Genomic DNA, 72089 nt, shown 5'->3' on the forward strand with positions numbered 1-72089 from the left:
AAATTAAAGCAAAGAACCGAAATATGAAAAAAGAAGGTTGAAGTTAAGAGGGGTACAACCAAAGTTTAGATTCAGCTGGTATTATTTTAATAGGGACCATTAAATGTATTCTGAAGAGTTTGTACTTATTATTCTGTTAACTGATAAAATGTGCATCAATTTTATCAAGTCTGCCTATTTATCTATTTGTTTATTTTTGACCCAGTCAAACTCATCTGTGTATGAGTAACAGGTGAGCTGGTGGTGGGTGTGGTGAGGTCACTGGGGTTGGGGATAATGTCTGAGGGCATCTGGTGGATGGATGCTTCTAAAACGTTTCCTGGATTATCACAGTAAAGGTTACAACAACAGAAGCCTGTGTACCCACATGCAGAAGATTTTTATCTTCTCTTTCTCTTTAATGTGCACTCACCGACCTGATCCTCTTCATATGGGTAACTGATTTACATTTTTACGGTTCTTCCTAAGAAATTCAATGAAATTACTTTACTTGCAGTGCAGGTGTTGTTGTGTGTGTTATTACATCTTTGTTACATACATTATTACAGTGTGGTACATACAGATTATTGTTATATGCAGTATGTTTTTCTACATTCTATTTGTTTGCACAATTAAGGACCATTAAATATAAGAAATTGTGTATAAAAGTATATGTTTACAGTTAGATGTGAATTACTGTAAATACTGCTATGTTTGCTATGGAGATGTAAGTGATATTCTGATAGTCATCAGGAGGAGCAACAACACATCAGGAAGCCCTGCAAACCTGTGGCTACCCCAACTGGGCACAAAAAGAAGACCCACCAACAACAAGAAACTGGCTGAGAAAGAACATCACCATCCCATAGGTGTCAGGAGTATCAGAGAAACTCTGCAGGATCTTCAACAACCAGGACATCCTGGTCCATTTCAAACCGATGACAACACTGAGACAGACACTGGTTCACCTGAAGGATAAGATTCCCAGGGAGAAACACAGCAATGTGATATATGCAGTCCAGTGCAGTGAGGAATGCTCTGATCTGTACATTGGAAAAACTAAACAACCACTCCACAGAAGAATGGCTCAGCACAGGAGAGCCACCTCCTCAGGACAAGACTCAGCTGTTCACCTCCACCTCAGAGAGAAAGGACACTCCTTTGAGGACAACAATGTCCACATCCTAGACAGACAGGAAAGGGCGTCTGAAAGAGGAGTCAAGGAAGCAACTATGTTAAGCTGGAAGAACCTTCCCTTAACAGAGGTGGTGGCCTCAGACATCATCTTTCTACCACATACAATGCAGCTTCCATCCATTCCCAGGAAGCTTCAAGTCACATGTTCACAGCAAGGACAATGGACTGTCCACCTGTCCCCCCACCACAGCCCCTCTGCAGTCAGTCAGTCCAACACAGGTAAGTATGGAGCTTCACCCAGACCCACCCACTGTGGTCATCCACCACATATAAACCATGTTTCCCCACCAAACAGTCAGAACTGATGAAGCTGATGGAGGAGCAGAGAAACATCTTCAAGAGAACTCTACAAGTCCAGATGCTTCAAACCTTTGAATGAAGATGAGCTTAATGACTGAGAGTCTTCATCAACACACTCTGAAGGATAAATCACAAGTCTTAAGTCATGTTAATGATTCTGCTATCAATTGCGGCGTAAAGATGTGAGGTGAATTAAAACTGTTAATAGAAGCACATCTGCTCAAAATTATAGTGATTAAATGCTTTTACGTTATTTACCAGAAATAATGCATTATTTGCCTATATTATGTACAAGCTGACATTTAAGGATGCTGTGATATTTATTTATTTTTTTTAAACTGTTACCAGTTAAAGAATGAGGAATGCCACATTTTCCACGGTAAGGAAAGAAAAACAACAAAAACATGACTGGACAGATTGTGAATATTTCGATTGCCACATTGTTCAAAACAGAGCCAGGAACAGAGAACAGAGGACTGTTTGTCCTATCATGCATCCAAAGCAGGTGTAGCTACCACCCAGAAACTCGACATGCAACTCAAATATTATGTAAATGAAGCTGTGGAAACTGTGACAGCTCAATGTCTGGTGACTTTTCTACAGGTGTCCAGGTGTGCAGCTGCAGTGTCTGATTTCACAATGCAAATGAAATTTACCGACAATGACAGTTTGTGTGTTGGCAGTGATGTTCATTCATGTATTTTTTTTTTCCATCCATGGATAGAAATGACTGACTGACGAGCATCTGTGAACGCCACATGGCCTGGGCGTCCACATTCCTCTTATGTTTTCTTTATGTTTCACATCACGTCTAACTCCATTTTCTTTACTATGAGGTAATCAGTTTCCAGTGCTTTTATGCTAAACACAGCAGGAATAAGCTGTATGAAAACACTCACAAGCCTGTAAATGGAATCCTTGTTATCAGTGAAGCTTTAAGGTTCAAACGTTGCTGTGATTCATACAGACAACAAAAGTGTGTTCCCACTTTAAATGGTGTGCTACACAAATGATACTCCTAATAGTGGCAGTGAGACAGAAACCAAGCGAAGCAAATCCAAACACAGACACAAGAGGAACGAGACACTTCAAACAGGAAGCAACATGAGAAAGAAATCAACCGAGGAGTACTTGATGAGTCCCTGATCTGACAGCAGCACACGGACTAAAGCTTCAGTCTCTGCTATTCACACAATCCAACAACTCTCATTCTGATGTGATGGTGAAGATGAGCTTCATCTGGAGAACACTTACACTTACAGACCAACAAGGAGAGTTTTCACAATTATTGTGACCCAATGAAAAGACAGAAATGACAGCTTCCAGCCTTCTGCTCACTCTGGATTAGTTCAGTGTTACGGAAAAGCTGCTTACCCAGCAGGAAACTCACCTGCATCATCGCTGCTCTAAATTCTGATCTGCTGCTCATAATTTGGAAATTCAATTATTTTTTGTCCCTAATTTAAAACACAATGCGCCCTATTTTTTTTTAAATGACTTTCCCGGTTATGATGTCTTATAAATTAATATATAATTAAATTAAATCATATTAATGCTAGGCAAAAATATGAATAAATTTTTTTTTATTACTGTTGATGGATTTCTGCAGCTGAAGAATGTATTTATGACTTTTAGCTTTGTTTTAGGTGAAATCTGGCACATCCCAAACTTTCAGCTCGGGGATGGCAGGCGACCTGGAGAAGTCACGTTTGCGGTGGATGTTAAACCCCCTGCAGGTAATACCCTGACAGACTTTCTCTAATACCTCACATTCGGAACATTGTGGCCCAAGTTGCCTCTTTACTTAATGAACGCTCACATCTGTCGATACAACTCAAATCTGATTAGCATGGATAATCCTGTTAGATTGGTGCCAAGTTGGAGTTGCAAGGCTAGACAACCGACTTATATTTTTACCTGTTCGCTGAGCAAGCGGCAGAGGGTCGTCTTTTCTGACTGGACCTGTAGAATTAAACAGAGCAGTCGGTAGTGGTGGGGCAGGAAGAGGCCAGGTTGAAGAAAAGAAAGGCGTTGGAGGAGGATGCTGCCAAATGTGCGAAGTGAACAGACATGGTTTTCAGAGAACAGTAAGGAGAGATATAAAAATCATTTTGTATTATCAGTGTATAAGGCTAGGAGGCTGTAGGCTGCCAGTGCAGCTAGAGAAGAGTTTCGTGTAAACCTGAGCAGCAGCACCTCTCTGTTGGGAAAAAATAGGTTTTTATCTGTATCACATTTTTTAACTTTCTGATTTAAATTTGAATGAAACATAGTGTTAGAGTGTTTCTGTTACCAACATACCTAAACTTACAATAGATAGCTGCTGTTTAATTCATTCAGAACCCTCCTCCATGGAAAAAGTGGGCCGGTTTGGGCATAAAAGTCCCAGGCTCAAAAAGTGGCCCCCTCCAGCCCTGAGCAGCCTTGGTGTCGAACTTGGAACGCTTCCCAGGCCACATGGCGTTTACATATGGTCCTCACAGTGTGTGGCCCCATTTAATGCTGGCGGGAGCTGTCGGTGAGGTTTGTGTGCCACATGTTTGAATTACCTTGATTTTAATGGACAAACTGAGCCACAGGTCTTTAAATGAATGTTTTTTATGTGACGATACAGGTGAAAGCAGATTAGTCACTGTGTCAGCACTGAGACACAGATGTGTCATCATGTTGTGCTGCACTTTAATTGCACATATTGTGTTTACCAACTCATTAAATCAGTGTGGAACGACAGCGTGGAACAATTATGTCTAAAATCAGTGGTTGTGTATTGTCATATAAACCTGTAGAGGCTATCCACTACTCCCCACTACTCCACCACTCACAGTCATGTTTAGGCATTAAAACAACTTGGTTAGGCTTGATTAAAACTACATTTGACGTGATTAAACAGGGAAATAAAATTGATGCCACAAAATATTTCGTCTCTTTGTACATACACACGCACATTCTGCAGGCGCCTTACTCAAGTAAGAAGCTCATTATCTCAGGAAAGATATACTGCTGGTACCTACAGTATTCGGAAGGTCTGCGGTCACCCTGTAATCCTCCATATCAAAGGTCAGAAGGTCAGAAGTTTTGCAGAGTTAGGCCTTGCAAACTGTATCCCGCCGCTATAAATAAACATGCAAGGTTAATACTGCCAGGGATTAAAGCTGTGATGTGCCAGATCAGGAGAGTAAAGACAACAGAGATCACTCACAACGTCTGTCTGAGGGGCTAATCTCTGTTGTAGGATGTATGGATGTATGGATCCTAATCCAGACATTTGAAAGATCAAACTAAGCTCAAACATAATCTTCAAAGCTGCCTTTGAATGAAAGAAACATGCCGTCATACATACTGTATGTACCTTGCACACACGACGTTGACACTGGAGAGGGTCTCTGAGCAGCACGGCTACTTCTAGAAGCTTAAATCTAAGCATTTACGTTAACTCAATCAACCTTCTCCTCAGCCATTATCCTGGCCCGCTGTGTGGCGACAAGAGGTCGCCCAAGGTCACAGTGTTTTCTTACTAAATTTGTAGTTTTTTGTATTTTTGCCAATAAAATCTATTTCTGTTCTGCAGTGTAATTGATCTTAAACTGTGAGGCTGTTCAGTGAAGGCAACCTCACAGATACATAATAAACAGGCCTGTCCGTCCTCTGTGAGCTGGGAAAAGTTAGTTAGTTTGTTCGCATCTCTTTTTTTTTTTATATGTGGAGTGGAATTGAATTTTTTTCACTCTAAAAGAGCAACACACATTCATATCTGTGGCCTCCTGTGGTTATATCTATATCTGTGTAGGTGGGATAATGGTGGAGAGAAATTGGTTATGGTCGTGACCAAAACACTGATTTTTTGTTTTTTGTTTTTTTAGTAGTAGTAGCATAAAAAACTGCATCTGGCCAATTGAAGCTGCCTCTCTAAAGTGAGGCCATCTATTGTTTCTGAAATCAGTGACTAACACCATCCTCCCCACCCACTGTGGAAGCATTGACAGTATATCTGTCATCAGATTTAACTAAGCATAAACACCTTAACGACTTAATTACCACAATTTGTATCGCTCTGAGAGGTCGATGAATGATTTCACGTCTTCGAAGGCTGCAGAAGGTTCATAATCATTCTGAGAAATCAACTCTGTCTGTGGAAAAACTGCTGCTGATGTCCAGGCACATGAAGCTGTGTTACTGTTGAAGTGTGCGCCCGCGCCAGGAAAACCACAGAGCAGTGGAGGTCGAGATCCCCAGTGTGAGCCCTTAAAAGATGATAATACTGTAGAACTATGATGTGTTTACAGCCTGTTTCCTCAGTGGGTGGAAGAAAAGAAAACATATGAATACTACAGGGCCAGAGCGGCAAAACATTCTATTTTTCTCTGCAGCTACTCAAAAACATGTAATTTGGTAAATGGTCCCTTCATGATATATGATATATTCCCTGACTCTCCAGTGCTAGTTCAGGTCATAATATATACAAACATGTGCACACATGATGCACACAGAGGCAAATACATTACAATACAGTAACTTTACACAGCTGAGCTGAGGATAAAAGCTAATTTTTTGAATTTCTGTCTTGTATATTTGGCCCTCACCTACTCCTGCTTGTCTTTAAAGAGATAGCAGGTCCCTGAAGATCTGCTGCCCGCTACGTTAACTCCTCACTGTGGGTGTATCAGGATGGGTGGTCCTGTACGAAGAAAGAAGAGCAAATGCAGATATTGGAAACATCTAAATTACAAGTGGGCATCATCTTTACACTGATCAAATGCTCCTCTGCATTCCTTTTGCACCTTTTTCTGAAGCCTGTCTTTTGTGGTTGTCACATGGAAATTGGCCAACTATTTGTTGGTTGTACTGTCAGGTGTGAAAAGTCTTATCAGTGCCTAAAAAGGGGGAAGAGACATGTAATAATATGGTTGGTGTGATAATTTATTACTTGGAACGGACCCAGGAAAATCCACAGAAAAACATGTTCGGGCACAGATTGAAGAGGAAATCAGAACATTGTCTTTAGCAACCGCTGTGAAAGTACAAAACTGCGGAGAGAAATGGAACCGAGCCTTCATGCCATTCAGATGTAAAAGATTACAACCACTTGGACTCGGCATCACATAATCACATAAATGTCCACCCACTCACAGAAAAACAGCTCAGAACAAGGCTACTGAAGGTCAGAAACTCCACAGGGAAGCTTAAAGTGTGAAAATATATCAATGATCTGTTTACAACGTGTTTCAACTGCCTCTCAGTGGTTAAAAATACCTACTAGATTACATACAGATAAGATGACAGCTGGAAATTACAAAGCTTTTCAGTGATTGAACAAAAAATGTGTTCAGTTTTCACGTTTAAGGTTTTTGTATAATACAATAATTAGTAACATGACACTATTTACCCTTAAGTGTAAAAGCCTATTTAAATTATAGAATTACTTCTATACAGTGAAAGAAGATAAAAATCTTTATAAAGAAAAAACCTTTTTTTAAGACATGATATGATTTTTAAAACTGAACATGTTCATTTATGTGAGAGACTTTTTGTGAGGTAGTAAAGACTCAAAATGTACAGGTTATATAACATTCATAAACCCTGAACACACAATGTAAATAATACAGATGTTTCGGCTTTATGCTGACCTCGTGATAACATGTGGACATAAGGTCAGGGTCCTTATTTCCAGCCGTTTGGTTGGTGTTTATGCTGTAATATATGAACTTACTGCCTGCTGTCATTTAAAGGTAGGGTAGGAGATTTCATTCTGATGTACTTTATGTTAAATTAGTGTAACTTCTCTTTAGAATCTGATAGCAACTGATTAGTTTGGCAGTTTAGCATTAAAACGAAGAATATGAATCATCTGTGGAAGCTATAAAATGCTAAAAACATCAGCCAATCCTCCGAGACGACCCTGCACAGAGTATTGGCTGGTTGTCACTCACACACTACACACACTTCCTGCTCTGTGCGTACCAGAGAGGTACGTGCATGATGGCCGAAGTCGCAGACCGCAGCTCGTCTTCAGGTAATGCGTGTCCATGTGATTGGAGGTGTGGCTTCGGGGTGAGCTCCGAGAGAAAGGGGCGTTTGTTTACTTTCAAAATCTGGCTGACTCTCACTGAGTTTTCAAAATCTCCTACCCTATCTTTAACCATGGGATCAATACAGCCGCAAATGTCCATATTAGGAGAGCGGCTGGGGACAGTGGTAGTACAGGCAGCACAGTGGACCTTCACTCAGGTGCCTGGGGTTCACATCCCTGAACACTGACACTCCACTTGTTTACTTGTGGTCAGGGTTAGGCATTACAAACAGGGTTTAGGTTAAGATCATGGTTTGTCTTAAAACAAGCACTAACAAGGAAAACCATTCCCTTCTGCCATTTTCGACTACCATGGTGATGAGTCACACACACATATAGCGATAAACAGTTTCTGTTATTAAGGGATGTAATATCAGCCTCATGTTATTATGAGAGGAGAGGTTAATAAATTACAGGGTTAGTTCCATTTAAAAAAATGCCATGGTAACAAATCCGGCCCCTCCTCCCACATGATTCACTGCCTGAAGCACTTGCCATGGTCTCATGCCAACTTCTATGAAAGTCTGTTGGACCAAACCGCTCATTGAAAATTGATGCCAAATGCCTCCTACAAGTTTCAGAACCCTGGCTCGGTGCTGATCTGTGCAACTGGTGGTGAACTAGAATGATGAATGAGACCTAACCGAGAAAATTTGATGTTTTATTTACTGTGAGTGCGACACAAAAGTGACACAAAGCGTTATACACAGCGGGACAAAGCGAAAAAAAAAATCGAATCCTGGTCTCGCACACGTGTGCCATCACCCGCTTCTGCCTCCTTTCACTGACATTAAGGTGACCTCTTGTCGGCAGGAACAACTCTTACTGATGATGCTGTGTCGAAGGATAAAAGCTAGTTTTCGTGTCATTTTTAATTTTTAACTTTGTGCCCAATAATTTGTGTTTGGCTTGATGGAGCTAACAGACCAGAATCAATGTTGGCCTGTAAGTTAGCATTTAATTACTTGTAAGACGGAAGGAAGGGCAGGTACTGGAAACATCTAAAGCGTTTAAAAAGACTGCTGCAGAAAGGGATGTCATAGCATGACTGGTCACATGTGGTTTTGCTTTCCTCCTCCACCTTGTCCCGCCATCTTCTGATGCCTCTCTCTTTGTCAGTGCCTAAAAGCAACAGAGAGTGTTAGCTCATGGTGTTGACCTGGCTTATTTGATGAAATATTATGAAGCATTTGTGTCAAACCTGGGATGGTGTTATCTAGTATGAACCCAAAAAATCCCCCGATGAACATGTGTGTGGTGAAGAGCACCACTATGACTTGGTCCAGCTCTTTGATTCCTTCAAAACAAGAGAGAGAGAGAACAAACACAGTCATTTCAGTTGCTTGTGAACTACTGTGACAACTATAAATCTGGCAGGGAGATTCTCTTGGCTCTTTGCCTCCTCCACATGCAGGCCGGAGGTCAAGCTTAAGTTCAACCTACTAAAAAGTGAAAAAAACACAAGCTTCCCCAAGAGCAAAACCAACAGTAACTGGGTCCTGACAGTAAATCCTGTGGGACAGGATAACAGCCGCTGTTATCCCCGGGAACTATTTCCTTATAATATGGTTACATTTGGCGGATGGATACACCTTTGTAGCAAGGTTATTGTTAAGTTGTGCTATGACATCTCTTTTTCTTCTGCTTCATGCTAACGCTAAGCCTGCTACTAGTGGAATTCAGACATGAAAGAACTTCTTCTGTGCTGCTTTATGTTGGAGTGCTGGGTGTGAGCTGCATTTTATTGACAGCTGCCCAAATGTAGGCCAAAACATCTGTATTGGCCTACATGTCCCATAATAAATCAACAGATTAATATATCTGTCAAAAAGGGGCAAAGGGACTTCAAAACCTCTGCAGGCACATCTGGGATCTGATTTCAGTCACAGCTGTTCTTAAAATAGGATAAATACTTTATTTATTCTCTCTGGCGTTTCCCCTGTGGGAATTCATTTCTTGGAATACTAAGTTTGGTGCAGCATCGGTGACTCCTTGACTTACAGGAATTTTTTAATGTAATAATGCAGTTTTATAAGCATCACAAAATGCTTGAAGAGGAAAAGAAATGTTTTGTTTTGCTTAGAGATTCCTATTTGTCAGAGAAGAGAGACTTCAAAGACAGGTCATTTCATGCTGCCCTGAAGGCCACATGGCAGACCTGGCAAAGCTTAGAAGCTGTGATAACTGCCAGAAAGACACTCCTGTGAAGTCTGCAGGGCCACAGATGTCCAGATATATGGACCTGTGAAGGGTGGCCGAGGGGGCGCCCTATCTAATGACTAGACGCTCTAATTTCCTGAGTCAGAGGTGGCCTTTCATGTGGGGTGTGTGACCACCAGCATATGAGTGAACACAGAGGGCTATTGAGTGTGTGAGTGTGTGCCTGCATGTCCGATGGCCTGCTTTCATAATGCCCCTCCAGCAATAAACTGACTAATGAAGTTGAATCGAATTGAATCAAGAACTGCAAACCGCTGACGTAGTTTCATTCTGAACACACTCTTGTTCAAATAACACACATACACAGGAACACACACACACACACACACACTCACACCCTACCCAAGGATGCAGAAGTCAAAAGTTCAAGGCACCCACTGAGTTGATTTTAAGTACATAAAGACGTCGGGATGAGCGGCTGTTTGTTTACAAAGAGCGCTGACAGGCCTCTCTTGTCTGGAGCTATCAGCTGAGTGTTGAGGCTGGGGAGAGACTCAGGGGCCAGAATGCTTTATCTGCGCCGGGCAGATTACAGCCACTGACATAGGGGCTAGCCAAGAGGATTGGGAGGTAAGCAGCCTAGACCTGAGAAAACCAGACAAACCCTCATGCCCAGTGTTGAACTCTGGATTAGTACTTTCCTGGGAGACACTGCCATCACATGACTCATGGGATCAAGGTCTTATGTCTGCAGAGAAGAAGAGCTGTTTAATCTTGAGGATTGCTCTTTTGATGGCACTTCATAGGAGGTGGCCACAAAGACTCCGAGCAGTCGATCAATGTGTCATCAAAACAAGGGAATTATCAGCTGATGGTCTGCGTTTGATCTGATTGGTTCCGAGGTCTCGGTGTGATCAGACTGACTCCACATGGTCTAATTTCATCTGATGGATTGATGTCCGGTGGCTTGATTAGTTTAATTAGAGAACTTTCTATATATAAATACTTTCTTTTCCTTCTCTCTTTACATCATTAACACAAATATACATGTCATCAACTGCCTTTCATTCATATCTATTTCTACTTTTTCCACTCAGGTATGTAGTGATCGCACACTTAAAGGAGGACATGGGTTTATTTTAACCCATAAATGAAGATATAGTGACTAAAGTGGGTCACGCACAGCCTCATCAGTCTAATCTGGCACAAATAAAAATCTTATTAACTTCTTTCAGCTTTTGTTGTCATTAGAAATGCACAAACCTGGGCTGGAGACAGACAGGGTCCCCTTAGGGAGGTCTCCTACTGTCATTGCAAACTTTGGAAATCCCCATTGGTGTAATTTAAAGTTTGTTGGTCCACTGACCAGCCTGGGACTTCAAGCAGTTGCCTGGTTTGCCTGCTGGCAAGACCGCCCTCTATCTGTGACTCCAAAGACAAGCCTCATCTGGGGAATCCAACAGAAAAATCTGGTGGTGGTGGTCCAGATTGGCCTGGAGAAGTCCACTGAAGACTGTTGTCTTATTTAACCAGCACTTATTCATGTGGCCACTCAAGGTACCACTAGGTACAGAAACTTCAGTTGATCTGTCTGTTCTAAATCTATTGTGTCTGCCAGGATTCTAATAGGCATCCTGGTGTAACAACAACTAGAAGTTACTGCTAGAGATCACTAACTTGGTAAGCAAAATTGTCTTTGCTGGATACTAATTCCTGTCTGAGTACAAACAGATGCTTTAAATGATTGTTTACATGTCATGTGATGTAACCGATAGCTGTAACATATTTATGTACTCAAAAAACAAATCATTAAAAGTTTATTTTCACTCAGAAAAATACCGATAATTAGAATAATATGCCTGTCCTGTAATAAAAATGTCATGTGGTCCTGATTTTGTCTTTAAATGTGCCTACTGTGTGTCAGCTTCTCTTTTTGACAGTCACCAACAATCTGCACGGCAACAGCAGCTAATATCTTGTATAAATATGCTGAGGCATGGCCCATACAGCTAAACGACAACATATTTATTATTACATTTAAAATAAATTCAAGATCCTTAGCGTCACTCCCTCTGGTGATAACTAGCAGAGGGTCATGTGTGAGTGTGAAAAAAGTCAAGCTCAAACGCCCCACCAGCGCCTCCCACAGGTTGATCTGCTCCATGCACTCAGCAGGACCTGCATGTGTGGCTTAGCCAGAGCTACAGACTGACTCAGGTTTCTGTCCTTAAATCTGGCACAGAATACTCCAAAACTCAGGATCAGGTAAGACTATTACAAAGCCTATCCATGTCACTGAAAAATCTAGGCTAAAGACCGAAGGTAAAAGGTTTGCCATCTGGGCTTGTAGGATTTGCGGACACCTTGACATTAGGAGCTTAGGCTGGCAGAACTGCTGCCATCTTTTCAAGGGTAATCTGTAAGTGGAGCAGTGAGAGCAGACAGGCTGTCAGATGATGTTATTATTGGCTTTGTTTCAGGTGAATTTTATCTCTGTTTTCTAAAGAACAATTACAGAAGCTGGTCAAAGGTACAATACCTACAATAAGGAAATGGGGAAAGTGCCAAAAGCCAGACAAGCTCTAAGAGCCAAGACATCAGAGTTATATGCAAATAAAGGTGCAATAAAGTGATAGAAAGCAGTCACGTGTGTTGAAAACAGGTGCGTGGGTGAGGATACAATAGGTGTGGATGATTTATGACACCCCACTGACACTGTCACTGGTGTGTGGTCTGTCTGCCATGCTTCACTGACTTAATAAGAGTTTTTCCGTTTGTCATTAGATCTCTGTGTGACTGGGAATCCTGTTTGGATCATCATGGCATATTTCTGAAGAACACGGTCTCACAGGTGAGGAAAACAAGGTTCTGGGGGAGGATGATGTCCAACCTGCACAAGGTGTCCAGTAAATGTCATTTTCTAAAACTATCCTTTGTAAAAATTATTGATTTCTAGCCATTTATTAAGTTTAATTTCACCTGCTTGCATTTAAATTGACCAACCAACATACTAGTTTTTTATAAAACCGCAGTTCCTCGAGTGGCCACTTGAGGCTGGTTCCAAAAGTGAGTCACTCCTTATAGACTTCCATGTTAAAAATCACCTGTGTCGATGATGCCGGAGTTAGAGTGAAACCAGGTGGGTAAGACAAGCCCGCTGAAGGTCGAGAAGCCGAGGATGAGGAGGTTACGTGAAGAGTTGAGATCAACATACTGCAGAGAGAGAGAGAGAGAGAGAGAGAGAGAGAGAAGGAAAAATATGTGATGCCACAAATTTGATTCGATTTCTTTATTGACTCTCAGATGCAGGCCATTATTTTGTTGTTCTGTCTGAGCTGGCTGCCATCTCCATGAAGATTTGCTAAAACGTGATTAGCTTTAATCTGGAAATCAAAAAAAAAAGACTCCTATTCTATTTCAGTGCTCGATTTGCATTTTATTTAATAGTGACAGGTCAACACAGACCAGACGGGGGTCGACCCAGTCTATAAATGCACTCTGAGAACTAAACGGCACCACTACACAATGAAACACATGAAGACCGACCTGCCCCACTTCTGACTCTTCTAGTAGGCTTTCATGTATTTTCCCATAAGGCCCTTCTGAAATGTGATCCTGTCCATATTCTAAAGTTAAATCGGGGCGCATCCAATTATTCTGTACACTATACTGTACACTACCACCAGGTTTTTGACACCATGACTCAGACTCCAGGGAGCCGGAGCGGTTCAATGCAAAGAAACATAGTGGTTATAATATGGGGAAACAACAGTGTAATGTTTCATCTTTTTTACAAAGACTTGATAGAAGAAACCGTGCAGAACAAAATACTGTGTATGGGTGGGACTGATTCAGTGATCGCCGAGTTGTGTAAGAAGCACATGGAGGATTTCTGAGTGTAATTTACTAGCAGTGGCTCCACTGCACTCCCCGCTGCTTGCTGTTTTAGTGGTTATTAAAGGAGCAGTATGAGATTTTTATACCACCGTTAAACAGTCTGGATAAATGTCCTGTCATATTTCTGAGTCAATGGAGACAAACTAACTTCTTTAGTGTGGGAAGCCTGCTGTTTAAGCTCAATACATCACAGTTTGAGGTTTGCTTTTTCACCACATGTTTATATTTCAATCATGAGAGACTCAGCGAACTGAATGAGAAAGATTTATTAAGTACAAAGTTTGAATGTGCATTGGCGTCCTAGACCCCATCGTGAAGACCACATCCGGAAAGGGGGGAAAACGCAAGAGGAGAGGCTGCTGGATCATAAGATCCCCCCGGGGTCTAGACCTGGTGGTGGTGGAGAGCTGGAGGGCAGGAAATAGGAGACCTTACTGACGTGGATCTGGTGGTGCTTGGGGTGGAGGAGGGTTGCCGGGTTCAATCAGAAGACAGCTGGAGAAGAGACGAAGACTTTTAAATTTCGTGCTAAGCTGTGATTGGTCAGGAGAGGGATAGAAAGCGACAGCTCATTGGTGAGGGAGGTGCTTTCTATTAAGCACCTGACTAAGTGAGCGGAAGAGAGGGGGAGCAGAGGAGTGAGGGATAGAGGGAGAAAGATTAGGAAGCGGATAGGGATAAATGGTGAATGATGGGAAATAGAGTCTTCCTGATTGAACTTACGCTGAGAGCTACATTTCAATCATGAGAGACTCAGCGAACTGAATGAGAAAGATTTATTAAGTACAAAGTTTGAATGTGCATTGGCGTCCTAGACCCCATCGTGAAGACCACATCCGGAAAGGGGGGAAAACGCAAGAGGAGAGGCTGCTGGATCATAAGATCCCCCCAAAACAGAGAGAGATGAGAATTGAGGTCAATACTTACATATCTGGGCTCTAGATGGAAATCATGTAAAATGAAAGACAATTGTTAAAAAGAATGCATAACATGACAGCAATCTATGGACTTGATGCCTTGAGAGGGGGAAGGAGAAACAGAGCTTAGCGAGTTAGGGATTAAGCTAGAGACAGCATAGGAAGAGGAGGGTTTAGGAAGTCGAGGAAAGCGTAGAAGAGTTCAGCGAGCGTGAGCTCGAGCTGATGAAAACATGGAGAGAGTTTAGCGAGCATGTGCTCAAGCTAAGGAAGCACGGGAAAGCATGGAAAAAGGAATTTGTTTAAACAAGCCCAACGGCTGAGATTGAGTTAAAATGAAGCCTAAAACGAAGCCCACAGGCTGAAATTGTGTTGTTTATACAGCCTAATCAGAAATTAAGCATGGTTCAAGATTTGCACCACCACCAGTAAGTGATGAAAACTTACATAACGGAATCACCCCAATAATATGATTAATAAGCATATCAGCTAGGCCAGAAGGGCCTGAAAGTAAACGAGTGGTGAGATATGACGGAGCGTGCTCGTTGGCAGGAATATCTTAGATATATTGCCTGGTATGAATTAAGCCCGCTGGCATGATGGCATTGATTAAGTGACCTGTCTAAAATAAAACTCGCTGCTGTGATAGCATAGCTAAATGGCCTTATAAGATCCGAGGCCACTGGCTATGAATGCATTGATTTAAGGCCTTGCGTGAATGAAGCCCGCCAGTAGAAGGTGCATTAATATGAGGCCTAGGGAATGCCGTGAGAATGAAGTTAGCAGACATGAATTGACGATACGGCAGTAATAGGTGAAACTCACCAGGGACGGAGATTTCTGAGATACGAGCACATGTTCGGTGTTTTGGAGAATACAGGAAGTGAAGATCATTGACCAATTGGTTGCGGGGATGGAGGAGATACCTTGAGCTGACAGAATGAAGCCCGCTGGCTGAGATGCACGGATAATGCTTTGAATGAAATGAAGCCCACTGGCTGAGAAGCACGGATAATGCTTTGAATGAAACGAAGCCCACTGGCTGAGAAGCACGGATAATGCTTTGAATGAAACGAAGCCCACTGGCTGAGAAGCACGGGTAATGCTTTGAATGAAACGAAGCCCACTGGCTGACAGACATTAATTATAAAGCTTGAGGGAAAGCTGAAAGGATAGAGAAGAGGAGGGCATGGAGATAACATACATGATTCGAGCATTACACCACCACCAGTAATATGATGAAAACTCACATAATGATGAAATCACGTAATAATATGATTAATAATTTTACCAGCTAGGCCAGGTGGGCCTGAAGATGAATGTGTAGAGAGAAGATGATTGAGCGTGCCATTAGCAGGAATTAATTGGTTAAATGGCCTTGCGTGAAACAAAGCCCATTGGCTATGATAGCATAATTATATGGCCTGCATGAAAGCACCCACTGCTGTGATAGCATAGCTAAATGGCCTTGCATGAACCGGAGCCACTGAGTTGCTGCTGAAGTAGTTGCACCTATTCTAAAGGAATGACCCTAATGATGATTAGGGGATAATGGGGATCTGAAGAGAGGTTGTATGAAGTGAGCATAAAACCAGTTCCTAGACAGAGGGAGATTCCTGTGATAACCGAGGGACTTGAGGATCTAAATTGGGGCAAACCTGTAAATAACCGTTCATGGATTTAAAAGGACAGAAGGATGAATTAGTGCGGGCTGACTTCTGAACATGCACCACTGCATTTAGGGTGAAACGGCAGCTGTAGTGGTTAGATGGAATACTAGTTCTGAGAAGGTGACTTCTAGAAGGACTGAACGAATGGGAGGCCTACTCTAAGAAAGCCAAAAGCTAAGCGAAGAGAGATTCCAGGAGAGAATCAACAGAAGGAGAAATACACCTGATCTGGTTTGAAACCAATTAGTGGAGAATTGAAATAGGCCACGGAGATTCTAGAGGAGAGGGAGAAGCCTTCGAATGCCTTTAATAGTATAACTGCAGGTTTGAGAAATAACCTGAAATTGAAATGCATGTGAGCCGACAAGGTTCTGATGTGAGGTAGTATGAACCACCAGGAGCACCCTTATCTGAACTAAATGCGTTTCCAATGATGAACCCAAATGAAGCAAGCCCGGCTATGGGATAGATTGCATGCAGCACCGAAGAGACAGAATTGTGAGAATTTAAAGGCCGGCATCTAGCGAACCACTGGCCTTGGAGGAAAGAACCCCCCAAAACCCACAGATGGGCTCCATCTGGAACAACCCGAGAGAATTGGATGAAGGCACTACGTCATTATTAAAAGAATAACACCATGTTGCAGAACTGATGAAGCTGCTTGGATGAGCAGCGAAACGTCTTCAGGAAAACTCTACAAGTCCAGACGCCTTGTTTCAATCTTCTCTACTTATGATGACCTGGATGACTGAGAATCTTCATCAACATGTTGCAGAGCTCTTAGCAGGTGAGACCAGATCCGCAGATCACGCTGCAGCCTTGGTTCAAGGCAACATGGACACGGAAGATAGGAACTGCGGAGGAGCGTCCAGAGGGGAGATAAGAAAGGTTGGCCCTATGCAGTGTTGGGGAGATAACGGATTACATGTACCGACGTTATGTATTTAGAATACAAAATGAGAGTAACTGTATACCGTTACGTTTACACTCTAAAGAGATGGTAATCAGAATACTGTTACATTGATGAAATCAGTGGATTGCATGACGGTACTTTCCCGTGTTGCTGCAGGTGCGGGCGACAGAGAGGACGGAGCAGCCGGACTGATGGGGGTCAGAGTCTGAATCGCTGCGTACTTAATGCTCCTCCGACATGATGCCGGTTCACCGTTAGCGTCACTTTGATAAGTGAACTAGTTAGCCGTTAGCTGCTAGTTAACTCCGTCCAGACCTGATGCTGATGAACGTTTAAGTATGAACGTGTGATTGCAGTCAGCTGGTTTTATACATGGGTCTGTTTGACATTGACATTGATTCTGTGTGTAAAATGACTTTTGGTTGCATTGTTTAAAAAAATATTAGTCTGTCATTACGTTCCGTTTCTGTTTCTCTAAATAGAAGAATATTGATGGAACAATCTGGACATTTTCTATTGAATGTTTTATCGCGTCCTTTGTAGTCAGCAGGGGCTGATGGCTGCGTTCAATCACTTAAAATGCAATTCAATGTGTGAGTAATCCAAGTATTCAGAATACGTTACTCAGACTGAGAAATGAAACGGAATACATTACAAATTACGTTTTGGGCATGTAATCTGAATTCAGTAACTGAATACATTATATATTTTTTTTTTTTTTTTTTTTTTTTAAACTAATATTTATTTTAATAATTAATAACCGTTTGACCTGTAAAACCATATGAATTTATACGTAGCAAAATACCCATTAACGACGGCATAGCGAACTCGCTTGTCTAATACATGTAAACACGAGCACATGGCTACTTAATATGCAGACTACGTCATCGTCATGATGGATAGTGGATCGACTCGCGTTATAAATTACACACGTCAGGTAGTAAGCTCCATGCAGCTGATCCGAAGATGACTAAACAGGGTTTTCTGAGGAGGAAATCATCCAGCATGTGAGCATAGAGGGAACTCTAGCTTCTTTAGCAGGATCTGGCATAAGGCTTTGACGCGAGATTGAAGATTCAGGTACTAATGCAAATGAGACGAACGGTGAAATATATATATTTTAAATCCCAAATGCCGAAAAGATTCCATTGCAACAGGCGAATGGAGGAATCTAAATGGGTCAGAGAAGTCGGCTCCCAGGCCCATGAATAGATAAGTTTAAAGCGCTATCCGCTGGCATAAAGAGGGGACAAATGTTCGGCGTAATCAGACTAATTGCTGAAATGGGCCGGAGCGAGGAGCGGACAGATCGAATAATGCCATTCTGCAGGAGTATTGCGTGTGGCTATGCCGATGGGGCTTGTACGAGAAGACGAGAGCGGAGGGGATTTATATACGGTAGCCCCTCTAGTTCTTTCTGCTCAGAGACTATTGAGTTTTCATATCGTGCCGATTAGATTTTTTTTTTTTTTTTTTTTTTTAAATTTATACCTGTGAAACTGAGAGCAAATAAAACAGACATGAACCAGAGAGTTGACAAACGCGAAATGAGGATTTGAAAACCGTACTGCGCACTGACCTGGGGTGCGTATCCTTGTAGGCGCTACAGATGAGGAGAGGTGACAGCCATAATATGACGGCCTTGTATATCCGTGGCAGATTGAGAAAAGGTTAAATGCTGAATGCCATGGCGGTAGGCTGAAGCACAGAGGGACACGGAGCAGTGAGCCCGCGAGCGCCACATGAATTGCCGAGATTATTTGGGACCCCGGCGATCATGGCCAAATACGGAGTCCAGTCCGCAGACCAGGCTACTAGCCGAATAGTGAGAAAGGGCTGCTTACTGGAAGTGATATTGATAGAATATGTTTTCCGGCTATTAGAGATGGGGGTCTCCGGTAAAGAGCTAGATAGTGCATTCTTGGCGTCTCTCCGGGAAAACTGAGCACATACATCCTGAAAGACGCTGAAAGACTAGAAACTGCCCGATGGATCAGATCGCTGACAGCCGAGGATCTGCAGATGAGGACGGCTGAGAATTTAGCTAGATGCCACAGATTTATGACGCTGAGGAGATTGCGGGATGAGGTTTACTAAATATTGTCCCTGCCTGCAGAATTAATGTCATATGTTAGCGGATTGCGAAAAGAAGGGCCTACCTATAGGAGGGGCAGGCCGAGCAGACGCCAGAGTGTAGCAGGAAGATGGTGAAGGAGAACGGAAGATCGGCGGCTGAGATCGAGCGGCTGGATCGGCAGGGACCGCAGGAGCAGGAGATGTGGACTCTACGACTGCCTTCAGGTGGAGGTCGACTGATTGAAGAAACAAAGACTGGCACTGGCAGTGTTTGATTGAGCGTGTCGAGGGAATAAGTGGAGTAGCGGCAGCGGGAGAGTAAGCGTTCCTTCGTTTAGCCCTGGGAGCAGAGGAGGCTGACTTCTCGCTCCTTTTACCGGCCGCGGGAGCCGCTGCCGGCACGGGTGCAGGGGAGACGGAATTTGGATCTGATGTTGGATTAAGTGAGTTCAGGAGGAGGAATAATGCCAGTTGATTGCAGCGTAGAGCAGCGCAGAATCGTTGCCGGGTTCAATCAGAAGACAGCTGGAGAAGAGACGAAGACTTTTAAATTTCGTGCTAAGCTGTGATTGGTCAGGAGAGGGATAGAAAGCGACAGCTCATTGGTGAGGGAGGTGCTTTCTATTAAGCACCTGACTAAGAGAGCGGAAGAGAGGGGGAGCAGAGGAGTGAGGGATAGAGGGAGAAAGATTAGGAAGCGGATAGGGATAAATGGTGAATGATGGGAAATAGAGTCTTCCTGATTGAACTTACGCTGAGAGCTACATTTTTGAGCACAGAATTACATTGCAAAATAAAATGCCTGTGGGTGGTTTTGATGTCCAGCAGTGCTGAAGACATTTCCTGCTGCTAGTGCTTAAATCACACTGAATATGTGCCAGGAAAGAGGATCACAGCTGACTCTGCTTCCTCACTTGGTAGCCTGTTGCTCGGACTGCTGCCCGTGTGTTACAATGCTAATGCTCAACATGCTAAATGCACCATGCACAGTTTACAGCAAGTCACAGGTGACAGATTAAAGATGAAAATAATTATAAAGTAATTAGTAAACTAATTTGATGTAATAGATATTTTGGTCCACAAAAGTACTTTGTAAATAAAAGCTTTGATGATCTACGAGTCTGATTGACTCTAACATCTCTGCTCCTCCTAATGCAACCCCTGACGGACCAAGTGGTTTGGAGAAAGCACAGATTTGATTCCAATGTGGGACTTTGTTTCAGTCACTGATTGTCACTGACAGTTACAATTTGGATTAAGGTAGAATCTCAGTACTGTCTCCACACTCTATACATCAGACTTCAGACACTGCTCACAGTCCTGCCACCTGCAGAAGTTCTCAGACGACTCTGCCATTGTGGGCTGTACCAGCAGAAGTCGGGAGGCGCAGTAGATAAGTGTGGTGGACAGCTTTGTGGAAGAAAAAAATTTAAAAAAGAACTGGTGTTCACTCCCAAACCCGGTCAGCATCAGTGGTACCAACACAGACATTGTAGACAGCTACAAGTACCTGGGTGTCCACATCGACAACAAGCTGGACTGGTTCATAAACACCGATGCATTGTACTCATATATTTTAATGTAACTCTGTAACCTCTGGCAATTATATTTTCTTTAGTTTGGATAACGTCTTATCTTTTTACCTTACCTTACCTTTCCTTTACCTTACCCTATCCTACCCTACCCTACCCTACCTTACCTTATCATACCTTATCCTTATCCTATACTACCTTATCTTATCCTATCCTACCTTACCTTACCTTACCTTACCTTAATTTATCTATTCCTGGTAGGAATTCTGCCAACACTCCAGGGATGAGATATCAAGCCACAGCAAGAGTACAAAAAAACTGCAGTTGCTTGATTGGCCAGTAGAGGCCAGCTCCAAAACTGGAGTCCATTCCCGAAGAAATGTGAAACGTTAGAGCAGAAAAACATGTTTACAGGCTGATACAAAAGCACATTTGGCATCCATAGATACATCCACGGAGAGAACCTTTATAACTTATTTAGGTTTCATGCAAAAAATGCAAAGAACCGCTTGGACTGACAGGTAAGAGCCAACTCAGATCTCCTCACCACCCACCCACTTGCACTCCACCTCAGCCCATGTTTGCATTAACCAAAGCCCGGAGCCTCCCACTGTTTCATAAGAGCTCTTCAGAGAACTTCTGGTTGATGTCCTTTTATATTTACAGCGTATCATTGTGCCCCAACCAAACCCTATAAAAACTGCAGGGACTGCACATTTTCAGAGCGCTTTTATTATGAATCTATTAAGTTTGATGCTGTGGACCAATGCAGCCATTACACATTTTTCTGGGAGTGGGTCTGTGCAACTGTAAATTACAGTATAAAATTTGTTGTTTATAAAACAATGAATAATCGCCCGCATGGGATTGATTTATATTTATGTTTAATAATTCTTGTAATTTTTTGTGGGATTTACTGCTTTTTTTTGTGAATGCATGAGTCTGTTCACATAAAGTTTTTATTCCTCATCTTTTAATTTTGCTTGTATTTGGGTCAGCATTTGAGAAGGACTTCTGGAGCCAGCCAGACTCAGGGCCTTTAGTTTAAGGAGCTCCTTACAGAGGAGATGTTTTGTTTCTCTGAGCCTTCACTTTCCAAGGAGAAAATAAAATAAATAAAATATGATACGTTCGAATATTTAAATGTGTTTACCTGGAGGTTGGATATCCCCACTGCTGCAATCATTCCAAACATAACTAGGAACATGCCTCCGATGACTGGGTCTGGGATGGTGATAAAAACTGCTCCAAACTTCCCAAAGATCCCCAGGACAATCATCAGGATTCCTGTCGTCTGGAGGACCAATCTGCTGCCAACCTACCATAAAACAAGAGCAGGGACTCGTTACAGGATGGGTTAATCCATCATTCTCAACATGCCAGTGCTACTTTATTAAGGAAAAACCTCAAAGTGTTAACGAGGACACGCTGAATTGCATCCGCGGCGATATTCTTACTTGGACGTGAACATGTGACAACGCCGGAAAGTGGCCTTAGAAGAAGAATGCTCCAGTTTGCAGAGGTCATAAAACATTCAGCAGTAGCACAGCCATATCTGGGGTGAGAGGTGTAGGAGGCTGTTTTTTTTTTTAAACAGACTCGAGTACATCAAACTGACACATACTGGCTCAGAAAAATTTACTTTTTACATACTGCTGTAGTAAAACATGCCATAAAAACATTAAGCCGAGATCCTATCCTAGGTAATCTTGAGTCTTTCTTAAGTCTAATCTTAAACAGTAACGCAGGTATGAGGGCTTATCTCCATGTAGCTCTTACTGAATCAAATTTATTGCCAGCAGCTCACCCAAATGGAACGTTAACTGAGGCCATGTGCCAACAACCAGAACCTCCTCCTCAGATTATATATAGCCACCATTTAAATAATGATCATTGTGGTCAGCAGCTCAGCACAACAGAGACTCACAAACAACAGCAGCGCACAAATCGATAAATCATCTAAAATTACAAGCTCTCCCTCCCATTAATTGCATCACAAGACTATAATCAAAAGGTCAAGCAAAATCATACCTGACCCCACTTAACCTGCTCACGTCTTCAGTGCTACATGTTCACTGTGTGACGTCCTCATGGTTGTGAATGTTGTACTTTTGGGTAACTACTAGACCACTGTGTTCTGAACAGAATTTTGCGAAGCAGCTGATTTATTAGATCACATGATAATCTATCATGATAGACCTTAGGCTACTACAAAGTGTTTTTCAACCAATCATAGTCCTGAGAGGATCTACAGCTGTTTTAAACATAGCAACAAGATAAGACTTCACATAAATGTGTAGTCGGTGTGGCTGAAGTCTATAATCAATATTTATGTAGAAATAGTCATGAAATTCATTATAGATAAAAGGTACGCCAGGCTTTTATCTATTGCCCATAGCACTTTCTATTGAGTCCAAAAGTTCACGTTGCAAAGAAGCTGGTTTCTCCCAGGATTCATGACAATCTATGACAAATTAGGAACTACTTAGGTATGACAAGTTGATAAAGATCCAGTCATCTAGTTCGTTTTCATTTAGGTATGACAACAATGTCATAATTAAAAGGGCTGTCAAAACACAATTTCCAAACATAATAAATGCACTTACATATATTAAGTAGGAGGTTTCAGGGTGGCATTGTGCAAGGAGCCAGCCTTTTAATTGCAACAGAAAAGTCCACCAGTCCTGCTCACAAGATCATTAAACCATAACCAATTTATAAAGCCAGTTTCAGCTGACATTTCAGGAAAACAGCATAACCCTGAATACCCACATTAACCTCACAAATATAAATAAAATGCCAATTCTACGGGGAGTTTGTGCATCATTGCTGCAAGTGTAGCGCCCTCTAGCTAGAAAATCTACACATACATTAAAGGTCTGAGAAAGTAAGGGTGTTTATTATACTGTGCCAGTATCCTGTTTCCAGCCCTAATGGGAATAGTCTCTTTCACTGTAACATAGACTGTATATAAACAGGGACGACATGACCTCCCCAAATGTGAGGTCAAAACATCTGTATAGCCCCCTGGCTACAGTATAGGTGATAAATTATTTCCTTTTGAATGAATATGACCTGGATGATTGAGACTCTTCATCAACATATAGATGATAAACCCTGCCTTGGGTTAGTGTTGGAATGTTAGTGCAGCAATGTTAGTGCAGCAGCCATGCTATTCAAAAAGGGGAGGAAAGACTGTACTTGATGTTGAATGTTCCGTGATGATTTTTCCAACATGGCAGTGCCCATTATTGAGACATTTTGACCTCTGTTTTGTACATTGGGTGGAGGTGGAGATGGGGTCAGAGCCACGTTGTCTGCCTGTACAGTCTATAGTCTACACCTTTACACGCAGCTACTGGCCACTCAGGGCTGACGCCAGGTAGTGCAAACAGGAATATCTTCTCCCAGGCTATTGATCAAAAAACATGTAAACATGTATATCTGAAATGGATAAGTTTAATTATCTTATCTTGTCATCTGTATATTTTTACTTTTCTTTTCTTTGATTTTTGTGCAGCTCTAGCTGTTGTTAAAAAAAAGCCCTTGCTTTTTCTTGTTTACCACCAAATTTAAAACAGAAGGGAGCCACGCTGTTGAGCCTAGCCAATCAGTGCTGAACCAAAGCTCCCATGCGGAAACAAGATTGATGGCGCAGGCCACCTTTTATTGCTGCTATTTCTGGAAGATGGTTGTTCCTTTCCCTCCAGTGTTTTGGATATTGCGGTAAAAATAAATGTGACAAGACCCAAAATGGCTAATAACAAAAACACAAAAGTTCACATTGGACCTCAGCCTGTCCTCCTCATGAGAATGCGAAAAAAGGTTTTCAAGACTTTGTAAGTGTACGTATCTGACTCCTACCTGTGGCCTTTTCTACACAGTGCATGTAAATTGTTTTGTTTAGAAATTGTGAGTGAGTCTGAACCTGAATCTAAATCAGCCCGAACACCAGATCACATTATATGGAAAAAATGCAACCCTTTGTTGTTTCTTAAAAAAGTGAAAATTGTATGAATGTGTGAGGATGTGCTGCTTGACGTGCCTGCAGGCGAGGCTTATATCTATGTAGTGATTTAAGGGGCTTCCGAGCTTGACAGAATGAGACAGAAAACAAATGAGAGGACTTTTTGTTCTCAAACGTTGTGGATCTCAAGGCCCCCCGGGGACACATAATTGTGCCCAATCAAAACAGTGGATCTTGCATAATATATCCCCTTTAAATCCCTATCAATCAACACTGTGTGCAGTTCATGGGTCATTTACTCTACTTTCCTTTACCTCTACTTGCACGTAGAGGCGTAGAGGGGTGTGCATCACGTGCAGATAAAATGGGAAACAAGATGCCAGATAAACATGTGTGAATGTCTGGAATCCCCAATGACCAAAAACACCTGGTGACGGATTATAGTTAATGGTGCACCAGGTATTTATGAGATGTTGTAACACAAAGAGGTTTAGTTCACAATGACTTTCTATTGTGCATAGTACAGTGGAACTAATCATGGAAGAGCATTCTTAGTGGGATGTGACCTCTGCATGCCTCTCACCACGGGAGCGGGTCAAAGGTTGAGCTCACAAAGTCCACTTGCGCTTTCATACTTTAGAAGACCAGTTCTAAAAGAGGGGATTTTTGTGCCAGGAAGCAGTTAACCTCTGGCAGACCTCAAAGCGCAGCTCAGGCATGTGGCAAGCGACCACAAAAGCAAACACAGTCACCCACTGGTAGCAGAGGATTAGCTGATAATCAGGCCTAAAGCCAGTTTATGAAATCCTGGACAAAGTGATACAGCCTGGAAGATGAGGGGGATACATTGTGTTAGCTGTCAAGCAACAAAAGGCAGCAATAAAAAGCTAGAAAGTTTTATTAGACAGTAATCAGACCATGCTGAAAGGGGCTTTGAAGCAGCTTTAAAAAGGCCAATAACAAACCTACAGACAGTTACAAGGTGTACCTTGGTAATGCCGAGTGCAGCAATGTTTTGGCTGTAGGAGGTGGTGCCATTTCCGGTTCCCCACAGTGCAGCCAGGATGCAACCAATGCCCTCCACAGCAATGCCTCGGTTGATGGCATGGGTGGGCGGTGGAGGGGCTCCGGACAGACGAGCACAAGCGTAGTAGTCACCGATGGATTCCATAGTGGACGCCAAGACACCCGCCATCATACCCAACACTGAAGACAAACTCACTGTAGGCATGCCCCACTGACCTGTGGACACACAGTAGGAGCTTACTTGTTCGGCAGAAAATAAGAGAAGAAGTGTAAAATGTTTTTGTTTATTTATATAAACTAATACATTTTGAATGAATTTGTAATAATAAGTCAACTGCAGGGAAATATTGTGATTTTAGGCTTTGATTTAGTGATGTATGACACACATGGTGCATTAAAGACCACACGTACACATCTGCTCGACAGTTACCGTGCCAGCTTGATCACTCACAGACATCTGGACAGATTCAAATTTTACGCTAAGATGGTATTTTGCCAGAGGAGCTAATCTCAGAAGTGAAGACATTGCGGAAGTGTTTTTCCTCACAGTCATAACACAGCAGGTGATTGTGAGTTGCTGGCTCTCTGTTTTCACCACAACAGGGTCTGATAAAAAAATGTGACTTGGCCAAAGGTATACATGACATTTGGAAAGAACTTGGTTGGCATCTGTCCATGGAAACTTTGATGTTAATCTGCATTGGATGATATATAGTGTAATTACTTTCTGATGTGATGAGCATTGTGTAATTCTGGCACAGGCATGTTTTTCTTCAGTGGTGTTCTCTTTACATGCTTGTCACTGCAGGAACTATTTCCCTAAGCAATCTTATAAGACACACTACGTGACGTGAATCTAATAAACTTTGGTACAACGTCGAGTTTGATGCGTGCACATTGTACGATGACCATTTACTGATTTGCAGGCGATCACAGATTATGACGTATTTCAATATGCAAGAAGGAGGAGGAGGATGTGGCCGCGGAGTGAGAGGTCGTAGCAGCTGTCACACTGTGAGATAGTCATCCTAAATTTCTGACACTCTTTGGTCTTAAGATGCTGACAACGGCCGCCATGGAACCTGCCTCACAGTGCGACGTAAGACCACCGTTTTAGAGCCACGACCAAAGATATCTCCTATTCAAAGTGTACCCCACCTCTTGTCTATTGACCGCTGGGATAGGCTCCAACCCGCTGTGACCCTGTACAGGACAAGGCAGCTTACATGACACCAAACAAGGGTCCCATGAGACCCAGCCTCCAGCCTGAAAGTCTGAAACAGCCATTTTTTTATGTGTGTGCCAATCTATCATCTCTAGAGTAGGTGAACAATGGATGAACTGTGTATGTATGCACCAACAGAAATAAAAACATGTGCTCTAGTCACATAAACCAGTCTAAAAGGCCAAATATCCAGATTAGCAGAACTTTGATTCATGATAGTTTTTACTTCTACCACAAACTAATTCTGTTGTTTCTGTGGTTAATATCCTCTATTCATAAGCCATTATGCACAATAATACTACAGAATCTTGGGAATTATAGTGTGTACAGACACTTTCCAACCTGTGTGGCGCTGACTATCGTATAAAAGCACTGTTTTTTTGTGTTGCTGGCACAGTTGTTTCTGGCTTAATTGCAGATTAGATCATAGTAAATGTACCATCTGCAAACAGCAGGGGATGAGCAAATGATAAAACTGCTAGTCAGGTTTTCCAAACTTTGACGGTCACATGCACTTAATATTTAGGAATGAAAATAAGACAATGGATCTTATAATATATGTAGTATTTAATGTAATATATATCTAAAAAGTGGTTTTCCCTTCAAAGGATTATTTTCTTTGATATAAAAAGTCAAAAGATAATTCAAACTTTTGGTTCTGTTTATACTCCGATACATGTTCAGAAACTTGTTGGGCTGCTCTCATGAAGTTTATCATCCTAACAAGACTATAAAAACAGCTGTCTAACAGATCTATCATTATGATCATCTAAACACCTTTATGCACTAACATATACTTAAAGCAATTGAAGCAATGGCTGTCAATTTTCATGCTGACACATTTTGGCAGATGACAAAAGAGCAGTTGTGCAATCCTCAACAGAGCGAGAGTGTCTTCGATTTGGATGTTTTTCAAAGCATAAATTAAGCAGAGGCTGCAGACAAGTAGAATATATTGTAAGAAGAGCCAGGCTCAGCAGTTTTAAATGACACCTGACAGTTTGTATATAGCAGTATTTGACAGGTTGTACTATACCACCCTGGAGGTTTTACCAATCGCTTTTATCATGCATTCCTCTCTTCCTTCCTCTCAGGTTGTATTTGGGAATGTTGTAGGTGTGAGCTCCTGACCAGGACCGGTGCTCACCCCCCACTGTCATTCCTGATAGATTGACAGAGATGAAGTCCATGACTGTCTGGATGGCTGCCCAGGCCTGACGATGTGATGTAATGTAAACAGCTCACCTCTGTGGGCCTTGTTTCTGTAATTACTGTAAACCGTATGCTTGTTTTTTGATACTTTCAAAGTGTTACTGGTGGCTTTGTTCATTTGTGTGTCACTAGTAAGTGAGAGTAGAGATGCTAGCTTCCTCTAGGAGATCTCTGGGCTATATTGTTTAATTTTATTTCTTTAATTTCTTTTTTATTTATCTGTTTTATATACAGTTTTTGTTAACCTTGCAACATAGGAAAATGTTACCTCCTGTTACTCTGGGTGATGACTAGAATCATGGCAATCTTTCAGACAACTCAACAACTGCAAGGTGTCCATGTCCTGTGGTTGGAAAACAAGCCCAAACTATCATCCCTCCGCTGTCGTGATTGACAGTGTGTATAAGGTGTTTCTGCTGAAATACTGCGTTTGTTTTTCAGCAGGCAAGACCAAACAACTCCACTTTGGTCTCATCTGTCCATGAGACATTGTTCAACAAGCGCTTTGTTCAGATGCAGTTCTGTGAACCTCGGCTGTGCTTCCATGAGTCTTTCTCCTGGTAACCCTTCAAACGCAATGGACTTGTTCATTCCTGAGGTCACGCTGACTATACATGTGAAATTTTGTGTCAAATTTTAAGAAATCTTGTCAAGTTGTCTTAGGATAATGAACAAAATGGATAGGTGGGCAACCAGAAAATAGTCACCATCAGTCACAAATAACAATACCACACATGTGGTACCTGTGCATTTACCTGGGTAAGGCACGTGGAACCATGGGGAGTTTGCCACAGCGTCCAGGCTGATGTCAGTCCTGGCTGAGAAGCCGTACTGATCGGACTTCGAAGGCAGCACGTCAAAGATGGTCAACAGGAAGCAGAGCAGCCAGCCACCGCACATCCCAAACAAGGCCTGGATGGAGAAAGTGTCTCCAGAGTTCAGCCAACATAAAACATACATTTCTGAAATTCAGAAGGTCTCAAAAGGTTCTGCATGTTCCAAAAGAATCACCTTATACTCAGACAGCCTGCTGTATAAAAGTGAATTAAACCCATTCAACTTGGAAAGGCTGAAACTGGGAAAGTTTAACTGACAGACACCAAGATCAACTTTTAAACTTCTCACAACATCTTCACTACTACACTTATATTCAGATGCTGGCTATCTTGATCAGTTTTTAAACTGGAAGTGCTTTTACAATCAATTCTTGGGCTGCCTCTAATTTGTCCATTAGTGCGTATCGCGCAGAATGTTCAGCACTAGAGTGGATGACGTCTCCTACAGTGGAGAGAGCCTCAGCAGACCCCTGAAGCAAATCTCTCTAACCTGCTCTAGCACCTGCACCTTTGCCCTGACAGGGATCATTTGAAGGGAAATCCGTTGGCTTTGTAACAGTGAACCAAGAGCCAAATGCTTTGGACTCCAGAGCCAGCTGTTCAGGGCAGCTCCATTATGAGCCCATATAAACTGGGAACAAAACTAGAGGAACAACTAGAGGTAACCTCTTTTCTAGGTTGCTGACAATTCTACATCTTTGACATGATGAACATTAAATCACAGTTTTGTAGAGCAACATCTTGTGATTCACACAGTTTTTTTTTTTCATATAAATGTCTCTGTTTGGATTCTGCAAGAGGTGGTTTGAGAGGTTGCAAACCTCAAAATCTGCATTATAACGGCTTGAGAGCTGCAGTCAGGGGCAGTAGGTCTGTTTGCACACAAAAGTGTGTTACCATGGAGCCACAAGCACATACAAAAAACAGGATTGACCTGCCTATTTATCAGACAATAAACACATCTATCACAATCATCACTCCTCAGCTGTTTACTACTTTCCCACATTAAAATGCTGCAGCCTGTTCTTCTTGTGTTCTTCGGGTCTTATTACAGCCTCAGACAGTTCACGCACTGGAAGGTCAGACAGGAGGTTTGTGCTGTCAACATGTTGCGTCTTCTTCTTCTTTAGGCTGTTATCTTTAGGGGTCTCCACACCAAATCATCTGTTTCCAATTAAATCTATCCTCTGCTTCCTCTTCTCTCACACCAACTTCATGTCTTCTGTCAACATATCCATATATCTCCTCTTTGGCTTTCCTCTTGAACTCTTGCCTGGCACCTCCACTGCCACCATTCTTCTACCAATATAAGCATTGTCTATTCACTGCACATGTCCAGACCATCTCAATCTGGCCTCTCCATCACTCACCTGAGCTGTCCCTCAATTTCTTTAACCTTTTAAATAAAGTCAATTTAGATTTCAGCTTCTTTAACAATTTAGAGCAAATCCTTCAGCATGCAGCCATCAAATACATTTTTTTCTGAAAATGCTTTTTTCTAGTTCTAACTGGAAGTAAAGGGGACAAAGAGCAAAGAAGAATGTTTTTATCACAAGCAGGAGCCATCAAAGAACAGCTCCCAGGCACAAAGACATGACAGGTGGAGTCTGTGTGTTATACTTCCCTCACTTCTGATCTTGACAACCTCATCAGTTAACGTGTTCACCCAGTCAGACTGTAAGTGTGAATGATTGCTCAGTGCCAAGCATCGCTGTAGGTAGAATCTCTTACTGTATGTATGCTCATTCTTTGAACCTTCACCTGTCATTTCAAAATCTTTGATGTTGGACAATAATATGTAACTATAAAAATTGTTACTTTTTCATAGTAAAACATACCAAAACATGAACCAATCAACTTCTCTGGTGGAATTTCTGCCTTTAGTGTTTGTCATTATTAGGTGGCGAGAAGATTTATTCTACCTGAGAGGCTCTCACCTTACCTTTCACCCGATGCTCTCAGGTAGCCCTGTTTGTACATTCTGCATGCTCATAGGCATAGCCCTCAGGGAAACACTTCAAATGAACGGCTATGAGAATGTTTTGTCATTAGTTTCATCTTGCTAACTCTCAACCTCTTCATAAGCATTAAAAAAAGCTAGCTGCCATTCAATTAATCAACCTTCGATTTGATTTGAGATCACAACCGCATCAGACAGCATATTGAAAATAACCACTGAAAAGTACCAAAAGCTGGGAGGGTTGAACCATCTGTAGCAAATTGGGAAAGAAAATAATGATGAATAAATATTTTTTAAAACCCCAAAATAACATACATTTACTTTTTCTGTGTAACAGAAATGAAACATCCTGCTTTGGGATGTTAGAATGAATTTGTAGTAAGTTTTCCAGGTTCTAAAAGTACATTGATCATTTTAATAACTCACAGAGAAGAGCTTAAAGAGCGGATACTGGAAAACCTTCCACTTCTTGTCCTTGTATGCGATCATTGGAACGTTGACTTTGCTGAGGTATTGGGAGAACAGGAGGATCAGACAGACTGTGCTGTGGGAAAACAGAAGACAGGACAAAAAGTGTCACTCAGTTATTTCCCTGAAGACGCTGCCTCGCTCATAGCTATTAGCATAATTGCACTTAAGCAAGGCATGCTTCCATGTAATTCAATTCAATTTAATTTATAGAGCACCTATTACAAATAAAATGCTCTCTGTGTGCTTTACAGACACCCAGAGCCTAAACCCTGTTAGGTGAAAGATTTTATTTTACATGATGTTATTATGTGGTGTGGGTCCACATATCTAGAAGTGTGTCCCTAACATGAAGTTTTCATTTCTGTATGCCTATAACTGTAATGTGTTTTATGAGTACTTATGTGTTAAGTAAGTTTTACAGAAGATCAAAGGAAGACAGGTATACTGAATGTATTGAGAAGTGTGTAATTTCCCTACTTTTGTAATTCATTTCCTCTGTTAGGTGTTGTCTGCTCTTTGGAGACAGCTCTGGTTGATATCAAGCTAAGGTTGTAAATCCAGATCTTGATTGAAAGAATGTGTTCATCTCCATGACCCCATTTAATGGCCCACCCTTCCTGTGAGTTTGTCTTCCTGGTCACCTCCAGATCTGACCCACAGCCTATGAGATTTTAGGACTTAAAGTGAATTTACACGGGGGAAGAGGTGTAAGCTTTTATGGGGCGTCATAAAGTCACTCGTATGGGACAGTGATCATTGTTGTGGAGAACTCATCTTCAACTTAGGTTTACGATTGACCAAAGGGTACCAGTAGTCCCTGCCTTTGATTGGAATTTCATGCTGGTCATGAAGCACTACATGTTGTGCATGAAAAATACTGCTCAAATGTTATTGTGGATGTTATTTCAACAGAGGTGTAATAGTGAACATTTAGCAGCAAAAAGGATGATTTCATTTCTTAGTCCCACTGTGCACCTCTCTCCACCTCATTCCAATCCAACCTAAACATTTCCTCTGTATGAAATTCCGTGGTGTGGTTTTGCAGATTGCTCATTATTGCTCATTAAGTCTGTATTCTGTAGTCTGAGGTATTTCTGTCAAAATTATGTCACATGTCAAGTGAGTAGTAAACCTAACCAGAAGTTCCTGCGATTAACCAACCTTCTGAAGATTTTATCATAGATTGTGTGGGTCCTTTGCCTACTTAGATAAGAGCCACTAATCTGTTGTTTTGTGCCTACCAGGTATCGTGCAGACTATCTTTTACAAAGGATTACAACTAAAGCTGTTGTGCATGCTTCGACCAAATTTACAATCATCTTTGGCATTCCTAAAATGATTGAGTCAGACCAGGGGTCACATTTTTTGTCCTGTCAGTTCACTGAGATTCTGAAGCAGTTGCGCATGAGGCACAACCAGGCTTAGACATTGGGGGGGGGGCACTTAAGGCAATGCTCTGTGCCTACTAGGACTAGGATCCTCTCTGGTTGTTATTAGCAGCAAGGGAAGTGGTGCAACAGAGTACAGGGTTTAGTCTAAATGAGCTAGAGTTTGGTCATACAGTGCATGGGTCCTTAGCAGGATAACTCAGTCAGTTGCCACACAATCATATTGACTAGGTGGCTAAAAAAAAACTCTGGCATCAGCTCAAAGGAAAAAGGAAAACTTTATCATCTCCAGGTTGAGAGGCAAGTGGTGACAGCAGCCAGAAGCCAGTTACGACAGGTCCATGTCCTGCGGGCGTGGTGATGCCCCTTTCTCCCCAGTTTTTGTGTGTGTGGGGGGTGTGTATGGGGGCTGAGGAAGCAATGCTGTAAATGGTTGCAATGGTTGAGTGAAAAATTCTTTAAGAGTCTTTACAGATTCCAGAGTATGTAAATAGTGTCACCGAGCCCACATCCGAGTATGGAAGAAGAGTAGATCTCCTGATCTAATACAAGAATACTGGCAAATACCCCTATCAGCAAGAGCCAGAGACATGGCCTCATTCATTTCACCCAGTGGTTATTTTACTCTTATAATGTAATGCCTTTTGGTCTGAGGAATGCACCAGCCACATTTCAGCCTTATGAATTTGGTGTTAGGTGATGTGGAAGGTGTGTGTAGTTAACTTAGATGATGTCATACATTCTGATAACTAGGAGACATATTTGCTGCATCTGCAGAATGTGTTTATGAAGGTTGCTATGGTGCTGTTGTGTTTTGGTGTTTAATTGCAGGTCTTCATCAGTATGGCACTGACCAGAGCAGTAAGGCACAGCACCTGGCCAGTGATCCGCAGGGCATTAAGCTTCGCCTGATCCAGCGCTGCGGCCTCGACTGTCTCTACGCCCTGACTCCACATTGTGTGCCCACACCACCAACAGAAAGTATCTGTTTGATTATTGTTTTTGCACTTACAACATTCATCCCACATAGCCATGCATCTACACACACACACACCACTGATACTCATTTTCACACCCATATTCGCTTGTTTTTGTTTGTCATGATCACAGCTTTTGTGTTCCAGAGGTATTTTCTCAATAATCTTACATAATCTAATTCTAGCTTTGATGGGTTTTATTCAATAAAAACTAATTTAATATTCACTTTTGTAGTTCGACCTACAAGCTGTAATTTAATGTGATTTTCACATATTTTTTGTACTAGATGTACATTTTTATACAGTATATAAAATTGTTACAAATTATTATAAAAAAAAAACCTACTTTCCCATTATGAAACTACAACATACCAAAATATAAAAATGTGACTCTTGATATGTTTTCAGACAGACTGGCAGCATCTTGTGAATCTGGGAGAACATCTTTTTTTTTTTTTGCTTAATGATATCTTGTCCTGAGACTCCTGTAGGAGGAGCAGCGAAGGAGAGGGATAAGCCACTGTGGCTCAGATGGATATGACTGATTTCCAATGTCACCAGGAGGTGGACGTGCTGGACCTTTCAACACCCACAAGGATCGCTCTATGTAATGAGTCTGCATTATCTGGAGATGGCGGGGGTAAATGAAGACAGATCTGATGGAGCTGCAGGGGGCAGGGGCAAAGGTAAATGAAAGCAGAGACACTGTGGAACTTTGAGTTACAGGAGTGGAGATTAGGTGGATTCAGATGGTGACCATTACTGCTATGTTAAACCAGGAGTGGAAACTGTGTAGAGGCTGCACAGAGACAAGGGTGTTACAGTCTTTAGGGATGCAAAAGGTTTGATTTCATTATGAGGCACATCATTATTCAGCCTAATTACAGAGAACAACTCAAGCTTGTGATTAACATTATAAGATGTGCTAATACACAGAGGAATTAGTGCAAATACGAAGCCTAAGAGCATTTTTCAAATTTCACATAGATGGCTTCTTTGACTCTTTCAAACCAAAGCAGAGTCTAGCGGGACTGGTCTGTTGGGTGGTAGTGGGGGATATCAGCAGGGAACGTGCCGCTAAAGAATCAATCAAAAAATAAATAAAGATAGAGGTAAAACTACTCTGACAACACTCACAGAGCGGCTATTCCCCAGTGACCTCCAGACTTCTTTCCAGCTTCAATGAAGAGTGACAGGCCGATGAGGTTGATGGTGGGAGCGATGGCCAGAGGGCCGATGTATTTCAATACCAGGCCCACCATGCCGGAGAGGCCCAGGACAAGCTGGAGCAGAGAGGCCACCAGGATGGCTCCCTGGATCTGTAAAAGGTCAGGCAGACAGAATGTCGTCCAGGTCATGTTCATTCAAGAGCTTGAAGCGAGGCCACTGGACTTGTTCAGGTTCTTGGTCACTTCAAGCTCTTGAAGGTAGACAGAACCTTAATCCACAAATTTGTAACTATTTAATCATTAAGCATTTTATAATAAACATAAAAATATACAGTAATACAAGGAGCTGTACAGTCCCTGTAGAAAACCTCCTCTGTGAAACATCTGTGGCCTCAGGGGAAGATGTTTCTGCTGACTTGAAACCTAAGAAAGCAATTATGTGATTCTGTTTGAATGATGTAGACTTCTTGAAGCTGACCACCTCTCACTGGAGCAGTCTGAAGTCAAGTATAAAACGGCAGGGATGAGAATCTGCACCTCTAAATCTGAGGCCATGGGTTTTAGCAAGAAAGGAGTGAGATGCCCTCTCTAGGTTTGAGATAAGTTACTGCCTCATGTGGCAGGAGTTCAAGTCACAAGCATAGGAAGAGGAGCCAGCTGAGGTGGTTCAAGCATCTACTTAGGATGTCCCTTGGGTGACTCTCCTGGTGATGTGTTCCAGGCAAATCCTACCAGGAGGAGGCCCAGAGGTAGACCCAGGACAAGGTGGAGTGATTATATTTCTTGTTGTAGATACATTATTTTATTTAGCTTTATTTCAGGGGAGTTTAGGGAAGAGACATTTTTATTACCCAAATGAAAACCAATATAGCCATTGTAACAGCCTTACATTTAATTTTACAGACATCCACTCATGCAGGTGAGTATTTTACCCACCTCACGTATCCGTGACATCCAGACCTCATCTGAATTTTCCTCTTCCAGCGAGTGCGTGCCGTTCTGATGCACGGTCAGCATCACAGGTGCATTTGGGGCCGGACATTGCCACTTAGGAAGAGCAAGAATGGCCAAGGTGGGAGTGATGAAACTGAAGGTCCCCCCCTGGAGGATCGGTAACCTGCAAGTCAGTAAAGTGACAGAGTTCAAGGGCAGGAATTTTAATGTGTCGGACATGATTTTTGGTTGCATAAAAAAAAGCTTAATCATGATGATATGATTATATACAAAGCATAATTGCAGCTTGTGAAACTGTCAGACTTGGATCCTCTAATTACACAAAATTGTGGCCTCAAGCTCTTTTGCTTTGCAGCTCCATGAACAGCCCCTATGTTGAGAAATTACTATTCCAAATCTTCTTTTTCCCCCAATTTTTGTGTTAATATATTCTTTACTTCCTCTTGTTTGGCATATTGTACTGTAGTGTGCCTCCCACACAAACATGAGAGCATAAAGATTAATCCATCACTTCCAGAGGGATTATTGTAATCAAAGTGCCAGGATCTTTATAACAAAGGTAAAAGGCACAAATTAAGCCTTAAAACTCTCAGAATTTATTTCCACAGAGCCCAGAGGTGCAGTTTATTCTCCTTGTAAACCAATGAGCTCTAACCTCAGGACAAATTCAGCTCAGTTCTGTTTTATCAAGGCGTGAACCACTGCCAGAAGGCAGCGTAAACGATCATATAATCCTTAGTAAATAAAAAAATACACTAAAAAAGGCAAACACTTCCTCATTGTCAGAGGTATAAAACATTCAGGGCAATGAGGAAGAAAAGGAAGTACTCTACAGTGGGGCATTCCCTCGCTTTAAACCCACTGTTAATCTTCAAACTGATTGACGGCTCGACTTTCACACACAGTAATTACCATTCCACAAAGGGTTAGAGTTCTTAAGTGGTCACACAGGCAGACATTCTCACGTAAACGCATGTGTGTGTGTGTGTGTGTGTGTGTGTAACCTCTGTATGGCCTGGTAGTTTCTGGATCATTGGTATAGTCAGGCTGTAAATGGGTGTTAGGTTACCTGGTGCCAACAGCTGTCTGCAGCAGTGTACATAACCCTGACACGAAAAATATGGTGGAGATGAGCTGGCTTTTGGCAGCGTTGTTGTCTTTGATGCAGAGCGGCTCAGCCAGAATCAGCGGGACTGCGATGATGCCGCCGAAAGCAAGGATGTAATGCTGCAAAGGTAGAAGAAATCACACTGAGATGATCAAAAGCAGCGCCTTACCGGAAAAATAAAACTAAACTCAATCATTTGGGTTCTTTTGAAGATTCTGAATAATAAAATAAAGGAAACACCATTTCTGTTATAAACAATCTAACACACATTTTGTTTTGTTATGGCAACAATTTGGCAATCATTTTCAAACTGATTAATCATTTATGGATCTGGATAAATGCAGGTGTAAATGTAAGGAGGGATTTGAAGAGGTATCAGATCTCTGCCTCTGCCGTCTGGCTTCCAGCCTGACCATCCATACTCATTCACTTGTTCAAAAAATGTTCTCCATGAAATGGGTCTGGAATCCCTCCGTTCCACAGCCAGTTCCACTCGATACAAACCCCATCGTACTAATTATAACTGTTTATCTAAAACGGTGCAGGCTTTATGTGGTGACTTGCTGCTTGCCTTGTTCAAAAATATTAGTTTAATTGCAAATAACACCTTGGATTTGTCTTGATGTTTTTATAGGAAAAACCCACAATAGCCATTCACCAGTGTTCACCCACTCCGCTACACGCTGTTTTGGCTTGTCTTTTGTTTTTACTAGTCTGGTTGTTGTCGCTCAGTCTATGTTTTCTTCCTCTGATTGGTTGTATGTGTGCCAAAATGTGTTCAGGCCAGGGGCAGTTTATTCTGCCCCCAGGAAATCCAACTCAAGCCTACAGAGTCCAGACTAATTCTATGTATAGAATATAAAAAGAATTAGTAAGACTGGTTATCTGGCATCAACAAGACTGTGAAAGATAGTAGAGTGGAGAAGTTAAGTCATCACTTGTTTCTGCAAAGATCTGCTGGAGGATTAAGAAATTAAGAGATGTACACCAAATTTCTTGAAAAAAGTTCAGAAAACAAATGTGGGGGTTGTTTACTGATAATTCTTCTGGGGTTAAGATTGTGTAAAGGGCTATTTCAACAAGTATAGGATCATTTTTTTTATGCTTAAACCTAATAAAGCAGTAACTGAAACCCATTAAAAATGGCACCAGACTGGATCCTCCACTATCCCCCTCTAACCTACAACTAAAACTACAAAATCCTGAAAATCTAAAGTGATAGAGCCAAGAACTGAAGCTGCTAATATGGCTACTTGAGTATGGCTCCAATCCTTACAGACATCCATGTTACAAAGAGAACAGACATATTCACAAGCACAAAAATGCTAATAAAAAAGCTAATGTCTCAGTTTGTGACAGCTGTTCTATACATTCAGGCTACAGTGGTTTGAACATGCCCTTGCCGTTTCAGACGACAGGACGTTACTCTTTAACCCCAGACATAAATCTTGAGACGCTCTGTCTGGTTCACACAACAACAACCACTCCTCTGACTTAAATCAACCAAACAGGTCGTTTGTCTTTGCCTTCTGAAAGAACGCCTAATTCTGTGGTCAGAGCTGGTGCTGCTAATACCACTGCACTGCAAAAAAATGATTCATCTCTCTAAAGGCAAAAGGTGTCTTCAGATTTATGGGAGTATTTTCTAACCTGCAACTCCCACGAGTCAAAGAGCGATGTCTAAGATGGGTTTGATGACATGGGAAACAGAGAAGGAGGATTCATGGTGGACTAGAGCACACCTTGGAGGGCAGCTTTGTTCTTTTACAAAAACTGTTTTACTATTTGGGGCAATTTTAAGCTTTTACTTTATAACAAGTTAAGTTACATCATCTAAATCAACACATCAGTTGGTGCTGTTAGGCCATTGTAGATGCTGGGTCAGATGAATTGTGGTGTAAATTACAACCTGTAGCACAGGCAAGGCAGGTGGAACACGGTGATATATTATGCTCTAATAAATGAGGTCTCATTTAGTGTGAAAAATGTGTGTCAAGCCTTGGTTTGCTAAGCCTTGGGAAGCTAAAGGTGACCCAGATGACACTGAAACATGTGGTATTTAGACTTTGAGTCGACCACCTGGGAGTTTAAACCCTGTCTTTTTCTTTTATGTCTTTTCTGTATAAAAGAGTCTTTAAAGTGTCCCGTGTTAACCGAAGCCAACCTAGGTTACCAAGCTTTAAAATAGTAATTGCTATGTGTGCTATGTGTTTTTTACATAAGCTGTTCATGCCATTATTCTTAGTAGTATTTCATTTAATAGAAAACTCGAGACACCTGCGCCGCATGTCAACAAGCTGTTGAAAGGTAATGGTCCATTTGGAAAAGAAGTTGTTTCAGCTGTGAAATTAATAAGAACCACAAAAAGAACTATTTCCTCAAGGGTACTGTAATTCCATTTTAAACCTCATGGTCTTTAAATAACTTATTCTGGGGCCCACGATTCTTCAATTTCTATTGATATTTAACTATAAAAGCAGCAACCCCATTAAAACCCCTTAAGCCTATGGCTGCTGGTATTTATTTAAAATTCCAGCTGGAAAAACATGCACTTTTTATCATTCTTCTTCTTTAACCATGTAACATGAAAGTTCCTGTACATCCATAGAGAAAATGGCTGAAATGTGATCAGTGTCTGTCAATACTGTGGATACCATTATCTCTTTTATAGATAGGACAATTTAGACTTATTGCCAACCTTCAATGTTGGATCCTTCTATGATTATTAAATAGTGTGTGTACACTTGTCATGTATGCTGTGTTGTCTGTGTAACTGCTGCTACTTAAAGACCTTTATTTTCCCATGGAGGAGGTCTGTGTCTTCCAAAAGATCCCAAAACTGGTCTTTGGATCAGTGATTGAAATGTGGAACCATAGCTAGATGCATTGATCTGCACTAGATCTATGATTTTCACTACAGTAATGTTTTTGTAGCATTCAACAACCTCACTGCTATACTATGTTTTTTATAGAACACTTCACCATTCAGATGCCTTTGTCCACCAGCAGAGTTCATCTGCAGGACAACCTCATAGACATGATCTTTTTCTTTCTTTTTTTTCCCGCCTCTTTCACATCATTGTTTTGCTTTTACAAGACCAACATTTGCAGTCTGTTCCCATCCCTCTGCAGCTACCTTCCATAACTATAGTTAGCATGTGGCTAACTGATGATGGAATATCTCTCAGCGATTTTAATGAGCCACAGGGCGTGCTGGAGTCCAAAACAAATCTACGAGGGGTGCAAATATTGGACTTACATTTATCACTCAGACACTAATATGAGTAAAGTCTGCTGATCTGACCTTCGTCCTGCTGGAGGTGTAAATCTGCAGTCTCTCTTAACACAGCGTTACAAGGACGTACTCTGACACTTTGCTTTGGTATTTACTTCACGTAAGGTGTGGTAATGTTACAGCACACTGGACCGAGTCCTGAGAGGAGTTTACCTGGAAGCCGAGCAGAATGCACAGGTACCACGGCGGCCTGTCGTTCAGGGAGTAGAACAGATCAACGCCTTTGTTCGCCGTCTCCTTCAGACCCTCCTCTGTGTGTGGCTCCCCAATGTCAACTGTCAGCTGCGGCTGTTCATCACTGTCTTTGCCCTTGAAAAGAAGCATACCGATGGCAAACAACTCATTAATCCAGCGAGGTCATTTATCCAAGCAGAATCAAATAAAAAACAATATTTTCTTGAATGTATTCTGCTTTAATTCTATCCAGATTGGTTAGATTGTTGCTGTTAGCATACCAGAGACTCTCACAAAGCAAAAGATTCATTTAGAGTTTTGTTTTTCTTTGTCTTTAAAACTTGGGCAGTTCAGGGAAAGCCTTCCTCCATCACTGCAGTCTGGGGCTGCTGGTTAAGTTTTTCTCAATTAGACAAATACCGAGCTTACACAGTGAAATTAATATGACATCAATGCGAGCTTTAGTGGAGGGCAGATAGGGTGAACAACATACCTTCTCCCAAATTCTATCAAGATGCTGTTGATGAAGGTGCTTAATGCTGGACTGCTTTGGTGCTCCTGCCACAAAAACCTTTGTGACCCAGTTTCATGTATTTTTGACCAATGATTTATGTCCCACTATGACATTTCCCCCTCATCCTCTCAGTTTTAGAGATCATGTTATTTTTGTTTTTGTGGGAAAAGAAGACATGAGGCGCTACGTTTTCTGGGTCAGGGTGCAGTTTAAATCCGAGCAGTTGGATTCACAGCCAAAGTCATATTCAAAAGACACGGAAAGAGGAAGCGTGGACACCTATAAATATTCAGCGCAGCCGTGTTTGCCTATATTTTGTGTTGTTGGAACTATATTTTGTAGAATCTGTGGTTGAATTGCACCGCTCGGTTTGGTATGTGTGCGTGCAGGTATGTGTGCGTCATATTGTTCAGACTGGAAATAATGCTGCTTTGAATATGCGTACCAGAAAATAATGTGCTTTATATTTACATTCATTTGAATCAAGTCGGTGTAATGCTTGTACGGGAATAGATTGCAGGCAGTGCTCTGTGCCACATTTAAAAAAAAAAAAAAAACACTGTTACAAGACGCAGCTGCTAAGTAACTTTTTAAAGTTGCAAATTTAATGTGGCTGTAGGCTCTTCCTAATCATTTCTGTGGCTTTTAAATGCCCTTCTCGTAAGCGCTATAACAGGGCTATTTTCATGGGATAGGCTGGTTTTACTCAGCATGGCAGTTCAAAGACAACTTATGCCACTTTCAAAAATACTTAAGGCCAAGCAGAAATGGAGGGTTTGGCAAGAGCTTTGGTGCATTTTGTCACCATGGAAGTTTCTACAGTGGAAGAAAGTTGTAGCACTCATGGTTCCTTCTTATCTGGAATAAACAAAAATAGAGCCTTTGCGGCCCCAGGAGGGTTGGATGAGTGGGTTAGTCTAATGACCTGCCTCAGGAAGCAGATTACATTGTAGAGGGTTGCATTGTGGTTAATGAATGGTTTTGACAAAGGAATTTAAAAAAGAAAAAGAAAAGGAAGAATGTGATCTTTTTGTGAATTTTAATCCGCCAACTGTGAACTTCCAAATAAAAATCTGTTTTTATTCTTTATGGTTGATGGTAGGGCTGGGCAATTAACCGAAAATATATCAAAACCGACATTTAGACCCTCTAACTGACGTAATTTTACTTGATTAATTCGGTTATGTTTCCGTGATGTCCCCTTGCTGTATAAATCAAACAAAAGTGCTTTGCGGAGTTTGTTACATATCCAGAGGACAGAGAAATCTGTTAATGTTCCAGAGGTGGCAAGAACAATAACAAACTGATTTTTTTGTACAAAACACTTTTGAGGATCTAAAACCGGACTCTGTGGTCGAACAAACACATTTGCATAATGTGAAGCAAAAGTTCAGGAATATCTGCTATATATATATACATACATCTATATATTGTACAAACTTTCCTGAGGCTGTGTGTGTTTGAAGTATAAGCAAGGCAGGAGATGGCACCACAAAATTGCAATTTTATAGCTGATGGCTTTCAAATTTTCAACTTTTTGGTCTAATAATATTTTTTCCTACAAATGTACGTATGTCTTTATAATAATACCAGAGAATAGGCCGTTTTTGATCTTTTGAATTTTTGTTTTTTTTTCTCATGAATTTGAGATTTTTTTTAAAAGACACAGGGCACATTGAGCTTAATAACTTTCAGTCCTGCTTTTGATTGATTGATCGATTTGATCAGCATTTCAAACAAAAGGAGACACCTTGTTGAATGCATCCCACCATTACATCTGTCTAACACAAGAGTCAGATGACTGAGACAGAGCGTGTAATAGCACACCCATCTACACCACATTTCCTCTCTGTCTTTGATTACCTCTCATGTTACAAAGTCCTCAGCAGGTAGTGCACGCTAAAGCTTCCTCTGCTGCTTTTACAACCATTTGCTCCCATCTAGTGGTTACCGCCACTCCAGCAGCTACACTTGCATAGATCATTGGGAATGTACTAATCACCTCCTTTTTAATGGAACAGCAGGAGGAATCTCAGACGGACATCTCACAGCCTCAGGGTTCATGACCCTGACCACTCCACTGCGATTCCCTTTGTCTGATTACAGCGAGAAACACATTTCTGCAGATGCCCTCACGTGAGGTCACACCTCAACTGACTATCAGCTACACGCATGAATCCATAAAAAAAAAAAAAAACAAACATAAAAACATCTAAAGGTACAAATATGTATGATTTAAACTAAAATATTTAACAGCTGTCAGGTATAACCAATGAGCGACACATGACGTACTAAACATCCAGATCCCAGACCAGGTCTGCTCCTGAAAGTGAGTATCAGCACCTCAATGTGAATTGATTATGTGCGTCTAATCATCAGTGAGACTGGCCAGTGTGATTACTCAGCGAACAGCATCATGTGCCGAGATGCGTGCCTCCTGCTTCACAGCTGTGATGATATGGGAGGATGAGCTGGGCATGGGAGTTTGCTTACAGAGGCCCCTCTGCACTCCAGAGAGCTGCCTCATTGATGTGGTTGTGCAAGATGAAAACAAGTGGTATTGTCTTTGGACAACTGACTTCTAAGTGTACTTCCCCTCGAACAAATCCACTGAACCTGAACCCTGCTGCTGCTGTTTGCACAGCCAAAGCAACGCTTCAATCGATCTGTAGAGAAAACCTCTTGTCCCGCATGCACTCTTTAACTAGAGTGACCATACCTTTACTTTCAAAAACAACTCTACTAGTGAGAAGCTCAAGGGTCAGAGTTACTGTACCATGACAATGTTTCAGTAACTGAAGGTAAATCGGTCCCATTTTAAATAGGAAACCAGCCATTTTTGCAAGTTTCCTCCTGTGATACCTGAAACTCTAAATGGACCTAATTTACCGGACTTCCTTCTAAACCGGTGAACAAAAGTTCTTTGTCTCAATTGTAGGAAAAATGCCACAAAGTTATTAACTGTGCCATCTGATACCACTGGTGTGCTTCAAAAATTGTGCATGTCATACTTATTTTTTAGATTATTTTGGTAGAGACAACGTTGCTGTCATTTCGGTTTTTTGTTGAAAAATATTTCTGAAATTGTTTTGCTGCACTGTTAAAGTCATGCATCCATGTTATCATGGTTTCAATCAGTTATCTGACCGGACATCTCACATGCAAAACATGACATTATCTAAATAAAAAATAAAAAAAATAAACCAAAAAATATGTTACAGATATCATTTTTTGTCACGTTGTATTTGTTTCAAATGCAACTTAAAGTTTCATTTTTTTAAAATATAAAAACTGTCAAAGTGGAAAATACATTTTTTCCTCATAGAAAACACAAAAAAATAATTCAAGCATTAAACTCTACCTGAAAGTCAGCCAGATATATTATCCATAATTAGGTCAAGATGAATTTATTTCAAGTCTGACATTATTTATAGACAGTTCTACAAATTTATCGTAAATGTTTGCTGCCTGACGTGTCCACCCATCTGCTGTCCACTTTGTTTTGTCTTGCAGATGTTTCAGAATTCTTCAGTTTACAGGGAGAAAACAAGGAGAAACAACAACCCTGGACTCAGCTGTGTACACTTTCACGCCGCATGCAGTCTGAACTTTCCACAGTTATTCAACAGAGTTTGTTCAGTTGTGTTTTCACACTTTTAGTTTAAGCTCTATGATTCGTCTCGGCTCTACTCAGGACTGTGTTTACCACGCATTTTTTAATAAAGCGTGCTGAAATATGCCGTCTGCCTGAAATACTTTACTACTTTCACATTCCACAGTGGCTTACATTTAGCTCCCACTGCTGTAATGTAAGACAAACGCACTATACTGTATTTCCATAGCTTGCGATTCAAACAATAAAAAAAAATGTACATAAAAAAATTAAATATTAGCATGTGACTTTGTGTTATCGCCCAGTTTTTGACTCTGATTTTGATGCTTTCAAAGAGCCGAACTTTAAAATTTCACCAATTTTAAGATGACACTTGACTCACCCCAAAAGCAGGATTGACCGTCCCCTGTTTCTTGAGTCCCAGCTCTATCGTCTCCTCACTTGTCAGACGCATTCTTGTAAAAAAAGGTAAGCTGGCGTACAGTTCTGTGAACTCCTCACAAACATGCACACAAAGGGAGCAAAGCCCTGACTGACTGACCACAGATGTAAAAGGGACAATGGGCCTCACAGTCACCAGGGGAAACTGAGTATCACAGCCAAAAAAGAGTGGCTCAGTTATTTTGTAATCCCCTCCCTGGCTGCTCTGCAACTGACTGGTCCGCTGCTACGCAAGAGCAAGCTGTAGTTACTCTGACTTACGGTCATGTGCCTGCTGTTGTGTGACGACGAATCGAACCAAGATAGACAAGCGTGTTTGTCACATGAATCTTTAATGTGTCAGACTAATCATCTACTCTTATCGTGGTTTGGACCTTGGATATCTGACCAGTAAGTGTCATTGTGGAGAGACAGCAGAGCTCATCTTCAGATGTTCAGCTGAACTTCAGTGGAAGCCATTGTCACATCATAAAACTGAGGATGACACTAGCATTAACGTTGAAAGTTTTACTAACATTAGCTCAGTTTCTGGCTCCAGAACTTAAGCTTGCAGTAATGCATCCTTCCACTCAGACACTGAAACTTATAAACTTCTTACAAAACTTGTTTGATCTTTGATTTCATTGTGTTTTCCTGTTCAATTTTTATCAAGTGTCTTTTAATTAAAAGTATATTTTTCTGTTCACGTATATTTACTTTTTTGTAAAATATTATACTACTTAAACATCCAACACATTGTGGTTGAATAAATTATTTATAGTAGGGATGCACCGAATTTTTGGCCACCGAAAAAGGCCCAAAAGTGCATTTTCGGTTTTCAGCGGAAACACTTTTTTCCACCAAAACAACTCGGCTAAAACAGGATGTTGTGATGGCACGACCAGCACGGGTTTGTCTGGATGCTCCAGCATGTCTGAGGTGTCTTTTCTTGCTCCATTTGAGCAGCTAACTAAAGAGATCCGCTGTGCTGTTGCCTTATGTTTTATTGTGCATTGTTGGAATGTGCTAAATAAATGTTTATAATTTTGTAATTGCTTTATTCTTCGAATAATAATATTATTATTCTTTAATATTAAGTTATGCATTTGCAATGCCTTGATTTCAGTGAGGTTAGTACACAGTCATAGCCATAAATGCAATGGTACTAATAATTGGCATAATACGTTTTTTCGGTGTTTCGGCCTTTGATTCTTCACTTTCAGTTTTTGGTTTTGGCCAAGAATTTTCATTTTGGTGCATCCCTAATTTATAGTGACTTTTTGAATAACATATATATATGTTTACTGGGATTTTTCACATATACAAAAGTTAGTCATGGAGTTCCACATGGTTGGGTCAGGTTCTTTTTATCCTTTATAGACGTTCTTTAGGCAAGAATATACAGAGAAACTGCAGGAATTCACATTTTTGTACAGATGAGGTTTGGTAGTGATCTGATTGATTAAAGCTCTAATACACAGACTGGTGGCTTCCCAAGCAGTTCTGTGCAACAAAAAAATAATCTGGCATGTCAAGTTATATTTGGCCTTAAACACCCCACAAGCACATCCATATACATTCTCCCCAAATTGAATTACCTTAGCCTCTAATAGGATGAAGCACTGATCAGCAATCAAAAAAAATCTTCATATATTTCAACCTGTTGGGGACAATGGAAAACCTCATCTGACCCAGAAGTGCCATCATCCCTGTTCCTATTACCATGCATGCTCAAGAATTGGACACACGGGGCAAGTGAAAACAAACAGGAATATTATGCTTAACGTATCTGTGCAGTCTGCTGAATGGGAAGCCCTTTTCCTGCTGAGAGAGGGTGGAATCAATTCACTGCGGTGGCATGGTGTATTAACGAGTCATCATGAGAGTGGCAGGCACTGAGAAAAGGTTCTTCTGGAGGGGTCTGATCATTTTGATCTGATCTGATCTGATTCATTTTTCTAGAACCCACAAAAGATAAATGGGGTACACTGTGGAGTAAGTACAATGGCTGTTGCTAGTTTAGCTATAAAATCTTGAAAATCCAAGATTATTATTAGCAACTCTGTCAGTATTTTACACGTGGCAAGCCAGAAGTCATAACATAAAGGTTACCATAATGGTAAACAAACTGTTATAATTGGTACAATAGCGTTTGTACCAAGACAACTTGCTGTAAAAAGAGGAGACCCGGACCCATTTCAAAGGAAAGGATCCAGATTTTACAGTACAGTAGTACATGCCTTTATAACTTATCTCGTCACTACCTTACTTACTGAGGTGATACTTTGCTTACTGGTACTTCTATTAAATCTTAACTCTATACAGAATAGAAACAAAATGTGTAAATGACCATAGAAAACAGGCTGTGTGATGTTCCCATTGAGCCAAAAAAAATGATTGAAATTTCAACAACCAGAATGCATCAGGTACGCTGATGCCACATCACATCACACCTCAAAGAGAGGTCAAACCTTTAAAACAGTGGTGGATAACAGTCTAGGGCAGTGTATTTGCTAACGGACAGAATACAAAATGTCTGTTTTCACACAGTGACAAAACACTATAACTGTAGATCTATATCACTCTAAGCCATATCATCCTGTTTCTTTTGAGTAGGGGTGGGCGATATGGCAAAAATTTTATATCACGATTCTTTAATGATAAAATCACGATCTCGATTTTATCACGATTTGTTTTTACATTGACACTAATTTGCATGTTTCTGTGTAAATGAGGTCAGGTAGTCTACTCTGTCACCTCTCAAAAACTGTAAAAGATTTAGCTATAAAATGTTGTGTTGTGACTCCTATGATACATTCTGCATCTATGAAACAAGTAGCCCTGAATTTCTTACTCCAAGTTAAGAAGTCAACAACAAGCATGCCAAGTACAGTTTGTTTGAGCAGCAGCTCTGAAGACAACCAGATGGGACTTTTGTTTGAAGCTGCTCTCAATAAGAAGTGCAACTGTGCCGGTGAAGGTAGAATAAGCATGCAGCATCACATACAGCTGACAAAGGACATAAAACAGTTTTTTAACGCTGCTTGACGAAAGAACGAATCTTGTGTTGAACAGCAGAGAAGCTCAGTGTTCTTCAGTGAACCGTCACCCACTGATTTTATCACCATCCTCATGTACCTACGTCACCAACACAAAGAGGCTCCTGGGTCATGCTGTTTACTCTCAAAGCTTTGGAACTATAAATACTGATTTACACTGTGAAGTGTCAGCAGGACAGATTCAAATTTAAATGACCTCATCTTTAATACAGATCTCTCCATGTACCTGTTTTTTTTCCCCATTTGATGGTTGGTTGCTTTTTCAGATTTTTTTTTCATGAACTTGCCGTTCAGCAGGAGTCCGAAGTGATTCGACATGGACATGGAACTGTACCACCAGAAAAGATTCTTTGTTCCTTCAGTCTCTCAGCTCACGGTTTGAACTGTGCTGTAGTAACCGTTTCATGTGATAGAACCAAAGAAGTGGGACTGTTTCCATTCTGGGAAAAGTTTACCGTTACCTTATCTATGCTATGATTTCTCAGTAAGCTATTACTGCTAACAGTCAAACACATCTGGTAAATGGTGCCCAATATAAGACATGTGGAAAAAGTGAATCAGAACTTCATTTGAGGACTCTAATGAAGCATGAACCCTTGTGATGCTCCAGACAAAAGGCATTCATGACTGATGTGCAAACAAGTGATCAGCATCACGTGTTACTGTCACAGCAACTGTCAATCTGTATCGATAGTGGGAAGTCTTGTGATGTTCTGTTATAACTGTTCGTGAAAAATGACAATCAAAAGAAGGTCAGAATGAATGATATGTATACAAGTAGCCATCTATGATAGAAGGGTCACCACATGAACAATCCTTTATGGCAATCCCGGCATTATCATTTAGCTTTGTGAAAGTCGGCAAGAGCAGGAGTCTCAAACCAGTAACCTTTCTATGTGGCCCATACATGATGTCCAAAAATAAAACAATCTGGATCTCGTCACTAGGGGAAGACGGAACTAATAACTATAAATATTCAGTAAATTCAGTAACTTTACAAACACTGGTCAGATTGACAAATTGGGATTGGGAAGGACATTGTGATTTGAATAGAGGGCAAATGCTGAGCTGCTATCTTTCCAACTAAGCTGAATGTCAAGCTTTGTTATTAATGTAACTACACAATTATTATTATACTGTGTTATCTGAGAGATAGAGGTACACTAAATTAGAGTAAGTGTGACATAAAGGTGTCTCACAATGGCTTTCCCATAGCATGTGTCACACAGAGCAGAGGAGATTTCCCACAAGTCCTGGGAGCAGTTATCTCTGCAAAAGAGTACAAAGAAGAGACAAGGTTAAGTGTTTTTTTTAGAATGCAAAATAATAGAGATACAGAGAAAGTTAAAGGTCCTGGAGGTGGTTCTGAGTGTTCCATTTGCATTTGTGTTGCCTGGAAATCTCAACATGAAGTCTAAAAAAGTCTAGTTAATTGAAGCAGGCCCCCATTAGGCTGAAATAACAAAATAAAACTACAGAGACACACAAACACTGGGAATGACCAATACAACGGTATGACTGGAAAAGTTAGGAATGAATTGAAGGCTCTGCAACTAAAGACAACTAAAGAAGACAACAGCAGGATTCTGTCCATGATGAAGACATCACATCCAAGTCAACAACACTCTGGAGGAGGCAGGCAAACAAGCACAAACAAGCAGTAGCTGAAGGCAGAAAAGGCCTGCCGAGCATCAACAAGGCAGAAACTCAGCATTTGGACATGTCCATGGGTTCCAGACTTTAGGCAAATAATGACTTGGCTGCAAATAATTTTCATCCAAGTATTAAGGACAATGCTTATGTTTGTAATTATGTTAAAGCCTGACTGTAGTTCCTAACGTACACTAAAAAAGGCCCAAGACCACGTCAAGGACAATCTGTTCTGACAGTTTCAAGGGAATTTGTCCTTTTCCACACCTTGACTAGACCCTATGCACATGATCTGGGATCATGTGCATAGGGTCTAGTCAAGGTGAAAGAATGCAGAAATAATTTCCAAGTCCTACCTGTAATGGTGAATTACAAATACTTTGGCAGCTCATGTTCTTCTTTGTGTTCAAGTTTCAGTTTAAAAAAAAAAAAAAAAAAAGTAATTTTGCTTCTCTACTTTATGAGCCACACATTCAAAGGCAGAGGCTGCACTGGGGCTTTTTTATTTCAAGTATTTTTATAACAGTTAATGCAGAATATTTAGTAAAGTACAGATCGCTACAGAATTCTTGGTGATGCACATACTGTGACATTCACTACTGCAGAAAAGAAGTAATAAAAAACAGGACACCTGATCATGAGTTAGTGAATGAAACAACTAAACAATCCACTTTGATCAAACATTTGTATAAACTGCGAGCCTCTGCACAGACATCCACAGATACACACATTTGCTCTGATCATGCAAAATATACCAAATAACAGCTGTGCAGCAAAACAAATTAGGAAACCAAAGACAACCAGATGTGCAACAATTGAGAAAGAGAAAACCACACGATCCCGTGGACACCTATCTACTCTGCATGCGAGTAACAACTGTGAGTGAATACAAAGCCCACTTTACTGCATGGTAAAGTAGTGGCGTCACTACAAGTACTATAACCAAGGCAAAAGGTCACTCAGTGTGACCTTTTGTGCAGGTATTTGTGTGTTTGTTACTTAAAACTGCCCTGTCAAATGAAAATTGCTGCTCCAGTCAAATAAACTGTTGTTGAGCTCATGTTTGTCCACCAGATGGCAGCACAGCCAAAGGCAGGCATCCACCTGAAGAAAAGGGAGTGTTTAGTAGGAAACATTAACCTCGTCACACAGGTGTTTTTAACATCTAAAAACTATATGTAATAAATTAAATGCATTCCAGGTTATTTATTTAAGCAAAATCTTCCTTCTTATTTCAAACCCCACGCCTTTGTCCCTGTTCAGTCTCATTCTTTACCTCATTCACTGCCAGCGTTCTGTTTGTAAACCTCGTCAACATGTCTGAACTCTGCTTATTGTCTGATTCCTGTTGGACTTGGTGTTGAATTTCTTGTGTGCTGAATCCTGTTTTTCCCAGAAAACCACCAGCTCTTTTGGATAAAGTCCAAGAGACAGCATTACACTGAGCTCACGCTGACCCATAAGTGCATCAGTCGAGCTGTTAAAGGCAGTTAAAATAGTATCTGAATATTTTTAATTAATATATATATATAAAAAACAAGTATGTTTTGTCTTGTCTAATGGTAAAGCTACAGCTAACTTGAGTCATTGATGTTTGTTTTTGAGCATTTCAGATTTCAAAAGCAGATTATTTTTAATGTAAAACCACCACACTCACAAATCCCTGTTTGTCTAGGTCTCTTGTAAGCCCTTTCATTGAGCACATACGCCCCATTCAAGCACAATTCAACTTTTACAAAGGTACATTCATTCACTGGATGGCTATGGTAAATCCTAATCTCTCTGCCATAACCTCCTGGGGGTCCCTACAGCTCAGCGCAGAGCAACATAATCTGAAGTAATTCCACACTTCCACCATGTAGGTCCTGGGAAAACTGAGCTACTCAGAAACGTTGGTTTGTTTGTTAGATGGCATTAATAACAAAAAATAATAACATTACATCCCTTTAAACATTCATATTATAAAATATATAAAATATATAAAAATACAAATATATGTAAGTATCCATCCACTACCAAATATAACTAAATAAACAACAAAAACATGATGAAATGTGCTTCAAAAATAGGTCTCTGGTGCTAAGGGAAAGCACATGGCTAACAAACACATACATGCTGTTGTCATGTTGTCTCCATTAAGAATCAATTAGGTCACCGTTTCCTGTTATCGCTCACTTTCTTTGGTGCAAATTAGCCCCTTTTTTATGTAAGCACATTTAAATACTTCTCGCTTCATCTCCTTTTAACACAACTCAATACTGACGCAAAGAAACACATGGACCATTTGGAACAATCAATTTATTCCCGACACTGACACACACGCACTTCCTGACTCCCGCTCTGACCTCTAACTCTGTGTGTGACTGAACAACTGGTCAACAACAATGGCCTCGGGACGCAGTGAGTTTGACTGACCCAGTTAACATCAATGTTCTCAGCATTTAGCAAACATTAGCTTAGACTGAATGGCCTCATGCATGGAGGAAATTAGGGTAAACCTTTACCATTTAATTTTAAATGTTCAGTTATTAATGCACACAGATATTTTAGTGTTGTTGATAGTAACTATTCTCACCACACCACAAGTGTTGTACATCTTACTTGCAGAAATTGTAATAAAACTCAACTTTTAGCATTTTATTTTTCCAGACAGCAGAAAACATCTGCATAGTGCAACATCTCACCAGCACTTCATGTACCAGTACTTCATGTTTGGTTGTTCCAGACAGTCAGACTGCAGACCTTTGCCATGGATAAACACGAACTACAACTCACCACTAGTTTTTTTTGTCCTTCACCCAGAGGTGGACGATTTAAAATCTATAATTACAGGACACACATCCTCACAAAACACCACTAATATAAGTAAGTAAAAATGCCATTTTACCAATTTAGCTTTTTAAAGATACATAAACAGAACACTTAAATAAAGGTACTTACTGGTGTATTTTTGTCATGAAATAAACATTTACTACCAGGAATCTGATGAAAAACCTATTAAAACAACAACCTTTTAGACTTTTGGGACCAGAAGTGCTAAAATGCTCATCCTTTTCTGGGTTTTGGTGCACTCTAAACAGGGTACTAGTTAGTCCTTGGTGCTACAGTAACACATTACATTCTGCTTGTTGCCCCTAACACCTGCTTGGCCTTAGCAACAGTCAGCTACACACTGATGAGCAAACCTGTATCTTTGACTGACCTTGCAACTTAACCACAGCTCAACCATTGTCTTCTCAGAATTTTGCATAGAAAAGTAGAAGACATTTTACTGTTTTATTCATAAATGATTGTTGCTATGGGCTGCAAACACAGTAAAGACATTTTCAGTACACTTATGGTCACAATATAGCAGCTTGGCAGAAGTAGACCATGTCAACACTCCCAGCTGTCTGACTTGCTTCCTCAGCTTTTGTTAGCCTCCCTCCGTGGTGTCTCCACACCACAATGTCTTTATTCTGATAAAGATTTTTCCTCTTCCTTCATAAATCCACTTTCATCTGCTGCATTCATCAGACTGCACCATGGTTTTTACATAGATGTGAAGCTGCTGCTACCGCCCTTCCTTTCTCTTATTTCTGAATGAGTATATCTTGCTCTGATGACGGCATGCTCTCCCCTCCCACTCAGGCTCTCTAGTCTTCTCTCGCCGTCTCCCCCACCCTTCTTTCATCCAGCTGCTGTTTTCCTGAATGAAGCCATCATCATCATCATCATCATCATAAACCATGCTGTTGCCCTGCATACGCCAAACATCTGGCTCTCTGCAGACAACCTCACAGATGCGAAAAAGTAAAAGAAGAAAAAACCTTGCTGCCTCCCTGCATTTCAGGATTACAGCATTTAATCTGCACGGCAACAGCCCCCAGATGCTGCTGCAACGCAGCGCTTATGGAGAAGCAAAAAAGGACGTAGACAGAGAGACAGAGATGCAACAGAACGGAGGGGGCGAGATTAAGAATGGCTGCTTATTCATTCATAATTTTCTCTTCATTCAGATCGCCTGCCAGCCCTGTGGACAGCCATGATCGCCATGTTACATAAGCGAGGGAGAAGGGATCAAGTAAGGAGAAATGCCAAGAGGGGGGAGGGGAGACAGGGGAGACGGGGGAGGGGAGACAGGGGGTGAAGTCAGGTGAAAGAGGGTGGAGACAGAGATAAAAGAAAAAAAAAACAAGAGGCATCTTAGCAACTCATATCCGTTTACCACTGTCCTGGTCACCTTAACACAACATCAGAGTGTGATGTATGTAGTCTGACAGCGTCTTTGGTTTTGGAAGCTGCAGGAAGAGAGTGATGCATACAGCACAGATGACGTTTTGCGTATCTGGTAATGGACTGTCTACTCACAATAATCTGAATTATATCTGTACAAAGTAGACTACACTGAATACGCCTGAATAAAAAGAAAGTAAAGCAAAGAGCAACTGAAACTGTGGTGGTATTCAGTCAGCCTTATGGAGACATCAACGACCTGCTTCACCTAGCTTCAAGTAACGACTCAAAGAGCTCAGAGGTTTCTTGGCCCCTCCCTTCTGACTTAACATCTTAAAGCCATACTCATTCACTACTGCTCTAGATGCATGCCAAAAAACACTACCGGGGTAGAAGCAGTCTAGTGAGAGTAGTGTGGAATCTGGACTTTGGTCATCCAGCTAGTTATACGCGTTCACTTCATTATAATTATCTCTGTGAAGTGAGTCAGGAACCCTCCTATTCATAAGTCTGAATAAACCTGATACAAACAATATACCACATATGAATTGTGACTGGTTATCTAACATGGGGTGGGCTTTATGCGATGACTTTGTGTTTGCCTTGTTCAAAAATATTTGTAGAATTTCCAATAACACCTCAGATTTTAGTCTTTTTTATTCATTCAAGTCTGGTTGTCGCTCTGCCTAATTCACATGCTTAGTTTCTTTGATTGGTTTTATGATTATACAAATGTGTCCAGATCGAGTTTATTCTATGCCCATTGGTACTGTCCCCTGGAAAACCAACTGGAATTCACAGACAAGACTAATTTTTTTTGCATAGAACAGAAACATAATACTGATGGCTGACCAGGTCAGGCTATTCACATACATCACAGTTGCAATGAATGTTGTAGTTATGCTTCTCAAGGGTTTGCCTTCTAACTGCATGACCTACCACCCTTCATTAGAGCAAATAATGTCTCCTTGTTCTTCGGTCACACATCTACTGTAGAATGCAGCAAGGGACCTCATCTATTCTCCTCGTCAGTGCTTCTACTTTATAAAAATGTAGTCTCTTCTTCTCTTGTAATGCAAATAACGTCCTGCACCCGACTGCTGTTTTCATTTCCTTTCATGAATGAAATCCTGAATGGCAAGAAAAAAAAAAGACTTTCTACAGTTAGACCAGAACAGCACAGCATGGAGTGGCTTCAAAAACCCCACAGACCTGCTGACCAATCACTGCTGTAGCTCATCTCCCATCTCTGCTTATTAGCCGTTTAACTCTCATCACAGAGACTTAACCGCTCATATTTAGTATCTGTATTTGTGTTGATTTGTTCTTTGTGCCATGCTGTGGTGTTCCAAAGCCTCCTTTCCATTAATTATGTCCTCTTGCATCATATAGTGTTTAACCCAAATGTTGTTCCACCTACAAAAATACAGTATAAAGAGACCAGTGTTTTTATTCTGCCACTTCCTGTGCCCCCACTGAAAAGAGAAATGAAACAGAAATGGAGTTTAACAGGGGGAAGAGAAATGACAGGATAAAAGAGAACAAGCAAAAGATGAATCAGGACATGATGACTAACGTCTTGCATAACTCAGTCTGAAAATTCTTCCTATTGCTTGTCGGCAAGCACCCACAAAAACAATGTTTTGTAAGACACCCACTGTGCTCTCTGCTGAATCCAGTCCTGCAGACACACTAACACTGTTTGTTACCTCATCAGTAAACATTGCAGCTTTAACACCAAGGAGGTATAGAAAGGGAAATATATAAGCAGCCATCATAATGCCAGATCTATTAAAATAGGTGACACATTGTCAGTTGGTTTTCACTCGCTAAAAAAATAGGTTGACGCATACAGGCCAGTGAGAGTCAGCTAAAGGTGCAGGTGATCGGCTGACATAAAGTGGGTTAAGAGAATGAATGGATGGATGATGGAGGTGATACAAACACACTGGTTTTTACAATCACCTGGGAACATACCGACATTTTTGGGGTCTCTCCTGCTGAGGATGAGTTCAACAGCAACCTTTAGGTTAAGAAATACAGCCCACAAAGAGATTCTCCAAAAAATGCAGTTCTTACAGTGGCCACTTGGGGCAGGCTCCAGAATAACACAATCTCAACAGCTCACCGTGAAGGAGCTGGTGCTATCATAGGTCTCTACCCACTTGCTTGCATCACTTCCAGTCATGCTCCACCTCTTTTTGCTCATTTTTTGGACAACATGTCCTCATGGAGCAAAAAAAAAACAAAACACATTTGGTTGATAATACATTCGTGGATTACGACACAGTTACATTTATTCAGGATGGAGGCTGAACTGCTATGGAAATAAATGTCAGATTTTACCAGAATCAGTTACCCCAAACTCCTTGTATACAAAGGTTGAATGGGTAATACCTTGTGATTGTCTGTGCAGTATTCTATACATTAGTTATCTATCCTTTCATACAAGGCAACATACAGGACTTGTACATCCCGCTCCAAACACACATTGCTTTTACATCATCCTGCAAAGAGCTTCCCTCGTGGATTTTCTTGCTCCATCCAACCAAAATAGCCTCTAGGAGTGGATGAATCAGACCAACCCACCACCATCAGCAGACCATTCCCCCTATGGCATGATGATGTTTACGCCTCCAGTTTCTCTTGTCTTCCACTTCCTTTCTCTCCTTTTGTTTCAGGGCTTTTCTTTATCCACCCATGCATTCTGTACTTTTCCCCTCCCTCCTTATTTTAGTCCGTCACTAGCTTTTCTCAAGAAGAAACAAAAACTTTAGCAACTGTGCACTTCTATTGTTAGTTTTACTTTTCATTTATTAGTAAAATATTTAACTGATTCCCACAGTATGGATCAAAAGGCTTGATTACAACTACTAAGACTACATAATGACTGCAGGCCAGACGTGAAGAATCCACACTGTGTCACAACAAGCCTGCATGTTGACTGCTAGGTAAAATATGACAGCCAGGTGTGTGTATACACATAATGGAGCCCCTGGCTCAGACAGGTCCTGTTTACCAGCATTAGTTAGCAGAAAACTCTTGATGTGGTACGTCTCTTGCTCCGGGGTGTTCTGAAGGGCTGAGGTGTTTGTCTTTAGCTTTTACATGCTACTGGCACAGGCAGGCTCTTTCCTGTAAATGCTATGATCAGTTTATACTGGAGATAATATTTGAGTTGTCTAAGACATTAATGTGCTACTTATTGTCAGGTCTCCTTTGATCAGCACACCTAAACACTCAAGTGTTGATTCACCTGGACAGTAAATCCACATTTAAGGATTTAAACTCAAACTCTTATCAACATGCACAACCCAAAATATGTAATATATAATTAAGACTAAAAGTGCACAGAAGGTCCGAGGTGTGGCAGCTGGCAGCACTAACCCAGCTCCAAACCTTCACCCAAGATTCTCAGGTTTTTCTTACGTTGGGAATCATTTCCCCTTATTTATTTCAGTTGCGGTTTAGATTTAGAAAGCTAAATATCTTGGTTAGGTTTAAAAAAAAAAGACTATTATCTGGGTCATTACAGGTCAAACTCGCAAAAATGGTGGCCAATGACAGAAATGGTTTTCCTTGTATTGACAGCGTTTTAACTGTCTATGGTCGTATCTGGGGGATGCGTTATTGATGAAATGACAGATTTTTGTGAGAACCTGGTCTACTAACAACATCAACCATGCTGGTGAAACTAAAAAAACTACTCAAAGTATTTAAAAAGGGATTTTTAAATAGCTCTGCTTCCCATCAGAACATTCACACATTGTACCACATTGTACCTGACAGACCAAAACAATCTCTGATTTATGAAATCTGGCTGACCACAGTAATACACACATGCAAGCGGGAGCGCTGACACATAAACCACCTCCTCAATTTCATGACCTCTCACTAGAATTCACACACAGGGGTGAAGTGACAGGCAGCCGGACTGTGTTTCAGGAAATCTCTCCGAAACGAAAAAAAAAAGTGTGACAGGAACGCTGACAAGGGAGACTAAGAATAACGCATCACACCTCCAGCACCATCTCACACTTTCCCAGAGCTGTGAAAGAAGAAAATGGGATGAGGAGGAATTCGGCTGTCTCCCACTCACACTCATAGTACACTTGTTGGACTGATGTCTGGTTGCCTTATATCAGCCTTCAGACTTTTCATGAGCTTGTTGTTTATACTCCCCTGGTCAATTTGTACTAACTTCTTTTTCTATCATACAGTGGCCATATATGCTAACAATTTAACAACAACAAAAGCAAAACAAAAACAAGAGTGTGGTCAATACAAATCTGCACAACCCGTCTCTGACCTGCCCCGTTGTTCCCTTATACCGTTATTATATAGTTGAAGTTTATTGCTGCTGTATTTTATATGCCACTGAGCTAGCTTTATACTTGACATCATTATGAAGTAATGGCCCACACACACACACACACACACACGTGGACCCATACATACTGAAGCCTCTAAAATATTAAAAAGAAAATGAGAGCATAAATATTGATGCAGAAAGATTAGCACAGCCTGAACCTCGAACTGAGACAAGCTCATAAATAATTACACAGTTTGCTTGCTCATTCTTAAATCTTACACATACCCTCATGAAGTCACGTCGGCCTATTAGGAGTCATTCTTCCTGAACTCACAGCTTGAGGCAGACAGAAGACACAAAATATGAATTCTTCACACGTATGACGTATGAAATAAATGTTACATGATGCTCACTGCTCACTTTTGTTTATGCAGAATTGATGTTTCAGAGGTTCCAAACTTTTACATATTTGTGTCGATGGTGTTAAAATTGTGTTTGGTCCTTTTTTGTGGGCTTCAAGTTGGGTTCAGAAATTAGGTTAAGACCTATTAGGTTTAAACACAGCCTTTAACTGAAGCAGACTTAAAACTGGGTGAGGAACAGCTAAACTCCTCACCTAAGGTGATGTTATGGAAGACGAATCTACCTTAGTAAGGCCCCTCCCAGGTGAAGCTGTTAACACAGACTAAGGTTTCAAGATGTGCTGTTCAAGCTCTTTTGAAGAAGTACAAAGAAAACAGCAATGTTAAGTATCACAGACACAGTGGTCGGCCATGGAAACTTGATTTGATGAAAGACACATCACACTTCGAAATCAGAAGATGTCCAACAGTGACATACGTAACTGGCAGAAATCAGTGGGACCCAGGTTTACCCATTTCTTTCCAGGAAGGGTCTGGCCAGAAGTGGTCATCCAGGAATACTTTCAGCCAAAATGTCAGATCTCTGTGGTGGAACTAAGACAACTCAACTATGCATCAACATAGGAACTGACAACAGTGAAACATGGTGGAAGTTTGGGACTATGTTGCAGCATAAGAAGAAAAGGGAGATAAAGATTATAAAGATATAATTAGTCAAAACACTGAGTGCATCAGTGACTGTGTCCAAACTCTGATGGCTGTACCACTGGAAACCTCATACCTTCAAACTAATCGTACATTAAACCCAATCAAATGATTCATGGACTGAAATCATTTGGTCATGTGCCGGAAACCTTTGTCATCCTTTAGAAATTACTCACATCATGCCTATAATGCTGACTCACCACCTTCCCATGTGCTCTAAATACCCTTCTGTCCATTTCTACTTTGTCCACAGCCATTTCATTTTCTCCTTTCATACACTTTAGGTGGTAGAATATACAGAACAATGTGGACATGAAAGGAGAGATGGGCATTTTTAGAAGTGGAAGCAATAAGAAAACTAAAGACCTTTTTTGTACTTTAACATGTGAGACATTTGGAAAATTGCAGGTGCTCTCAAATCAACTGATGGAAGACTGTAGCAGGAAGTGCAAGGCCACTAATTGTCCTTAAAGGCCACATGGTGACAGCAGGAAACGAATCACCAAGTCTGAACGTACGTTAGTCAGACTGGCACACCTTCATTTTCTAGTCTTACTGTTGACTTAAGGTGCATCAAAGCTGCTGGAGATTTTTTTAACGTTTGTTTAACGGCGTGATCCAGCCCAGCATGACTCAAACCAAAGCACCACATCATTAAAAACCCATGAGCAATTTTTATGTATTTATTTTTTTAAACGAGTGGTTGTTATGAGCAGAACACTGACCTCACTGTTAGCTAGAGGGGCTAAATTATGTATGGGCACCTTGAGATGACATCATTTATGAGATTACTCAGGAGGAAGCCCATGTCAGTGGTGATTCCAACCATGTACTGATTGTTTTTAATCTAACTCTGAAGGAAAAGGGTAAACTGACAAACTGCTCCTTTAAAGTTTTAAGTTAATATCTGTTTATTAATTCTTTTCTACAAACTAACTTCACTGACATGAGGTGTTGGGCAAGTCCGTCATGTCATCAGTAGGTTTCTGAAGAGCTGTTTTGAGTGACGGAGGCTCAGACTGCCGCCATGTTGGCAATGTCACAGTCTGCCAACACGAGTGGAGCTCAGGCAGGTCGGCAGTCACAGAAGAAGGGTTCAGGCTAAAATGCATGCTAACCAGCTAGACTGCATCACTGTATACCACAAGCAGTGAGTGTGTAGTGTCTGGGGATCTGTGTGGCACAGAAAGGCAGCATATTCTGATGCAATTCAACTAGGACGGTGAAGCAATACGCGTTCCAACCTGCCTGAACTGAAGCTGGACTAAAGGTCAAAATGGTAGCAAGTGACTCATTGTCCATGCTAAGCTAAAAACAAACCATGAGCGGCCCTGTCTTCTGCCCATTCAGCTCTCCAATATCTCCTCCCTGGATTATAAATGGGATCATTTCTAACTTAAAGACAATTTGTCATGGTTTAGAGCAGAGGTCCTCACATGATTGCCTATTGCCTCCATGACCCCTAGGGGGTCAGCAGAGGTACAAGGCAGTCCTTTAATCTAGAGAGAGACGATCTATGTTCCTTATATCTCACAGACAGTGTGCAGACTTAAAATCATGTGCAAAAGCATTTTTCCAGAAACACTGTACATGCTACCATCAATGGTGAGATTTTTATTGCCCACATGTTTTAGATATTTTCTTAGCCATGTTGGAAACATCTGGACATGATGTCACATACTTTTACTGGCACATCCTCTGAGGCCATCTCATTATTTCTGCTTAATAAATGCCATGCAGTTTGTATTACAGGAGAAGTAAAACAATAGTGACTCACAGCAGTGTATAGTTGTGCTGTTGGCGAGTGTAACTTTTACCCAGTGACTCACGTTCACTGAGCAATATTACTACCTGGAGGTCACACAGTTGCCGATGTTGATTACTGGCAGATTAGAAAAGGAAATGATTCACCTGACATGTTTACAGCTGTGTGTCGTGATTCATGATTCATGATTCATTGTTCTAAAACTCCCTAAGATCACTGTCAAATCCACATTCACACACACTATAATTAGCCGGGTGCAGGAGACTGCTGGGTACAGTGGGTGGACTCTGTTATGAAGCTTTCACACCCATACAAGCCTTTTGGGTTTGTTGTTGTGTGCAGCAACACTTGAGCTACTGTAATGTGACATTTCCGTCTGTGCCACTCATCCAAGATGCTTCAGTTTATTAATGAACTTCACACATTAAAACCTAGAAAATTAAAAGATGCGAGAAAGAAGGCAAGACGGTCGCTGAAGGCCAACAATGAACAATTTGGTTTTATAAAAAGAAAACACAGTGATTCCGTCAATTTAATGTGATCTCATGCAGCACCAGCACGGATGAACCTTCCTTGATGTCAGCTACAAGTTTATAAACATCAGGACACCTACACTCAACAAAAATATAAACGCAACACTTTTGTTTTTGCTCCCATGTTTCATGAGATGGACTTGAAGATCTAAACTTCATTCCAGATACACAATATTACCATTCCTCTCAAACATTGTTCACAAATCTGTCTAAATGTGTGATAGTGAGCACTTCTGCTTTGCTGAGATAATCCATCCCACCTCACAGGTGTGCCACATCAAGATGCTGATCTGACATCATGATTAGTGCACAGGTGTACCTCAAACTGCCCACAATAAAAGGCCACCCTGAAATGTGCAGTTTTGTCTCACAGCAAAATGCCACAGATGCCACAAGCATTGAGGGAGCGTGCAATTGGCATGCTGACAGCAGGAATGTCAACCAGATCTGTTGCTCGTGCATTGAATGTTCATTTCTCCACCATAAGCCCTCTCCAAAGGCGTTTCAGAGAATATGGCAGTACATCCAACCGGCCTCACAACCGCAGACCACGAGTAACCACACCAGCCCAGGACCTCCACATCCAGCAGGTTCACCTCCGAGATCGTCTGAGACCAGCCACTCAGACAGCTGCTGAAACAATTGGTTTGCATAACCAAACAATTTCTGCACAAACTGTCAGAAACCGTCTCAGGGAAGCTCAACTGCATGCTCGTCGTCCTCATCGGGGTCTTAACCTGACTCCAGATCGTTGCCGTAACAGACTTGAGTGGGCAAATGCTCACATTCGATGGCGTCTAGCACGTTGGAGAGGTGTTCTCTTCACGGATGAATCTCGGTTTACATTGTTCAGGGCAGATGGCAGACGGCGTGTGTGGCTTCGTGTGGGTGAGCGCTTTGCTGATGTCAATATTGTGGATCGAGTGGCCCATGGTGGTGGTGGGGTCATGGTATGGGCAGGCATCTGTTATGGACGAAGAACACAGGTGCATTTTATTGATGGCATTTTGAATGCACAGAGATACCGTGATGAGATCCTGAGGCCCATTGTTGTGCCATACATCCATGAACATCACCTCATGTTTCAGCAAGATAATGCACGGCCCCATGTTGCAAGGATCTGTACACAATTCTTGGAAGCTGAAAATGTCCCAGTTCTTGCATGGCCAGCATACTCACCGGACATGTCACCCATTGAACATGTTTGGGATGTACTTGACCGGCGTATACGACAGCGTGCACCAGTTCCCACTAATATCCAGCAACTTCGCACAGCCATTGAAGAGGAGTGGACCAACATTCCACAGGCCACAATAGACAATCTGATAAACTCTATGCGAAGAAGATGTGTTGCACTGCATGAGGCAAATGGTGGTCACACCAGATACTGACTGGTTCTGAGTCCCCAGACCGCCAATAAAGCAGAAACAAAATGCACATTTCAGGGTGGCCTTTTATTGTGGGCAGTTTAAGGTACACCTGTGCACTAATCATGATGTCAGATCAGCATCTTGATGTGGCACACCTGTGAGGTGGGATGGATTATCTCAGCAAAGCAGAAGTGCTCACTATCACACATTTAGACAGATTTGTGAACAATGTTTGAGAGGAATGGTAATATTGTGTATCTGGAATGAAGTTTAGATCTTCAAGTCCATCTCATGAAACATGGGAGCAAAAACAAAAGTGTTGCGTTTATATTTTTGTTGAGTGTATTTAAATCTGTGTAGGAGGCTCCAACCATCGTCATGTTGGTTGCGTCCAAGTCCATGAAAACCCCCTTTTTAATATAAATACAGGCAAACTGAGGTGGGTTAGTTAGTTGTGGAAGCACAGCGATCACAACTTGACTGAGCACCCACATGTTCATCCCACATGATAGTAGACTGTGTGTTAATAAGGAATAGAAAACTACCTGCACAAATACAAGGCACGATAGTATCCGATGATGATATCCCATCAAGATGAAAAACCTTCAATACGATCATGACGGGAGTGAGAATACAAAGACATCTACAGTTATGGAGGAGAACACGGCAGACAAAAGTAACCCTGCATTAGTTATGAGGCATGATGTAAGCTGCATGAGAAGCACCACAGCACTACAACCTTTCATAAGCAGTTACCCGTGCACAGACTGATGTTGTTTCCTTACAGATCCATACAAGAACTGCGCAAAACATTCCAGCTCTGCATGCACGCACATTTTACCCCCTGTATTACACAACTTCACATAAGAGCATGATCTTCTGCAACCCCTTAAGTATAATCGTATTCCATTACTTAATTACTTAAGAAACTGTTCCAGGTATAGTCAAGAGAGGGACATTGTTTGTAGTTTTTACTGTAAATAATTGAAGTTATTACTTTCCTTTAGTGTTGTTTGAATGAAGAACACCTGTAAAACAGTTACATTCAGCAACCACATGGTGTCATGAGTTAAGTGGCCAACGGTTGGTTTCCAGATCCTCAGCCTCAACCTGAACCCAAGTAATGCTTTAATGAAGCAGATGCAAAGCAAGAGTATGAGTTTCCCTCTTTGAATACGAGGACCAGAAACATTTAATAGACAATGTGTGGATTAAATTAAATAATACTATTTGAATACGAGGACCAGAAACATTTAATAGACAATGTGTGGATTAAATTAAATAATACTATCAAATCAAGACATCTAAAATTACGTTTTGTCTTGCTACGACCGTCCACTCACAGGCCAAGGCATTACGCAGCTGTAGAATGCATCATTCCCCCTGGTTCATAGCAGAGTGCTGGCAAATCTGGGTGCTTACGCCTTCTTTCACAACATCAATATTTCAGTCCCTCACAAGCCTCTGCTTCCGCTCAGCGGTGATGCCATATTGAGTCAGATGTTTGACTTTAACAGTCTTAGATCATTTTGCAAGGGCTGGGAGAGATGTTAAAAAGGGCAAGACAGAAACACCGTCTATATACCTAATCTAAAGGAAGTGTGTAAGCCCAGAGTGTGAATGGAAGGTCACTGAGCCGCTGTGTGTGGCTCTTAAATCTGTCCCATTTGAGAGTTATGATGGTCCTATTTAAAGGCAGCAGGAAGCTGAAGTTACAGCCTTGAAGGACTGGTTTTCACTGTCATGTGGAGGTTCACCCCCCTCCCCAAGTGTTGAAAGTGATCCTCTTTTACAGTATGACCCTCTTAGTGACCATACTCACAAGCGGAAGCAGCCATTTCCTTCTGTTAGGGTAAATACAATCATTTGTATTTATACAATTTATACAATTAATATCTTATTAATGGCTAACTGTGCACATAAATTATGAATACACATTTTATTTTATTGTCATCAAAGCATCATTATCACACATCTTTTTGTGTGGGTGGAAAAGGGTTCAGGTCACAAATACCTTCCCCGATGAGCAAGTCTCTAATCTGCATGCTTATCAGGTGTGTGTGAGAAGGCTATGCCCCCCCCCCTCTCCCCCCTCTCCCCCCTCCAACTCCATGGTGACCCTTTAACTTCCTGTTAGGATGAGGTCAAACTCCTCAGTGTTTACCAGGATACACAGGAATTTTTGTGACATAAAAGGTCTAGTGAGAATTCCACAAGTGGTCCACTTCAAATGAGGGCTGTTCTGCCTTAAAGGCCAAGCATGTGACCCAGGGCTCAAAGGTTAAATAAATAAAGCTTTATGGCAGTCCATGAGGAACAAGAATGTCAGCTTTTAAAGCACTTTGTGCAACACAGCCAAGCTGACAGTCCTTAAAGCCTTTGTTTTCCTGTTATTATGTTGTAGTCGTTTGTCCTGTTGTTTGAAGACCATCTTTGATGTTTTTTTTTCTTTTAACTGAACTCTTAATCTAAATTTCACATATAACAACAGGTTACAATAGGTTACAATAATTTGGTAGCACCCTATAAGGCGGATGATGGCAGTGACTATGCTGCTAGTTGGTGAGTAATAGTACTTGCTAGCCCACAAAAGTAACAAATGATACTCATTTGGCTAGATGGTGAAACCTTTTCCTATTTGACTAAGGATGTGATCTCTAAAATGCAGGTTGTTAACCTAAGAATGCTAGTTGCTGGCCTAAAATGCTGGCCACTAGCCTTGGAGTACAAGTAGCTAGGCCAGGGAGGCTAGCTGCTTGGCTCAAGATGCTTGTCATCATCCCTTGGGAAGCTTGCTTGAAGCTAAACTGGAGGAAAAATAGCCGCTTCACACACAGGCGGGTTTACATGTATGTCAGTAAACAGTGAAATACAGATTTTTGTCTTCAAAGGGTAAAAATAACCTCTTCCTGACTGAATCATTATTTTTTATTTCAGATGCTCATTAGAAAAGTAATACACAGGATGCAAATACAGCATGCTTTGCTTTAGTAATCTTCATTGAATAGCGGGGTTTGTTGAGCAGTCATGTGAACCGTTGTTGTTAAATTTGGCTTCCCCTCTGTATCCCATGACATCCTTTGAGGGCAGGCGGTCTGGGATGACAGGGAGAGGCCGAGGAGCGATCCGGCACACCACAAGCTTCTGACAGAGGACCAACTGACAACAACAACTCATGTTAGCGCTGAGTGAAGACGGGGCTCAAATATCTTAAGCGGGCATTCATATATATTGAGGCCAGGATGCTACCTGCTAACCAACCACAAAGTCAACATGCAAAGTGTTGACCCTCTGCTCACATGCAAGGTTCAGAAGAAGGTTACGCATGCAGCAAATGCAGTGTGAAGTTCTTTTATAGTTCACTAGTCTTGCCTGTGTATGCAAGTGTTTTAAAGACTTGTTTCCTTACACCACTACACAACAGTTGAATGAATAGGACAGCCTGTACAACCAGTCTAAGAGGGAAAGTCAAACACAAAGAGCACCATGATTTATCACAATGAGATAGCAAAAAGTTGCCCACTGATATCCACCAAAACATTATTGGATTTATATGGATTTGCAACAAACCTACGCAAATCAATACTGCTAGGCTTCAAGCTATACATTTGCACCTGAACCACAGGTGATTCAGAAGAAGCTTCCTCCCAGGAAGCGCTGGTAATTATGGGTGCATTGTTACATTTAGCAAGAAGTGACAGAGATCCATACAGAGATGGCAAAAGTCCTGACATGCTAACTGCTACTTGCAACCTATTAATTATCCTTAGCAGCCTGCTGTGTCTCCTTCTCCAGCAAGATCATTGATCTCATCTGGCAAAAAGGTTGGAGTTTCACAACAAACAATCAGGCAAGTGCAGAAGAAGAGACCAGCCGCAGACAGGAAGGTGATATCTGCAGGCTGGCACTCACTGTTTACTTTTGAGGTGGATAATGACTAGCCTCTAGCTAGCAGTCAGTTGGAATTATATGTTGTATGGCTCTAGAAAACTAACTTTAGAATTGAGTTCACCAGCCATTTTATCTGTAATCTCTCTTTACAGTTCTTTTCATTAAGCAGAGAAGCACCAACAAAAGCCCCGTGAACCTTCTTCGACTTCTCTGCCTCTTGATCACTAATCACAGCAGAGAAAGAAACACTCCATTGTTGCCACTGACAGTGTCAGATCCCAGCGGGTTACGCAACCCACGTACACCCAATTCAGTCTGCCCGGCACGGCGGATGTGGCGGCTCCTCTCAGCCGGGCCTTGGCATTCTCCGGTTACTGAGTGTGCAGGCAGACAGATCCTTGTGTGTATCCCTTACACTTGCTTAGACAGGCAGGAAGTTCCTGTTGACATGAATGAACTGGCCTTTCAATAATGCAGGAGGAGCTCAGGGGAGAGCGACTGCCTCTCTCTGAGGACCATTACCTCAGCAACTGTCCTGCTTAGGCTGGCCTGGAGTATGTGTGTGTGTGTGCATGATGCATGTGTCAGGAAGTAAGAATGAGAAGGAGGAAGAGGAGTGTTTGTTTTATGTTACGTGGATGCATTAGAGTGTTTCTGTTCATTCTTACTATAATTATATGGATTACCTAAACTCAGAAGAATAAATCCCTGCTTCCTCACAATAACTCTGTAAATTAAATTTTAAATTGAGATTAAAATTATGAAGTGTATTACAGTAAGAACTCAATGCGGTCTCATTCCATGGTCAACATCATGTATGAAGCAAAAGTCAGTGAGCGTGAATGGCAAACTTCAGTGGAAGTGCTTTAACAGCAGCTGCCATGAGACCAGCAACTTTGTCCAGGCAGTGAATCTCATTGTAGATGGAACATGAGTTGTTGCTGTGCCAACCAAAGGCAAAACGTGTTGTTTTCTAAACCTGAGTTTTTCTGTTTTTTTTGTGCCTAAACGCAGCAAAATACCATTTGTTAAAGTGACAGAAAAGTCCAAGTAAAAATGAAACCAAAGTGCAAACATTTAATCATCAACGCAAGTCAGAACCGAGATCAACAGAGAATCTCACTTTTGACACACTCCTGGTGGGAACTGAAATGATGAACAAAAACATGGCTAGCCAGAATGCAAGGCAAGTTTTTTTAACAGCAGTGGTGGCATTATTAGATTAGGAGCAAGTCATTACATTTTATTACCCATTTACTTACACTAATGGCCAATTTGTGCATCTGTAGCTTAGCGAGATGCATTAAAAGCCTTAAAACAGTCACACCTTCAACAGCCTACATAATATACATATTGACTTTATTTTCAGGGCCGAGGTAAAATTTCATTACAACACTTTTCTGAGGAAAATAAACCAGCAAAACACATTTTACCTTCACTACACGTGACTGTTCTTTACCAGACTGTGTGTGGAGCACACCACAGGCACCGTGCTCCTCGTTATCAGACCAGACAAAACAACCAAGGCTACACAAACATTCTTGTTCGACCCTAAAAGCCATGAGTGCGGCCGCTCCCTCCTCTCAGCACAGCCTCCACACCACACTCCACTCCTCAGCAGCCCTTTTGAAGTCATCCCCCGCAGCTCTCCACCATTAGCCAGCCTCCCATCTGCTGTGCCACAGCTACTTCATTACCAGCCTACCGCTGCTGCCATAAACGGAAAGAGAACAGCGTGCTTCCTGAACCAAACCCCGCTTATTCCCACTCCAGCTTCTTTAATTAGCTGTCAGATTTTATTGACCTGAAACATCTCTTAACCGTATCCCTCCATGCAAGCCCACTAAGCCTCCCAAGAAATGTAAACATCCCCAAAGCAAACACCTCCATATTAATGTTAGTTGATGGATCACAGAGAAAGAAATTAGAGGTACAGCTTTCATTCTCACGTGAACATCTGATTTCCCTTGACATGAGAAAATGACTTTCGCAATTTGTTGTGTGTGTTCTTGTTACACGTAATTGTCTTTTTACCCACATTACCTCCAACATTTAATCGGAAAAAAGGACAATCCATTTAAAGTAGTAATTAGATAGAGATAAGTGCAGGATTCTCTCAGACTTGGAAAGCGTTTGGAGCATAGAGTGTATAAGACGGTATACAGCCACTCATCCACCTTTAACCAGGTGTCATTCGACACCACATCCAGCTGTCCATGCTACCTGCTCCAGCTGGTATCGTAGACTAAAAGGTAATGGAAATTGCAGCATTACATTAAAGATTACAGGGAAATTAAGTTGGATTTAGAATTAAAGATTTAAAAATAAAGACTTGAAGACATGTAATCCATAAAGACCATTGATACCTGCACAACAGCCTTTGTTTTTTTTTAAAGATAGGGTAGGAGATTTTGAAAACTCTCTGAGAGTCAGCCAGATTTGGAAAGTAAACACACGCCCCTATCTCTCGGAGCTCACCCCGAAGCCACGCCTCCCAATCACATGGAAGCGCATCACCTGAAGACGAGCTGCGGTCTGTGACTTCGGCCATCATGCATGTACCTCTCTGGTGCGCGCAGAGCAGGAAGAAAGTGACAACCAGCCAATACTCCGATGTTTTTAGCGTTTTATAGCTTCCACAGATGATTCATATTCATCGTTTTAAAGCGAAACTGCCAAACTAATTGGTTGCTATCGGATTGCAAAGAGAAGTTACACTAATTTAACAAAAAGTGCATCAGAATGAAATCTCCTACCCTACCTTGGAGTTTTACTGCAACACAAGACACAAGAACTGAACTTTTAAGGTGTGCGGTACACATTTACAGCACATCTGTTTCCAGATCAGACAGCATTATCTGGCATCCAATTTACTGTTCCTCTCTTTGGTGTTTTTATACATGGGGGCTGTAAACAGACAGATAGCCTCTGGCTTTACTGCAGCCCTCCCTCTTTCTCTCATTTAGTGACTTCCTCTCAGAGTGGCAGTAAAAAAAGACCTTTATTCCTCATTATTGCTCTGGTTTGTTGAAGCTCCAGACAGCGGGATCAAGTTGAGGTCAGCCAGGCTGTTGTTTGCATGTGATTGGGGGTTAGTGCATGCTGCTGCTGCTGCTGCTGCTGCTGGTTTTTACACAGATATGGGCTGATATCTGAGAATGATCACATGCTCAGATGCTTTGAAGTTGGTGAAAAGTATGGAACACCTGAACAGAGAAACATGGAGAGCAAATTTGCTTTTTTATGATGCTATAAGGTCAGATGTCTTATAGAGTTTATGTCAATGAGGTTAGGTGAAGAAAAAGCATGAATATTAAAGTCCATTACAAAATTCATTGCAGTGAAGTTGTAACAATAAACCTAAAGGCTTTTAAGATGACTGCAGAACGTCCTCATCTGCCACCCAAGTGTGCCAAATTACACCACAGTGTTGAGCAGGAGGTTCATTTATGACAGAAATCGTCTCGCTGTTCCACACCGCTTCCTCCCCAGTGGGGTAGCAGCAGGGTCGGTACCTTGCCACAATAAAAAAGCCGACTTTTGAAGCCCTGCACAGATGCCACCGTTTCCTGACTACTCTCTCTCTCTCTGCTACCTAAACCATCAGCACATTACTGTGCTACATGAGCACTCTTCCAGCATCCACATTAGGGCCCCGTTCACACTGGGGGAAAAAATGTGGCTTAAGCAGGATTTGGCCGCATCCAGATCAATCCAGATGTGTTTTTTTCCGAGTGTGAACACCTCCAATCCGGCTGAATCCAGTTTGATTTCAATCCGGCTAGATCCACCCTCGAGAGGTGGATCTAGCAGGATTGGCTCAAATGTGGCTCAGGTGTGAACGCAAATGTGGCTAGCGAATCTGGCTAGCCACATTATTAGCCATATTACGAGGCGCCACCTAGTGGTTTGGAGAACAGAAAACATGCTGGATGAAGCCGGATTGAGTGCGGACACAACTGTGTGCTAGCCAGATTTGAAAATAGGTCTGAACGCATCCAGCTTAAAGGCTGTCTGGGCTCAATCCTACTCTAGCTGGAATGACTTTCTCCAGTGTGAACGGGGCCTTAGATACACTCGTGCATTTTTTGCACTCCAGCTGAATTGAAATACACATCAGTTTCAATGTCTTTAACAATAACTTTGTCCCCTGACACACTGTATACACCACCTGTGCCGAATTTTGTCCTTGTGACGAAAGCGTTCAAGCACTAGAGGAGGAAAGACCTCACACGTGACGCTCATCAGTGCCAGGCACCACTCAAATCCTCTGGCTTTGGCAGAGATCCAGAGACCTTCAGTATCCTGTTTCACAGTGTGTGACTGCATGCATGATGCATATCTGCAGAGCATGTGGGGCTGTGTTTATCTATTGTTTTCACTTTACTTCACAGTGTGGGCTTGCTGAAGCCATTTTGGAGTAGATGGAGCTGTGATAGAGAGCTGCTGAAGGAGCTACTTGACTTCCACCTTTTACTTTGTGGGCGTAAAGTACACTTTCCTGGCAAAATAAAAAGGAGCTCTTCCGTTGGAGGGACGGAAGGTGTGATTAAACAGGAAGCACGGATCCCGAGTGTGAATATGTGAGAGAAAAAAAAAAAAAAGACAGAAAGTTTGTTTGAATGAAACGCTTACATGAAGCTTAGTTTTTATATTTTTTTGCCAGCAGCGTTCTGTATTTGTCAACACCTCTCTCTCTCTCTCTCTCCTCTGGCCGTGCCATGAACCCTAGATCTATGCGATACGGCATCTGCCAAAGAACTCAGCGGCACGTCAACATCCAGTCCACCTGCACTCTGCACATTCCTCCACTCAGATTCTTTTCACACTAGTAGCTGACATATAAATATCAGTGGTGTCAGGTAGTACAAGAACCTGCCGTTACGATGCTCCTGAACCACTTCCTCCTCTGTTCTCTTCTATCAACTCCTTATCTTGACTTCAATCTTTTGAAAACACTGTGACCTGTGTTTGAGCTCTACACTCGCCAGTCGTCTACTTTGGAACAGGAACTTTCCAAAGCCAGCCGCATCTTTACATGTTTGTGGGGGCAGGGACTCATGATGATGGTATCTGAATACAGTGACAGGAAAGATTTTCCTTCTAAATACAATTAATGTTGAATTTATTTGGTCATTTTAGATGATCGTTAAACCCTTTACCTTGTGTTCAGTGCCCAACCTTAAGCAGAGGCTTTTTTATGTCAAATA

At 41.5% G+C, this 72089-nt stretch overlaps 1 protein-coding gene across 1 annotated transcript; it reads right to left on the reverse strand.

The window, feature by feature from the left end:
- Positions 1–8288: 8288 nt before the first annotated feature.
- Positions 8289–45239, reverse strand: LOC114451856 (solute carrier family 23 member 2). Its single transcript, XM_028430791.1, has 12 exons — positions 44980–45239; positions 40450–40605; positions 36963–37120; positions 35876–36056; positions 34908–35089; positions 31361–31478; positions 28894–29050; positions 25664–25917; positions 21862–22026; positions 12808–12916; positions 8745–8840; positions 8289–8665 (listed from the first exon to the last, which is right to left on the reverse strand). Exons 1-12 carry the CDS (start codon positions 45049–45051, stop codon positions 8505–8507), a joined length of 1809 nt encoding a protein of 602 aa, XP_028286592.1. The 5' UTR covers positions 45052–45239; the 3' UTR covers positions 8289–8504.
- Between the last annotated feature and the right edge of the window lie 26850 nt (positions 45240–72089).

The sequence above is a fragment of the Parambassis ranga genome, chromosome 19 (genome assembly GCF_900634625.1).
Source record: "Parambassis ranga chromosome 19, fParRan2.1, whole genome shotgun sequence".
Taxonomy (NCBI): domain Eukaryota; kingdom Metazoa; phylum Chordata; class Actinopteri; family Ambassidae; genus Parambassis; species Parambassis ranga.

What these genes read in the sequence shown, in the direction of transcription:
- LOC114451856 (XM_028430791.1), bottom strand. Translation starts at nt 45,051, where the DNA reads ATGCGTCTGACAAGTGAGGAGACGATAGAGCTGGGACTCAAGAAACAG. An exon ending in CAGACAGCTGTTGGCACCAG is followed by an intron (nt 36,057 to 36,962) that starts GTAACCTAACAC and finishes ACTGACTTGCAG; the next exon opens with GTTACCGATCCTCCAGGGGG. An exon ending in ACTAGATAACACCATCCCAG is followed by an intron (nt 8,666 to 8,744) that starts GTTTGACACAAA and finishes TGTTGCTTTTAG; the next exon opens with GCACTGACAAAGAGAGAGGC.